At 40.1% G+C, this 72,089-nt stretch overlaps 1 protein-coding gene across 1 annotated transcript; it reads right to left on the bottom strand.

Annotated features, from left to right (window-relative positions):
• Positions 1-28,378: 28,378 nt before the first annotated feature.
• LOC121435646 (acylglycerol kinase, mitochondrial-like) lies at positions 28,379-59,441 on the bottom strand. The gene is made up of 6 exons (XM_041635115.1): positions 59,428-59,441; positions 57,361-57,400; positions 51,693-51,772; positions 36,617-36,692; positions 31,540-31,632; positions 28,379-28,423 (listed from the first exon to the last, which is right to left on the bottom strand). Exons 1-6 carry the CDS (start codon positions 59,439-59,441, stop codon positions 28,379-28,381), a joined length of 348 nt encoding a protein of 115 aa, XP_041491049.1.
• Positions 59,442-72,089: the final 12,648 nt, after the last annotated feature.

Genomic DNA, 72,089 nt, shown 5'->3' with positions numbered 1-72,089 from the left:
AAATGAGAAGAGTTAGCAGTGTGTTAGAAATCATCGAGGACAATCAATGCAGCAGGACTGTACCTCTGCTGTGACTGGCTGCTCTTGAGGATTGGCTTGAGGACTGTAGCATAATACAGCCATAATTTAATATAAATTTTAATAGCACACTTAATAATATGCAATTAGATGGTAGAAAGATTCTTGTAGTTAATAAGAGATGTACAGCCTAAATTTACAAGTCATTATAATATAGACTTTTACCCATAGAATAGATTGAGTATACAGTCAAAAGATCAACAAGAAGAGAACAATAAAGCCACATAGAGATAGTGTATTATAGATGCTGTGTGACCCAATGTGTTAAAGATAGAGGACTGGGTCGTATTACTCACATTATACAGCTTTAATATGCCAAGTATAAAGCCGCAGCGTAAAAATTCATTACATACTGTTAAATGTGTAAAAGCTACTAGAGAGAGGAAGATGCCAGGCTGCAATCAGTAAGTGATATAAATGCTACTCTTTAGATGTAGCTGTACCTATTTGACTGCTCCTGACTGATTCCTGTCTGAAGGCTTTTATTTAGCTCCTATTACATATATGGAGAAAAATTCAGAAGAACACTGTAAAATTCCTACCTTTGCACCCATGATTTGAGAAGCTAAGAGCTCCCAAATAATACTAATAAGTGACTACATATGTTGTAGTATAAACTGATCACTATTTACTGGTAAGAAAGGTAAGGAAGAAAGAAAACAGGGTGGTCACGCTGTGAAATAAAAGACACAGGATAAAGCACAGGTATGGAGCAGAAAGTGACTGAAAGCGACCCGAATATAGACGATGAAAGAGGGAGGAAAAAACTTCAGGTCGGAAGAGGGATCACAGCCAGAGAAAGGGCAAGGCTTAAAAATAAAACAGAAAATTGGCCATTAGGGAAGATGGCACCGTAAATTGGGCCCAAATCCCAGAACAAGGAAGTCAGATAACGCCAAACTGGAGCCATTCTAAATTTTCATTCAGATTAATACTGTGAGGGTATCAATGAGGGCCTTAGATATTTGGTATTTTATGGTATTTTTGAAGTCCTCTCTCTATACTCCCTTTTCCCAAGTAGAAAGACGCCCTGATTCGGGCTATCCATTTCTAAAGTTATCAGCAGTCCCTTGCACCTTTTCCAGTAGTGAACTTGACTGTAGTTGTAGTCTTCCAGTGGCCAGCAAGGGAATGGTTCTTATTTTACACCAGAAGTGACTCAGTAGTCAGTCCTAGCCAAGGTGTTATGTGACCACCTGCAGATCTTAAAACTCATGGTTCAGAAGGCAGCCCAAATATGAGAAGAGAGATGAGCTGTTCCTAAGACAGGTGACCTGCACTGGTGCTGAACTGCGGACCAGGATACCGGGAAGTGGTTTGTTCTGAGCAGACTTTCTCAGAGAAAGCTAAGCAATTCTCCCAGCGAGCTGTGGGAATCCGAGATGACAGATCAAACCCAAGGTAACCTGTGGCATCAGCATAACCATGGCACACTCGCAAACAGAAGGACAGGAAGCATTTACGACTGTGGTGCAATGAGACACAGCAGGACTCTCCTCCTGACACTCCGCTCTCAGGAATCCATCACCAGGGACAACAGAGTGAAGCGTGTGAGCAATCTCTGTGAAGAATGTTTAGCAGTCTGTCCATAACTGCGAGAGAGGGTCTTGATGAGAGAGCTGTACACTAACTCAATCTTACCTCAGTGCCTCTCCTACAACCATAAGCCCTGGGCTCTAGGCTAAGGAAGGACGGCACTTCCACTAGAAATGAAATGAACCTTGGATGTTGTCTCCTTCAGTCCTGCCTCAGGCAGCTGGCCCACACTTCTTTCCTAGGCGGAAGCTTCATTCCACATGAGTCTCCAAAAGTAATTCTATCCCCATGAGAGCCAGCAGCGGCCTGCCAGTCGCTCCTCCTGAGCCTGTTCTTGCAGTCAGCAAAGCCTTGACCCTAAGATACATGTGTGCAATCAGACGTGCCCTTCTCTTTATGGCTATTTCTTCTCCATTCAGCCTATAGGCTCCAAACTCTTACCTGGGTGCTCGCTCCTATTTCATTACCAAAACCCAATTCTGGTATCTGACCCAAAGGATTTACTTGCAGACTGTTGTTTTACAAGCTCAAAAAAAAAAGGATAAAACTTTTAAAGAACCATCATGTATGAACACAACAATCCTTTCCTTACTAACTTTGACGCCAGCATCTCTGAAGGATCCCCATCGGAGACCAGTCATTGCAAACACAGGTTTCTCCTTTTCACCCTGGAAGTTAAATATAATTGATTTAGCTTCATGAATATAGCAAATTCATAGTATCCAGAAAATGTTCTAGGTCCACTTCACACCAAGCCAAACATTTTATATGTAAGTTCAAATATTAAGGCAATTAACCCTATGCCATGGTAGGAGTGTTTGAATGATCCACACTTGCATTAGTTCTCATGAACCTACTGGCAAGGGAACGTATTAGCTGTAATTCTGAGTAGTTAAATTCCAATGGCTGAAGACTGATAGATACCAGGCCCCACATTCCAAGAGAAGTACAACACTACACACAACTCCAGAGTTTGCTGGAAGACAGAAGGACCAACTTAGATTCTCTCATACCATCAATTCTCTGCCATGGCCAATATAAGCTAGGATCAAGACCTGGGCAAGGGGGATGGAGGGAGGATCTTTGGCACGAGAAGTTGCTGTCCTGGAGAAAGTACGTTGCATCTTGTGTTCATGGGATCAAGGGCTCCTTCAATCCCAGCACCAGCATCATTTCACTGTGTCCAAGCCAAGCAAGGGAATTTGTTAGAGAAACACACAGTAGGAGAACCGTCCAAGGAGACACTGACCGCTCACCCATCTGCTGTGCACCTGTCATGCAGTAGAATGGCGTTGCTACTCTCTGTACTAAGACAAGCATGGGAAGAATAGCGTAGAGAGAGAGAGAGAGAGAGAGAGAGAGAGAGAGAGAGAGAGAGAGCAGAGCAAGCAGAGAGGGGCTGGCACAGAGAGACAATTAATTAATTGTGCTGAGTAGAGAGAACTTCCTCTGAGAGCAGTGGGCCAGGGGCTAAGGCACTCAGGCATGAGGAGGCTATGAAGAACACTCAACCTGAGAATTAGAGTTCAAATAAATGAGGCTAAAATAGATTTCCAAACTCAAAATGCAATGTCATGAGGAGCTATACAAAATTCACATACGAGCCCATTAGAGACCCAGCAGTGAGGCACCTGCAGGTAAAAGGGAGATAACACTACCAGGTAAGCAAGAGTTTCTGCTAATCCTGCTCCTAGGTTCCCACAAGAGAGAAACTAGAAACAATATGGTGAGAGGACAGTGGAGCCAAAATAAGTATTTCAGAGATACCGCTAGGAGGATAAATGACTAGTTAATATAGGGATGAGAGAAGATGCAGTTGATAAGTATCATTTGAACAGAGATCCGAATCAGTACTATCCATATGGGGAACCAGATCAAAGACCTTAAAGGCTGTTATTCAGGGAGGAGATACTACCGAAGCCTTAGAGAAGAGAAGTGATGTGCCCTAACTTGTGACCACACACTGGTTGTTACAAAGCAGAGGCAAGGTCATAGTCAGAGAGCTCTGAGAAAAGATAAAGGCCACCAGAAAGGGACAAGAGACTGAAGAAGAGATGCTGGCCTCTAGATAGGTTTTGAAGAAGGAGACCACATGGTTTCTTGCCCCTCTCCTACCTGTGGTCTTATATAATACATCACAGGAGGAAACACATCTTGACTTCCTTACCAAATTGAAATGTTCAATGAGATGTGAGCACACAGTGAACAGTGAACCAGCCAAATATGATACCATTATAGTTGGTGATTTCTTGAAATTTGGAGAATCTTTAGTTCATATTAGCAGGTTATGGTGCTTGTGGAAGGAAGGACTGGCATCTAGCATTGCCTAGAATGCTTATGGCATTAAGCTTTGTCTACAGAGCTTTTTCTTCAAATTCTGAATGCAATTTTCAGAAAGAAGAAGAATAGGGAAAAATATCAATTAAACTAAATTGGTTCCTCAGAAACTAGGGTAGAAGCCACTGTTCCACATTTTCTAAGAATTTATTAAAATTTTTCTATTTCCTGAGCTGTGTCATTAATATACACAGAATATGAAAAATCTGACATCAATTTACAAAATCAGTATATATAAAAAGGGGGATTGAGATGAGACATTTAAGTACAAACACAGCAAGAATTTCCATTTAAATTCAATTTACTTTGTAATATATCACTTCTAATACATAAAAAACAAATACTAAATCACTGAGTTATTAAAATAAAATCTATTGATTCACCTTGTTTGGTAATGATCATATTTTACAACAATGTCTTTATAGCCAGCAGTCTCTCCTAGTTATTGTTTAATCACAGTCCTTTTGCTTTTTGAAAACAATTTAGCTGTATTATACACTAAAGATCAATTGCAATTTAGAGTATGATTAATGAGATCATGACGGGAAGTCTAGACATGGCTGCATGTAGAAAAATTAAAGTAGATTTGCCTGTATACTTACAAATTTACTGTTGTTGAGTTGTTTTGTTTTTGTTTTTGTTTTTTGTTTTTTTACTTTTTGGGGCCATTCACCCAGCTCCCAAAAATACATGGATATTTATTTATATGAATACTAACCTTATCTTGGTTTATTTCTAGCCAGCTTTTTAAACTTAAATTATCCCATTTCCCTTTAACTATGTTTGCCTCTGGGCTTTTTAGCTTTCTTTATTCTATATATCTTTCATTCCTTCTTCCTCCGTGGCTGGCTGTGTGGCTGGGTGGCTGTCTCCTGGCATCCTTGTCTTCTCTCAAGCTTAGTCTGTCACGGCCACCTTCGACCCGCAAGGATGACGCGACCACTGGAGCTCTTCTCACTGCAGTTTATTCCAGGACTTTATTCACAGCAATCTATCTCCTTCTCCTTCTCTTTCTCTCTCTTTCCCTCTCTCCTCTCTCTCTTTTCTCAGGCAAACCTCTCTCTCCCTCTCTCTTTGACCTCTCTCCTCGGGCAAACCTCTCTCAGCCCTTATGTAGGCATGGGCTGCCAACCCCGAATTGCCAGGTGGGCACTACCCATAGGTTCACGCATATGCAGGCAGCTGATGATCATCGCGTGATCATAGCATAGGTCAGGCCTTAGCCATCTCAGGAGTTGATTATACATCTCCATCAGGTGTGACACCACGCAGCTTGCTACACTAGTCTTCTCCTATTTATTCTCTCTGACTGCCAGCCCTGCCTATCCCAATCCTACCTTGCTGTCATCTCTTTGTTAGACCAATCAGTTGGTTTAAGGAGGCAAAGTAACAGATTTACAACAGTCAAACAAATAAAACATAAAAAATGTAACACATCTTTGCATCATTAAACAAATATTCCACAGCATAAATGAATGTAACACATCTTAAACTAATATTTCACCATAGTTCACCCATTATAAAGATGTACTTGGAAGCTTCATATGGGTTAGGTATCCCTAGCCTAAAAGCATAATGCTAGAAATGTTCCCCATTTTGGAATTTCTCAAATTTTGAATATTTGTAAAAAACTATTGATTGAGAATTCCTAACGCCAAATAAAAAATGTGGTTTTCTAATTTTGGACCATTTGGCATTTTGATTGTCAGATTAGGGATGTTCAAGCAGTATAACATCAACTTTCAGGGTGAAAGTTGGGATCATGGCACAGTATATAGATACTTAAAAGTTCTTATAAAATCACAAAATGAGTGGATTTTAAACGCTCATCCAGAATGGAGCTGGCACATCTTAAGGTCAGTTGTACGCAAACACAAGGTTCACAGTTGCAGGATGACTTAACTCTGCAGCTCTGACTTCTGAGCCATTTTTGTTCTGTTTTGCTTGTTCTTTTTGCTTGTTTATTTGGTTTTCTGAGACAGAGTTTCTCTGTAGCTTTGGAGCCTGTCCTGGAACTAGCTCTGTAGACCAGGGTGGCCACAAACTGACAGAGATCTGCCTGCCTCTGCCTTCTGAGTGCTAGGATTAAAAGCAGGCACCACCACCGCCTGGCTTTGCTTGTATTGTTTTTAAGTGGGATGAAGAAAGAATACTTGTTTAACTCCTACCCCAATATGCATATTTTTCTAGGACTTTTAAAAGCTACTGACTAAAAACTGAAATTACTAATGAACTATTTCTTTCTCACCCCCATTTTTTTTTTATTTTGGAAAACAATGTAATGGCAAAACTGTAAGCAGTACAATGAACACCATCTATACCTCTCACCCAGAGTCACCATTGCCAAAGTCTTCTCTTTATACGTAGCTGTTTTCATTTTATTTATGTGTATATTTGCCTGTTTGTCTTGCACACCACATACCCTCAGTGCCCACACTGGCCAGAAGAGAGCATCATGTAGTTTGTTGTGAGCTGCCCCATGTGGGTGTGGAGAATCAAATCTGGATCCTCTAAAAGGACAGCTAGTACTCTTTCTCCTGCCCCTGTGTATGTTGTGTATTGTTGCTAGGTTTGCACTTCTAGATATTACCCCAGAATCAGCAATTACTTACCTGAAATATGGGCTTACCTAGGTGGAAACGCAATACCTAAATCACTCTTGAAGAATCTAAGGTTGAAATACAGTCCATGTACAAGTATCTTTACTTATTCTAACAAAGTCCATGATTACAACTGGTTTTCATTCTTCAAAGCCAGGATTCTTTACTAGATTCGTAGGTTTTCCTCTGGAATAGACCACTGACTTTCTTCTGAATTTTCTGACAATGCCGTTCTTGAGAAGGACAGTCTATATTGCCCACAGTTTGGATTTTTCTCATTACTTTCTCTTGGTTAGGTTTAGATTTACTGACATTTGGGACAGAAAACTATACAGTGACATCATTTTCAGAAGGCAGACAGGGTCAGTTTTCCTCATGATCAGACAAAGGAGCATATGCTACATTTCTCTATTTCAAATACACATCTGCCCCTTTAACAACTAAGTAACGAACTTTGGGAATGTTTGCAGATTTGTTTCCTCAACAGATTTCTACCCATTGCATTCAGTTTCTACAGATGATCTTGACCTAAAACCAATCATCAAAACGATGACTGAAAAATAACAAGGTTAATATACTACCGTTCCTTCTATACTTACAACATGGCAATTCCTCAGTACTATCACCTGGACCTCAGGAACTGTTCATTTTTATGTAGGACATTATAATCCATAATGATTAATAGCTTTTATAGCCACACACCAATAGGTTGACCTTTAACATCTGTGATATGTCCCCATCATTTTTTTTTTTGAGTGATTTTTTACCCGAGATTTACCTACCCTTTGGTAATCATCCTTTCACTGAGTCCTGGTAGAGTTTCGTTTTTGTTGGTGGTGGTGGTTTTGTTCTTAAGATAGCAGTAATTAAAGGCCAGAGTTTGAGTGCCCAGCAATGTGCCAGGCTTCTATGACCTTTAATTGGCACAGTCAGCAAATATATTTCTAAATCAAATTATTCTTTGGATATATACCCAAAAGTGGTATTGCTGGTCTTTAAGTAGATTGTTTCCTAATTTTCTGAAAAATCACCATAATGATTTCCAAAGCAGCTGTACAAGCTTGCACTCACCAGCACTGGAAGAGTGTACCTCTTACCCCACATCCTCTCCAGCATAAGTGTTTTTTGATCTTGTCCATTCTGGCAGGTGTAAAACAGAATCTCAGAATTGTTTTGATTTGCATTTCTCTGATGGCTAAGGGTATTGAGCATTTCCTTAAGTGTCTCTCCGCCATTTGAGATTTGTTAGTGGAGAGTTCTCTGTTCAGGTCTATACCCATTTTTTTTTTTGTTGGATTGCTTGTTCTTTTGATGTCAAGTTTCTTGAGTTCTTTGTATATTTTGGAGATCAATCCTCTGTCCAATGTGGGATTGGTAAAGATATTTCACCATTCTGTTGGCTGCTGTTTTGTCTTGTTGTGTGTCCTTTGCTTTACAAACACTTCTTGGTTTTAGGAGGTCTCATTTATTAATTGTTGCTCTCACAGTGTCTGTGCTACTCGGTTTCTATTTAGGAAGTGATCTCTTGTGCCAATGCCTTGAAGTGTACTTTCCACTTTCTCTTCTATGAGGTTCAGTGTGGTTAGTTTTATATTGAGGTCTTTGATCCATTTGGACTTGAGTTTTGTGCATGGCGATAGATATGGATCTATGTGTATTCTCCTACATATTGATATCTAGTTATGGCAGCACCATTTGTTGAATATGCTTTCTTTCTTCCATTTTATATTTTTAGCTTGTCAAAAATCAGGTGTTAATAGGTGTGTATTAATATTTGGGTCTTCGGTTCGATTCTATTGGTCCTCCTATCTGTTTTTATGCCAATACCAGGTTGTTTTCAGTAATGTAGCTCTATAGTAGAGTTTGAAGTCAGGGATTGTGATGCCTCCAGAAGTTCCTTTGTTGTACAGGACTGTTTGGCTATCCTGGTTTTTTTTTTCCATATAAAATTGATTAATGTTCTTTTGAGGTGTGTGAAGAATTTGGCTGGAATTTTGGTGGGCACTGCATTGAATATCTAGATTGTTTTTAGTAAAATTTCCATTTTTACTATGTTTACTTAATCAAGAGCAAGGGAGATCTTTCTGTTTTCTGGTGTCTTCAAGTTCTTTCTTCAAAGTTTTAAAGTTCTTGTCATGCAGGTCTTTCACTCGTTTGGTTAGAGTTGCCCCAAATTATTTTATGTTATTTGTGGCTACTATGAAGGATGATGTTCCTCTGATTTTTTTTTTGAAACTGTTTATCATCTGTAAAAAGGAGGGCTATTAATTTTTTTTTGGTAGTTAATCTTGTATCCTGCTACATTACTGAAGGTGCTTATGAGATGTAGGAGTTCCCTGGTACAATATTTGGGGTCACATATGTATACTATCATATCATCAGTAAATAGTGAGAGTATGACTTCTTTTCCACTTTGTATCTCCCTTGATCTCCTTTCCTTCTCTTAATGTTCTAGCTAGAACTCCAAGTACTATATTGAATACATATGGAGAGTGGACAACCTTGGCTTATTCCTGATTTCAGTGGAATCGCTTTGTTTCTCTCCATTTAATTTGATGTTGGCTGTTGGCTTCCTGTATATTATTGCCTTTATTATCTTTAGTTATGTTCTTTGTAACCCTGCTCTCTCCAAGACTTTTATCATGAAGGAGTTTTGAACTTTGTTGAAGGCTTTTTTAGCATGTAATGAAATGATCATGTGGTTTTCTTTATTTGTTTATGTGGTGGATTACATTGATAGATTTTTGTATGCTGAACCATCCCTTCATCTCTGGGATGAAGTCTACTTGGTCACTGTGTTTATTTTTCTGATGTGTTCTTGGATCATTTGCCAGTACTTTATTGAGTATTTTTGCATGATGTGTTTGTTGTAATAAGGAGCGGCGGGACTGTGTCCCCGGCACCCGGCCAGCTTTACCCGAAATAATTACACTGAAACTGTATTCTTTTAAACACTGCCTGGCCCATTACTTTTACAGTTTCTTATTAGCTAGCTCTTACATATTGACCTAACCCATTTCTAATAATCTGTGTAGCCTACGAGCTGGCTTACCAGGAATGATCTTAACCTGCGTCTGTCTGGAGTGGGAGAATCATGGCGACTCCCTGACTCAGCTTCTTTCTCCCAGCATTCTGTTCTGTTTACTCTACCCACCTAAGGGTTGGCCTAACAAATGGGTCTAGGCAGTTTCTTTATTAATAAGAAATCACTCCCACATCATTTCCCCTTTTTCTGTTTAAACAAAAAAGAAAGGCTTTAACTTTAACATAGTAAATTACATATAACAAAACAGTTATCAAGTAAGAATTACAGTTACAATATTAATATCTACTTTATCTTTTATCATAACTAAGGAAAACTATAACTATCTATATATTCTTTAACTCCATCAAAGACTCCAGAAGGATATAATATTACCTAAGCAAATAAGAAATAAATGACAGAGACATCTCGCTGCTTGGACAGTCACCCAAAGTTCCTCTGTACCGTTGGGGCATTCATCTTCGGCCTACAGGCCCATAGTATCCAGCAGACATTTCCATGATGCAGGAAATTCCAAACACAGTTCAGTCACTTTCTGCTGTGTCCTGCAGAATGTCTCGCAGACTCTCATGAATCAGGAACCCCGAAAGACCATCTCACCTTTAGGCAAGTTTAGCAGTCCTCTCTCTGCAGGTTCTCTGTGTCCAGTTTATGCAACAGTCCAGGCAAGAACAGTTTCTTGCCCAAATGGCTATCAAACTCCATAAGGATCCTCTTCGATGCCCATCTTCTTCCTGAAGTAGATTGGTGCTGCCAGGAGCAGAGTGTCTCATTGTCATGAAAAGTCCTAAGTTATTAAAATATTTTAAATGCCATATTCTGCAGCCTTTGAGAGATATGAAGAATGCCTATCTGAAATATATCTCTATATATCTAGAAAATCTAAGTAACATGACTACAAGCTTGACTATTATCGATGATTATCCATTAACAACCTGTATTTCTTAATTATACAGTACATTTTTAAATGAACTACACAATCACAATACCTTAATCAAGATCAAGAAATACATATACATATAACAAAATTGACCTTAAAATCCATACCAATGCAAATTATTCATACCTATATCATTTCCCCCTTTAAATGTAAAAGAACATTTATAAACAATATTTTGGGAACATGGGCACAGTTTTTTCTCTCCAAACTGCTTCCTGCTGAATGGGGGCGCTGTTAATCAGATCATTTAGGGTGTAACCTGTGTGCCAGGTTTATCTCAGTTGGCAGTTGAGTGAAGTAATTTTTTGAGGGTGTTCACAGGAACTTTTCGGGAGGTCATGGTCTATCATACCATATAGGGATAGATGCAATCCACAGGGTCTGGTCCTCTGTGAAAACAAAAGAAGACCCTTTCAAAAGCATCATATCCTTAGAACCAAATTCTGAAGTCATACCCTCAAGATATCCGTTTTGGTTCCACTTGGCAGCCCATATAATGAAATGTCTCTCTGTACTTAGCTCCTTTACAGTCAAAAATTTTAAAGAAAGCACAATAATAAAAAGAATCCAGACTCTCTGTGAATTTTTCATTTTTATGTGGTTTATTTTTACTCTATCACTTTATTCTGTCTCTTTAAAGACTTTACCTTTTTTTTAAGGCATTAACTTTATTATCTATATGTATTTTTTTTCTCTCTCTCTCAGGCCTACGTACATTCATCCAACACTGTGATCCATTTAGTGGTCTGTCTGAATCTGTTTTATTGTGAATCTGTAATTTTTTTACTAATCAGGAGCATTTCTTAAAATGTTAAGCACTTCTTAAAAACTTAAGTTGCACCATGTACAAGTAATATGGTACTGCCTGTTTCCTGCCCAGTTGAAACCTTAACTACGCTGTTATTACAGTAATTACGGTGGTTCCTGCCTGAGACCAGCACAGTTCAGCACGGCAGAGCTGAGCAGAACCACTCCTGCCTCAGAGCTATTTGGTGCCCCTGAGCCACACACAGTTCCAGGCACACAGCAGTCCACATTGCCATCAAGCAAGCCATAGAGCTTTACTCCAAATGCTCCATTTAAAAGCTCTGTCTCCCACAGGAGCCAGACAGAGATCGCAATGGCGGCACAGCCCAGAAAGCCGGCATTTTAAAACAGCCAGTTTTTTCCTGCTGCTGAGTCAGGAAAATTTCAAAATGGAGGACCTACCATTTTGTGCTAGCTCTGGGGCCGCCAGGTAGGAGCGGCACTCAGCACTTTAATTCTGAGACTGAGCATGCAGCACAGAAATTCTTTTCATCCAAGTTACAGCCAAATCTGACAGGCAGAGCACTGCAGAGTCTGAAAACACGTCTCTGTATGGCAGCAGGAATCTGCCATGCTCTTCCACCTGCCTAAGCCTGATTCTGCCATCTGCCCAGGTGCAGGCGGGGAGCGCTGAGCCATCAGCACAGTCTTAGAGCACTCTCCTTCTGATCCCAAATGGGAACACAAACATATAGTCCCATAAAAGCCATTGAAATGCTTTAAAGCCAGAGTTTATGCTGGCAGCACAGCCCCAAGAAGCTGCGCTTTAAAATGACAAAGCGTTTTTTCTGCTGCTGTTGCCGAATCAGGAAATCTCTCTACAGCACGCCACCAACAAACAGCAAAAATCTGTGTTAAACTCTCTCTCCCTTATTTTTAAGCCTTCTCAGGTTTTTAAGTGGATTTAGTCCATCACGTTGGGCGCCATTCTGTTGTAATAAGGAGTGGTGGGACTGTGTCCCCGGCCGCCCGCATGGCTAGCTTTACCCGAAATAATTACACGGAAACTGTATTCTTTTAAACACTGCCTGGCCCATTACTTTTACAGTTTCTTATTAGCTAGCTCTTACATATTGACCTAACCCATTTCTAATAATCTGTGTAGCCTACGAGCTGGCTTACCAGGAATGATCTTAACCTGCGTCTGTCTGGATTGGGAGAATCATGGCGACTCCCTGACTCAGCTTCTTTCTCCCAGCATTCTGTTCTGTTTACTCTACCCACCTAAGGGTTGGCCTAACAAATGGGTCTAGGCAGTTTCTTTATTAATAAGAAATCACTCCCACATCATGTGTTCATGAGTCCGATTGGTCTGTAATTCTCTTCTTAGTAGTGTGTTTGTATGGTCTGGGAACCAAGGCACTGTAGCCTGGTAAAATGAGTGGAAATGTTCCTTCTGTTTCTATTGTGTGGAACAATTTGAGGAGTATTGCAATTAGCTCTTCTTTGAAAATCCTGTAGAATTCTAAGCTGAAATCATCTGGTCCTGGGCTTTTTTTTTTTGTTAGGAGATTTTTGACGACTGTTTCTATTTCCTTAACAGTTATAGGTCTATCTAATTTGCTTATCTGGTTTTGATTTAATTTTGGAAAGTGGTATTTATCCAGAAAATTGTCCATTTCCTTTATGTTTCTAATTCTGTGGAGTAAAGGCTTTTTAAGTATGACCTGATGATTCTCTGGATTTCCTCCATGTTTGTTATGTCCCTTTTTGTTTCTGATTTTGTTAATTTGGATATTCTCTGTTTGCTTTTTGGTGACTTTGGATAAAAGTTTGTCTATTTTGTTGATTTTCTTGAAGAAGCAACTCTTTGTCTCATTGATTCTTTGTATTGTTTTGTTTCTATTTTGTTGATTTCATTTCTCAATTTGATCATTTCGTGTCATCTAGTCCTCCTGGGTAAGATTGCTTCTTTTTGTTCTAGAGCATTCAGATGTTCTGCTAACTTGCTAGTATGGGATCTTATCAGCATCTTTCTGTAGGCTTTTAGTGCTATGAGCTTTACTCTTATGACTGCTTGCACTGTGTGTTATAGTTTGGGGATGTCATGCAGCTATTTTTGTTGAAATTTAGGAAGTCTTTAATGTCTTTATTTCTTCCTTGACCCATTCAAGGTGAGTATTGTTCACTTTCTATGTGTTTGTGAGCTTTCTGAAATTACCATTGGTATTGAATTTTAACTTTAAGACATGGTAATCCGATAAGATACATGGAGTTTTTCTAACTTTTTTGTATTTGTTGAAGTTTGCTTTGTTACTGAGGATGTGTTCGATTTTGGAGAAGGTTCCATGAGATGCTAAGAAGAAAGCATATTCTTTTATGTTTGGATGTAATGTTCTATAGATGTCTGTTAAGTCAACTTGAGTCATAACATCTGTTAGTTTCCTTATTTCTTTAAGTTTCTGTCTGATAGACCTGTCCAATGGTGAGACTGAGGTGTTGAGGTTTTCCACTATTAGTGTGTGGGGTTTAATGTTTGATTTAGGCTTTTTCATATGAGGGGCCTGTGTATTTGAGGCATAGATATTTAGAACTAAGATTTCTTCTTGATTGACTTTTCCTGATACAAATATATCCTTCCTTGTCTCCTTTGATTGATTTTAGTTTGAAGTTTATTTTGTTGGATATTAGAATAGCTACATCAACTTTCTTCTTAAGTCCATTTGATTGGAAATTCTTTGTCCAACCCTTTACTCTGAACCAATGTCTGTCTTTGAGGTTGAGGTTTTTTTTTTCTTCCCTTTTTTTGGGAGGGGGGAATTTGAGACGGGGTTTCACTGTAGCTTTGGAGCCTGCCCTAAAACTAGCTCTTGTAGACCAGGCTGGCTTCAAATTCACCAAGTTGCGCCTGTCTCTGCCTCCCAAGATGTCCTTATTACTTTGATTCCTTATTTAAAATCTGAAAGAAAGATTTCACCTTGATCTGCAAGATATCAAGTAGAACCATCTCTCCTTTCACAATGGCAATGTGGCGTCTGTAATGTGTCTAAACAGGGAAACATGGAGAGGGTCCGGTTGTAAAAGGTAAACACCACCTGCTTGAAAGCACAGCACACACACACACACACACACACGTGTGCATACACACCCACCCTCACATACTCAGAAGCCTAGGATGAATGTCAGGAAAAGTTAGACTTCTGAAATATTACTTCTTAATATTCTAAGAAAGCAGAAGGAAAGCATGTGAAAGAATTAGCAATCAGAACAGTACAAAGTTCTTAGAAATTCATAGAGAAAGATTTGGAGCTTATATAAGATACTGACCATTTCTTTATGTAACATTGACTGAATCACTCCACTATGCCTGTTACTGGGAAATGTGGTACTTAAATACACAATGATAACACAGCACCTTTTAATCAGTGTAAGAAATTCAGTCATTTCCCCCTAAGAAAAACTTTCTTCTCAAACAGCCAGATGGTAACTAAAGGACAGGACTTAAAGTTATCTTAGCAAACTACACTCCAGGGCCCAAGATATATTTCCTTGTTTTCTAGAACTATAAAGATGTTCTGCATGTTTTTACTGTTGATTCTTTCATTCAAGATACAAGACTCTTCTTACGTACATTCTGACAATCTCTTGAAAATTACACACACACAGACACACACACACACACACACTATTCATCAAAAGAAAATACTATGTATTACACATACAGGCAAACCATCTTTGAAGGAATTGGTTTGTTCCGAGGTCATCAAACTTTTGGGCCTAGAGTTACCATCCTTTCCTTCATAATCTTTTCCATGTTCATAGGCTCAGCAGTGACATCGTCTCTTCCATCACTAAAATTAAGCATTTGTGTCCTTTCTAGTTTTTATTTTTCCAGGCTAGAGATTTGTTGACCTATTTATCATTTCCAAGAACCAGCTTTTCCATTGACTTCTGTTTTCAATTTATTGAATTCTTATTATTTTCACTTGTTTACTCAGGATATAATTTGTCTTTCCTTGTGTTAATTCTAGATTAACTTGCTTTGCTTTTCTTCCTGACTTCAGAGGCAATGTCTGACTTTGTAGCCAGGCTGATCGCAAACTTACACTCCTCCTGAGTCACCTTCCCACGTGAATGCCTCTACAGTGTGACATCACACTTAATCTTGCTTTGCCTCTGTTATAATGCATATATTACATGTTTTAAATTTCCTCTAACCACAACTATCACTGCCTCCCACAAGTTTTTAGAAGTTTTTTTCATTTAGTTCAAAATACTTTAAAATTCTCAAGATTTCTTCCTTGACATTTGTGTTATGTAGAAGCATATTGTATAATCTACAGAGATTTGAAGACTGTCCAGTTACCTTTCCATTTTAATCTTCAACTCTTTTCTACCCCAATAAGTTAGGGAAGGGCTGAAGAATAGGTTGTAGTTGGGTTATTTTCCTTCCTTCATATAGAAGCCCAGAACCAACTAGAGTCCAGCAATCCTCTTGAGTTCCAGTACTATTTGAGAAGCTTGGGGTCTGAGTAAATAGTTTCTCCTGATGCAGACCTTGCAAGATGACTGCTTCAGAGTATTCCAAAACCCTTCATCTCCCCACTTCTAGTACTTAGTGTAGGATCTTTATCAAACTCCTGGAGTTATATCTCAGACTATTATAGGAAACTCATATGGCTGGGTGCCAAGGAGATTAGAACTTCGAGAATTGACGACTCAGAACCTCAGGTTTTGCTACATCAGTACTGGTTCCCACAGCTGCTTCCATTCATTTAAGTTATGACTCTGGGACAGCTGTTTGTCTTATGTCCTCCCCTCCTATTCAGGTCCAAGAAAGTTTGTGGTTTGTATCGTATTGTTTTTGCACTGTGGTGCTGAGGATTGGGCCAAGGGTCTTGTGCATCCTGGGCAAACACTCCTATCAGTTTTCCATTTGTTTTTCCTACAAAGCTCCTAAAATGCAACCCTGAAAACTGAAGGGCCAACTTCTTTTTAAAATCAGACTTACTAAATTGGAATCCACATGCAGTACAATCTGCCGTTGTAGGCATGCCTTTTCCATAGATTTTGTCAAATGTATTCATGTAACCAATACCATCACCAGAATACATATTTCTAACATCCCTCCAAGTCCTTCATCAATGTTTGTAGCCAGCCCATTCCTATTCATGTAGCATGAATAATAAAAACCCAGACACAGATACTAGGGTTCAACCTGAAGATTAGAAAAGGAAAGCGGCCAGCTACTGGCTCCTTAACTTTACCTCAGACTGAAAGTGGGTGATCCTGCCTCCACGAATCCTCAGATCCTCCCATCTTATATTCCTCTCTAGTGCTGGGATTAAAGGTGTGCACCACCACTACCCAGCCTCTATGGCTCTTGACTGTTGGGATTAAAAACATTTGCAATCACTGACTGACCTGTATGGCTGATTAGTGTAGCTGCTTTGCACCGAATAAGCTTTATTTAGTAAAACGCAAATAATATATCTCTGTATTTCCCTTTTTGTCTAAAATAGAAAGGCTATAATAAAGCAAAACTATATACAGTAAGTACAATAACTACAAACAATATATACAGGCAGTAAATACATCAACAATGTCTAGTTCACTTGAATTTTACAAATTTAGGGAAAATATTCCATATCTACCCTATCTTCTTGAATCCAAAGTCTTGTACCTAATTTACTTTCTTGGATAACTTGCTTTCTGTGTCTGGTAAAATAAGGAAAACTATAATTACAGCTATCTAGTCTTCAACTCCCTCAGAGACCCAAGAAGAAAATACTATTAACTGAGTAAGCAGGAAGTGCGAGGAAGTGACTTCCAAAAAATGTAAGTAATGACAGAAACAGCTGGCTGCCTGGACAGTCACCCAAAGTTCCTCTGCAATGCTGGGGCATCCATCTTCAATCTACAGGCCTAACATGTCCAACAGACTTTTCAGTGAAGCAGGATATTATGAAGGGTTCTCCCTCCTTGTCTTGACAATGTTTGGCAGTCACTTTCTTTTGTGTCCTACTTGTCCAATTAGGACAGCATACTGTCAGCAGTTGAGGCAAGGGCATTTTCTTGCCCAGTGGCTTACTTTTGCCAGAAAGAAAGCAAACTCCTTGTGGAGTTTCTTGATGCCCATTATCGTCTATGAAGTAGATTGGTGATGCCAGGAGTAGACATATCTCATTGTCATAAAAAAAAGAGCCTATGTTATAAAAAACATCTTAAATGCCATATTCTGTAGATCTCTGAAGTGTTTGAAGATGACAGGTCTATCTAAAATATATCTTTGTTTGACCTGGAAAATATACCTAATGTTACTATGTTGTAAAAGGAGCAGCAGGCTGCATCCCACCACCTGGATAGCTTAACCCCCGAAATAACCACATGGAAATTGTATTACTTAAACACTGCCTGGCCCATTAGTTCTAGCCTCATATTGGCTAACTCTCACATCTTGATTCAACCCATTTCTAATAATCTGTATGTCACCATGAGCTCGTGGCTTACTGGGAAAGGGTCAGCATGTCTGACCTGGCAGCTTCATGGCAGGCGGCTCTCTGTCTCTGCCTCCTTTCTCCCAGCATTCTGTTCTGTCTACCCCTCCTATGCCCTATTAAAGGCCTAGGCTGTTTCTTTATTTGACCAATGAAAGCAACACATAGAAAGAAGATCCTCCTACACCAATACTAATAGTTTGATTATAATAGATGACTATTAACCTGCATTTTCTTATTATCCTAAACAGTTTGTAATCACAATTTTCGAGAATTAAAAATTTGCATTGTAAAATGAACTGTATAGATACAGTAACTTGAACAAGATTAGAAATGCATGTAAAGTATGTTCTATCAAAATTAATCTCAAAATTGTATCAATATACAAAATTTGTATACAATATACAGAAGTTCAATCTAATGTAAAACATTTAAAATAGTTGCTTTTTAAAAGTAGATTCAATAATCTGCCTCTTTATCTTAACATATCTATATCTTCTCTTTTTTCTTATCAGAGTAGATTCAATAATCTACCCTTTTATCCTATATCCCCCTTCTTTTCAAAACAAGAACCTTGAATCTAATTTCATTTGTTGAACTTTCCCCCTGAGCATAACCAATAACAACATGTAACCAACCCCCCTAAACAATGACAATCCACAACCCATTGAACAACCAAAAACCACCCACCCTACCTCTTGGGAATGTGGGCATTGTACTCTTAAATTTACTTCCTGTTCTCTGGGGGTGATGGCATCTTTAGGGGGTCCTGAAAAGAGAAATGTGGGTTAGTTGTCAAGATCTGTGAAAGGTAGCTGTATCATTTGTTATCCAGTCTCTGCATAATGAGAAAGGGCAGGGCTGGCTAGAGTAGACTGTTAGGATTGATCAGCTCAGCTATTGATCTCAGAATTGTTCTGAGCAGTTTTTAGTGAAAAACCAACCTTTAGGTGGTGCTTTTCAGCATAGTGATAGTGGAATAGTCATTGTGGGGCCCCATCCTCCTTATGGAGACTTCAAAGGTCGCTGTTAGGCATGCTCATATTCACTGCAGAAAACTGATAAAGATTCAAACCTGAAATAATGTACAGGAAGATAAATGAAACCTTTTTCTAGAATTAGTTAGTACTCTATATGACCATTAATATCATGATGAAAATTTTATATTTAAGATTATATATCTTATAAATCTTATACCTTCAGCAAAGCTGTTAAAGAGTCAATATGAAACCAAATGATTATGAGATTAGTGGCAATAACATAGTCCTTAAATATTTGTTATTCCTCTCTCCTACATCAGGTGGCTCTACTGATATTAAACAGATTATGGATTTCACTTTAATAAGCAGGTTTGGGTTTAGAGCAAGAGAGAGCCACACTCCAACTCAAAAGTCAGTTTTAATCTTTAACTGGACCTGGAGTACAAACAGATCATTTCCATTATATGTCTGCAGAGAACAGCAGAAACAAACATTTGGGAAGATTTATGAAATTTTATCCTGTTGGAAATAGAATATAACAATACACCAATTTACTCTTTTTCTTGAGACATTTTTTTTCTTGATGATTTTTCCTTTTTCTTCAGATGTCTCATTTGTCAGGTGGTGGTATAGGAGGTTCTTCTATTTATGTGTTGCTTTCACTGGGTAATGAATAAAGAAACTGCTTTGGGCCTGATAGGGCAAAACTTAGGTAGGTGGAGAAGACAGAACTGAATGCTGGGAAGAAGGGCAGAGTGGGAGATGCTATGGATTTCCTGCCTGAGACAGATGCTGGTTAGAATCTTGCCAGTAAGCCACAGTCACATGGCGATACACAGATTAATAGAAATGGGTTAAATTAAGATGTAAGAATTAGCCAATAAGAAACTAGAGCTAATGGGCCAAGCAGTGTTTTAATGAATACAGTTTCTGTGTGGTTAATTTGGGAGGCAAAGCTAGCTGGGCAGCCAGGACAAAGGGCCCCCTCCTATGCAACACAGTGGTCTTTGGATTCCTTAGCTGGGTACCTTTATTCTCCGGAAAAGAAAAAACAACCCTTACCCCAAAATTAGGGTAAATTTTGGGGAGACTGCTTTGTAGCAAGCTATATCTGAGTAAATTAGGAGCATTTGTTAGTTTTATAGGTTAGTTTAGAATATATAGCCTTAGCGATTAATGAACTATCATCTCTTTTAATTAAGAGGTGTTTCTTGTTCAAATAGAATCTTTATCAATTTTGATGGTTCCCAGCTTTTCTTCTTCTGTGGAAACAAAACCCCTTCTCCAACATAGCAGTTCTTGGTTTCCATCTGAAGTGTACATCTTTAAAGTATACATATTTAAAGTATTTTGACTGTTTTACTTCTGTAATTTTTTTCTACTATCCAATGTCTCTCAGCAGCTGTTGCTCCTTTCTCATCAGCATTCAGAAGTTAATTAAGCATTATGCAAGCTATTTCTGGGGTCATTTATCATTCCTTTCTGTTTATTTAACATATCCTTTAGAGTTCAATTTGGTATTTCTAAAATTGCCTGTCCTGTCTGATTGTGTGGTATACCTGTAATATGTTTTATATTATAACCAAAAAAAACCCTGTTTCATTTTCTTAGAGACATATTGTGAAGCATCGTCTGTTTTTATTTGTACAGATACTCATAACAGCCATAACGTCTAGCAAATGTGTGATTACTGAATCATCCTTTTCCAAACTCACAACACTTGCCTATTGAAAACCTGAATAGGTACCTATGGTGTGGTGTACATATTTTAGTTTTTTAAATTCTACAAAACAGAACACACCCATTTGCCAGATTTCATTCCTTTGAGTACCCTTTGGGTTACTTCCTGCAGATAGTCGAGTTTGGTTGTATAAAGGACAAGTAGGATGTTTTCTTATACTTTCCTTGGCTTGTTGCCACATAATGGAAAAGTCTTTTTTTTTAAAAAAATAAACTTTACTATTGAATTTATGTTTTTTTTTATGAAACTCTGAGGCCTTCAGCACATTTCCAAATAATAGCTGATCAATTTCTGCATGACCTTGTGCCAGAGGACCTGGCAGACCAGTATGGGATCACATCTATATTATGTATATAGGATGACTCCTATTCTTGATTGCATCTTGTAACTGGATAAACAATAAAGTGAATTCTGTATCTTCTGGTATAGACTCGATGGTTTTAATATGTAAAACAACTCTTTCTGCATACTGCAAATCAGTAACTATGTTAAGACATTCTTTAAAATCCCATAGAACTATGAGAATAGCATATAATTCTGACTTTTGGACAGAATTATAAGGGCTTTGATCCACTTTACTTAAATTTTCTAATTTGTAACCTGCCATTTCTGATTAGTTTTTATCAGTATAGAATGCAGGGGCTCCAGTGTCCTGTACAATGAAAGGAAGGATTAAGTTGGTTTTCTTTATAAGTTGAATTCTCTTGCTTCTGGGATAGTGGTTGTTAATCTCTCCCCCCAAATTACTACAAGCTCTTTGCCAGGATTCACTGTTTGCCCATAATTTGTCAATTTCATCATTATTAAAAGGTAGTATAATTTCTGCTGAGTCTATTCCTGCTAATTGATGAAATCTCAATTTTACTTTTATAATTAAGTCAGAGATATTTTCCATATAAGTTATTTATTTATTTATTTATCTGGTTTATGTGTTAAAAAGATCCATTCTAAGGTAATATTTTCCCTCTGCAATAAAATTACTGTAAGGGAGCGAGGTGGTGGTGGCACACACCTTTAATGTCAGGATGCAGAGGCAGGCAGATCTCTGCAAATTTGAGACCAGCCTGGTCTACAAGAGCTAACTCCAATACAGGCTTCAAAGCTACAGAGAAACCCTGTCTCAAAATAACAAAACAAAAACAAAAAATTCCTGTAAGGGAATAGTTTGAGGGTAATATGACCAGAATAAAGTTAAATTTCTGATCTATACAATCTACATGATGTGCCTTATGTAATTTCTCTTTTATCAAGGCCAATTCTCTTTCAGCTTCAGCTGATAATTTCCTGGGACTATTTTAGTTCATGTCACCATATAAGGTTTTGTTTAAATTAATCAGTTCATCAGGTTTTATCCCAAAAGTGGGCTGTAGATTGGAAATGTCTCCTAGAAATCTCTGAAAGTTATTAAGTGTCTGCAATTGATCTCTTCTAATTTGCACCTTTTGGGGTCTAATTTTTTGTAAACCTAGTTTATAGCCTAAATAATTAATAGAATATCCTCTTTGTACTTTTTCAGGGGCAATTTGTAATCCCCAATAAGGCAAATTTTTCTTTACTTCTTCAAGCATTCTTTCTAAAGTATCTATGTTTGAATCACCTAATATGATATCGTCCCTGTACTGGTAAACTATAGATTGAGGAAATTGTTTATGTATCATTTCAAATGGCTGCTGTACAAAATATTGGTGCAGAGTGGAGCTATTTAACATTCCCTATGGGAGAACCTTCCGTTGATATCTCTTAGCAGGCTGAGAATTATTATAAGTAGATACTGAGAAAGGTAAATTATCTTTTTCTTATACAGGTATAATAAACCTTTCTACAACAGCATAATTTTCTTTTACAAGAATTAGATCTTTGGAGACTTCCATCCTCTAGCTTTACTCCAAGTTCAACAGTCTTAGGTTCTTCTTTGAACCAGCTACTCCATTGTAATTGTGGAACAGGAGCTAAAACAGTTTTAGTCAACTCTCTCCAATCATCATGGAGTACAAACTGACTACCAGTTTAACAACTTCAGCTTCATGCATTCAAAAGCTGAATGCATGCCATATGAGACTATTGCTTCCTTGAATCTCCTTAAACCTAACATAGGCACAGGAACCCATTCAGCTCTTATTCTATCATTGGACAAATCCTGTATGGTTGGTTACTGGATATATTAAGGATGGTTGTTTGAAAACCTTAGGCTGTTCCTCTCTATTCTTATAATGCAACATAGAAATTGGTTCTCCATTAAATTTCTGTCTGGATTTGAATATCTCTGTGATCTGTTTTATTAAGTTCTTCTAAGGCCTGTAACTTAGCCCTCAGATTAAACAAGTTTTTTAGTGATACAACAGAAATGATAATGCTGATAATGTTTACAATTGCATTACATAAATCCCATCTAAATTAGTTATCCCCTCATTTAGTTGTTCCATTTTCAATCTGTCCAGCATATTATCATACAGAGATACAAATCCCTTCAATATAATGGTGTTTCCTATTTTTTAATATGAGAAAAACAAATCTCCCTTTTAACTAATTCCTCCTTTAAGAATTTCCAACTGTCTCACCAAATCTGCTGATGGTGTTCATGAAGATGTGAGGCTTATTGCTGCTACATAAAACAGTAAAATCCAGCCTGAATTTTAAGGCAGCTACCTAGTTTAGCAGCAGCCCAAGAAGGGAGTTGAGGGAGAGCCCGCCAGGTGAGAAAAAAGAAAAACCTAGCCATTAGGGCTGTGACTCTGGCCGCTCATAGCCTTTAGGCTATGCCCATGGATGTAAAGATAGAGGCAATGGCTTTTTGTGAATGTTGTGAATCCAACCCCAAATGTTGGATGCCAATATAGCATAAGTAATAAAAACTCAGAGACAGATTTTGGGGTTCAACTTGAAGATCAGAAAAGCCAAGCAGCCGGGCGGTGGTGGCGCACGCCTTTAATCCCAGCACTTGGGAGGCAGAGGCAGGCGGATCTCTGTGAGTTCGAGACCAGCCTGGTCTACAAGAGCTAGTTCCAGGACAGGCTCCAAAACCACAGAGAAACCCTGTCTCGAAAAACCAAAAAAAAAAAAAAAAAGAAAAAAGAAAAAAAAAAGAAAAAGAAAAGCCAAGCAGCCAGCCACTGGCTCTTACCTCTACCTCAGACTGAAAATGGGCGACCCTGCCTCCATGAATCCTCAGATTAAGACTAAGCATGAAAACTGTCTCCTCTCATCTTATATTCCTCTCTAGTGCTGGGATTAAAGTCATGTAACACTACCACTTGACCTCTATGTATGGTTGCTGGGAATAAAGGTGTATGTGCAACCACTGTCTGTATGGCCTGTATGGCTGACTAGTGTGACTGCTTTGTACCAATCTTCATGCAAACTTTATTTATTAAAACACAAATAATATATCACCATACACCACCATCATTGCTTCCTGGCAATGACCATGTCCAGTTTAAACTTTAGTAGGAACTGTCATAGAATAGAATGAAAAAGCTTGAGTTTGCGATTATTCATGCTACTGACTGTATCAACATGGTAGACAGTGTCTTTCCACGGTTAAGTAGCACTCTGTGTAACTGGAGGTTTCTCTCCCACCTGTCAATTCCCAAATATCCACTCTGAGGCTAAATATTATTTACAAACAGGATAGCCAATGGCACAGGCTTCTTACTGGCCAGCTCGACAAATAAATTAACGCATTTCCAATAATCTGTGTATTGCCACGTACCACGCAGCTTACCAGCAATGCTCTGCATCTTACCCCTCTGGCAGTCGCTGACGTCTCTCTCCACTCTGCCTTCTTTCTCCCTGTATTCAGTTTGGCTTTTGCATCTAGCTATACTCTGCCGTGCCATAGGTGTTGTGATTCAGCATGAGTTGGGACGGTGGCAGGTCCCATGTGTGTGAGGACCTCAGGCAGGAGAAAAATATGCCATAGGGACAGAGCTTGAGTGTGGAATTTGCTGAGAGAAGGGTAGAAGGGGGGGGGGGAGAGAGAGAGAGAGAGAGAGAGAGAGAGAGAGAGAGAGAGAGAGAGAAAGGCCAGCTTGCCTCTTTAGAAGAACAGTGGGAAGAAGAGTGGGAATAGGTGTGGCTTGTTTCTTAAGGGACAGGGTACTGTCTGCCATGCAACACAGGCATAAAGCAGGACACAGAGTGTGACTCACTGAGCCAGGTTCCCAAGGGGCAGGGCTAAAGTGTACCTCAATCATAACAAAAGACCAAAGCAGCTTTATTCATCAACCAATGAGAGCAACACATAAACACATACTCACAGTGTACAGAAAGACCATCCCACAGCAACTCTGTTCTATGGATGTACCACAATCTGTTCAGCTGCTGATTCAGGAATTGGCTGACACTGGCACTAGTCCTGATTTTTGGCAACTAGCAACAGATTCTACAAATGAGGTTTAGGTTGTTGTCTGGATCTGTATGTCTGCATTTCCCTTAGGTAAATGCCTAAAGAGTATGACTAATTTATGTTGAATTTGGTAAGAGACAGCCATATTAGTTCCCATCAAGGCTGCACTACTGGGCATTCCTGCCAATGATACAAGAATTTCAGTTCCTGAATATACATAGCAGTGTTTGTGTCTTCTGGAAGGCCTTTTTCCTTTTATTTAATGTGAGCCATTGTGAGTTGGAGAGATGGCTCAGTGGTCAAGAGTCCTTGCTACTCTTATAAGTAACACTGCTTCAATTCCAAGCACCCACATGGGGTGTACAGCCATCAGTACCTCCAATCCCAGGGGATTTAATGCTCACTTCTGGCCTTCTTGAGCATCAGGAATTCTATATGCAGACAAAACACCCATATTTATCTATGAACCATTATTTTCCTTTCAGTAAAGATGTTGCCTACGGTGTGGGCAGCAAACTTTTTAAAAGTGAGGTTCTACTTGGAAAAAGCAAGAAGGACACTCACAAGTCTAGCAGGTTTGTTCTGAGAGGATCTGGGTCGTGAAGGAAGCACCGCAGATGATGCGTGCATTGTACTTAATCTGAGCAGCACCTGGCACCCAAACTACTGCAATCCAAAAGGACTGTTTGCATTAAATGGCTTCCCTGAATTGCTTGGCAGAAGACAACTGAAATGCAACCTCCAATCTCTCACTCCCCGACAATAACTAAAGTCCTCAGAAAGAAGCACTGGGCCTGGCATTGAGGATGATTTACCCGCAACAGTCCACAGTCCAAGAAGAAAGACGTTTTTCTTCTTTAATAATTATGCAACAGGAAATTCTGAGAGCAGGGCAGAAGGCAAAGTTTTGTTTTTTTTAAATACCCACAGGCAGCAGCCATGTTAAAAAGTCTGCAAAATTCTGAGCCCAGGGCAGAGTTACTGATTACCTAAGAGCCCTGGGGCATGGTTATAGATTAGATTTTGCTAATCTTTAAAATATAAACAGAAGCAGCAATAACAGTAGTTTAAGAACATGGAAAAAACTTGCTCCTAGCCTAGGCAGTTTGGATGCTCACCTTACTAGACCTGGATGGAGGTGAATGGTCCTTGGACTTCCCACAGGTCAGGGAACCCTGATTGCTCTTCGAGCTGATGAGGGAGGGGGACTTGATCGGGGGAGGGGGAGGGAAATGGGAGGCGGTGGCAGGGAGGAGGCAGAAATCTTTAATAAATAAATAAATTTAAAAAAAACCTTGTTCCTAAAAATCAGAAGGCTCTCAGATCCTGGGGGTGTCCACATGTGAGTGCAAATTGGCTTCTGGACAGGAAGGGTTTCTGCAAGGAAATCTGTCTCTGATCACTGATGTGCTACTGGAAATGTTGGCTGAAGCAGTTCAATCATCTCTACTGATACAAGGAGAGGCAAACTAGCTAAAGGAATAAGGTCTTGAACAGTACAGCATTTATATCAGACCAGCAAAAATGCTCAAGCCATTCATCTGCTGTGAGAACTCCTTCAGCCAGTAGCCTTTAAGATACCAACCCACTTAGGCGTGGCCTCTTATACTATAAATGCCGATGTAAAGGGCATGCTAATTCTTCCAGCTGCTGGGTTGGTTCCTGTTCCCGTTCCTACAGAGGACTATGATCTGTGAATCTACCACTAAATAAATAACCCTTTATTATACTCCATTCTAAAATAGTGTGGGATCTCTCTTTAGCGCCCATATTCATTCATCTATTATTATCTATCAACCTTTGACAGAGAGTACGGCCCATTAACAGGTCTCCCATGTCTGCCAGGCCTCAGGCTGGAGAATGGCTGAAGGATCCTATAAAGGTGTGACACCTGAGAAATGGTAGAATGAGGGTACGAGAAATATCTACATGCCTGTCTGGGCTGTCCTATGTGCACCCAGGATTGTATGAACTACACAGAATTCCTAGAAGATATAATTGTTGGCCCTCAAAATTACAATAGGGAAAGTCAATCTATAAGAACCAGCCTAACAAAACACTCTAAAGTAGAAAAAAATTTAATCAAAATAAACAAAAATCACTTGAGTATCATTATTATTGACTTAGAAGGTCATAAAATACATTCTGAGAAATTTTTAACTAATTCATTCAGCAAATATTTCCTTTCTGGTGTCTTCTGTCACAAACCTTACACTGCATACGGTGTGATGATTTCTCAACACTGTCCATTTACTTATGTCTTTGGACAACCATTTACTCAAGATTATACTATTAATTACTGTGAATTCAAGATTACTACCTTTATGAAGGATTTAGGCTTTGTTCCTTAAAGCTTTTAAGAAAAAAGAACTTTTAAAACAAATAAATAGGCAGAGAGACAGATACAGTCCTTTGAGATTCTGTTCTCCTGCCTGCTCTTTGAGGAAATCATTATGCTAGGTTGGTATGACTTTCCCAACTACATTACTTTTTTCTTAATACATACTATGCCACAAATAACACACAGTGGCGGTACTGTTTCCTGCATTCTAAAACCATGTAGAAATAAAGACCAGAATCTTACTCTGTAGTTACCATTTCTAAGATCTAAAGATGTAGACACTCATACATCTAGATCATTCCTGTGCATGCATACACGATTTTCTGTGCACAGGTGTGTGGGTGGTGCTGAGGATGCACAAAGAGGCCAGAGGGCAACTTCCCGGCCTGCTCCCTGGGCACTGTCCACATTTGTCTTAGACAAGTCTCACCCATGGCTTGAAACGTGCAAAGTCGGCTCTCCTGGCCAGCCAGCACCCGGTTACCAGCAGCACCACCGACTACAACCAACTGATTTTATATGAATCCTGGGGAACAAACTCAGGTTCCCGTGCTCACCCTTAACTAAATAAGCGTAATCCATTCATTTCAGAGCTATCTAGTTCCTCTTAGATGAACACATCACTATTAATTTATGAAAGCATTCATTAAAGAAAAGTTTCTACAGAAAATTTTTCTATAGTACAGACTATTGTTAAAAGGTACTGGATACTCTAGATTACCAACACAGCAAGTCCACCATGGGTTCATGAGAGTGACCTATGACAGATGAGCCAGTATTGCTTCATCTGCTCAAAAATCCAATCCCATCACAACTGCACTGGACTGAAACTATAGCACAAGAGTTGAGCGTGGTGGTCTGTGCCTGGAATCCCAGAGACTCCAGAGACTGAGGGGGGAGAATCACAAGTTCAAGGCCAACCTGGGCAACTTATCAGGACCATGTTTCAAAATAAAAACTAAATGAATAAAGGGCTGAAGGTGTAGCTCAGTGGTCCAGTGCTTACCCAGCATGCCCAAAGCCCTGGGTTCAATCTGCAATACAGCCTATATTTGTATGTGTATGCTGATATATACATATATACATTCATATAAATACATATATTATGTAAGTATAATGTGTAAATATGTATTCATGAATCATGAGGAGCAAAATACAAAAGCACAACAGCAAGTAAAAACATAAATTTATTGTTACAAGCTCATCTCATCTGTCCTTTGTAGGACTCCAGTAGCAACCTATGAATGTGAAAAAATTATCATAAACAACATGCATTTCCTTTATCATAACAAAATTAGATTTAAACTTCATGGACCACAAACTTTCCTGTTTTCTTCCAGGAACAATGTTAAATGATGTCCTAGATTTTAAAAACACATCATTTTCTCAAATAAGATCAAGGCTAAATTGGATTTCATTCTTAACCTAGAAGTAATAATAAAAACTAAAATAAATTATAAAGATTCCATATTACATTAGGAAAACTATATTTTAAGGTCTACAAAACATAGCTTTACTAATGTTTATATGTTGTAGGTTCAATAGAAATCTGAGCTCTTTTCAATTATACAGAAAAGTTTATGTTACCCCCTTGAGATACATAGACAAAACGATGCCTTATTATATTCAGAAATCTATACTCGAGTGTTTCTTCCTAAGGGCTATGAAGACAAGGGGCTAAACAAGTAGTGTTAATCACTTCTTTATTTTATCTTATCCATTTTTGAGGCAGGGTCTCATTAGGCAGCCTAGACTCCCAGCATTCCTCCGGCCTCAGCCTCCTTGTTCTGGGAAGCAGGCATGAGCAAGTGTGAGCAGTATCCTTACCCAATTCTTTCTCTTGTTCTCAATTCCTGCCCTCCTCCTGTCCCACCTTTCACCTACTCCTCAGAAAAGGTAAGGCTTCCCATGGGGAGTCAACAAAGTCTAACACATACCTTGGAGGCAGGACCAAGGCTCTTCCCCCTATATCTAGACTGACCAGGTATCCCTCCAAAGATAATATGCTCCAAGATGCCAGATGCCAGTTCAATCCTGGTCCCACTGTCAGTGGCCCCACAAGCTGCTCGAGCCTCACAACTGTCGCTCACATTCAGTGTCCCTAGGTTGGTCCTCTGCAGGTTCCCCTGCTATCAGTTCAGAGCCCGTGAGTTCTCACTAGCTCTGGTCAGCTGTTTCTGTGGGTATCACCTTCATGGTCTTGACCCTTTTGCTCATATTATTGTTCCTGCCTCTCTTGGACTGATCTCTGGAAGTTCGGTGCTGTGGATCTCTGTATCTACTTCCATCAGTTGCTGGATTAAGGTTCTATGATGACAATTTAGGTAGTCATCAATTTGATTACAGGGGAAGGCCAGTTCAGGCATCCTCTAGAGTGTTCCTTAGAGTCTTAGCTTGGGTCATTCTTGTGGATTCCTGGTAATTTCCCTAGTTTCTCGCTAGCACCTTAATGGCCTCCTCTATCAAGATATAGCTTTCCTTTCTCTACGTCTCTGTCATTCCTCCTTCTTGAGCATCCCATTCCCTTATGTTCTCTTCCTAGCTCTCCCTGTCCCCTACTCCCCTTCTTCTGTCTCTTCTCCCCACCCCTCATACACACTCCCCAATTTTCTCAGGAGATCCTGTCTGTTTCCCCTTCCTAGGAGGATCCATGTATGTCTTTCTTATGGTTCTTCTTGTTAGCTATCTTCTCTGTGATCATGGACCATATGCTGGTTATCCTTTGTTTTACATCTAATACCCACTTATAAGTGAGTACATAACATGTTTGTCTATCTGGGTCTGGGTTACCTCACTCAGGATGTTTTTTTCTAGTTCTATCCATGTGCATGCAAATTCCAATGTGTGATCATTTTTTACCACTGAGTTAGTATTTCTTTATGAAAATGTACCACATTTTCTTTATTCATTCTTCTGTTGAGGGGCACTTAGGTTGCTTCCAGGTTCCAGGTTCCAGTATTATGAAAAATACTGCTATGAACAAGGCAAATGTTTTTGTGGTATGAGTGTTCATCCTTTGGGTATATGCCCAAGAGTGGTATTGCTGAGTCTTGAGGTAGACTGATTCCCAATTTTCAGAGAAACCGCCACACTGATTTCCAAAGTGGCTGTACAAGTTTGCATTCTCACCAGCAATGAAGGAGTGTAGTCTTTGCATGCTTTCTTTCACTTAGTAATAAACACTAAGTTTCCTCCGAGTCTTGGCAAAACTGGATAATTCTTTTTTCGTTTTTCATGCTAAATAATCAATTACTTGGGTATGGAATTCTACTTACCCACTGACCTATTAAAGGGCACCTTCATTTCTTCCAAGTTTTGTCAGTTATTTATAAAGACACTATAAACATCCATGTGCAGATATTTTTCTATGCACAATGACTGTTAATTCTGTTGGATAACTTCCAGTGAGCACAATTGCTGGACTACGTGGTATGAGTAAGTTCAGTTTTCTGGGAAACCTCTCATTTTCTATTTTGGTTATCCTGGATTTTGGTTATTCTAATAGGTAACGTAACTAAACCATTTGGCATTTCTACCATCAATGAATGACAGTTCCTATCGCTCCACCCTTATCAGCATTCAATATTGCCCATGCTCTGGATGCTGGCCATTCTAATTGGTGTAACATCTGACTAAGGGTAAGCGATAGTAATATTAAAACAAAGACAGGGCTAGGGATAAAGCTCAGGAGTGCGAGCTTGCCCAGCATACAAGAGGTGTGTTCTCTAGCACTGGCTGCCAAACAACCTTAAAAGTGACAGAAAAATAGAGAGACTCATACATCTGAACAAGCAGCACCTCATCCTATAAATGCAGTACTAAGAGTTCTAGCTTTCTACACAACAGGGGTGATGTGAGTGGGCAGAGATGTGTTTTCTTGAGAGACGCTGTCATCTGAGGAGACCTTGTCCTCAGTGAACCCATGAGGCCATCACAGAGCTGCTGTGCACCAGGATGCACAACATAACAGGTTCAGCCCATCCGTACCCATTCTGCCTCCTGTCTCAGTCAACGTCTGAGATCTAATCTTGCTGTGTAGTCCAAGATTAACTGCAACTCAAGATCTCCCACTTCATCCTAAGTGCTTACATTTATAGAGCCTTGTTTGTTTTATTTAATTTTGTCAAACAAAATTTATTGCATATAATCCCTTCTTTTTGCTGGGAGGAAGGTTTACCAAAAGCAAGGAAGGAAAAGTACAGGAGCAAAGCTTAGGGCTGTATTAGCTGTGAGCAACAGCCCTAAAATAATGAACTCCAACAGTTTCCTTAATTCTTGTTGCCACTGTTCTAGAACTTAATTTACATTTTTATCCGCTTAAAAATGTTCCTGGATGGGGAGGGGAGGATCCTACCTCCTGCAGTGTCCCATCTCCTCCAGCAACGATGATCACATCTGTGTTTTCCATCAGTTCCAAGAGCTTCTTGGCCTGTCCCTCATAATCTGTCTGAAATGTAAAAGAACGCTCTGGTAAATCTGTCACTGTAGGAACACAAGTTCAAAGGATGAGAAGATGAGATACGCTGTCTAAAGTTTAAATTGACTCTATTTTCTCAAGAAAATTCTATGAAAACAACTAGGTATGGATTTTTATAATTGTATACTTTCTGAGTCAGGGTTATACTTCAGAAACTATCTACTCAGCTCCTTATTTTAAAAATAAATTCAAGCCCAATAACTTGTTTCAGTGATACAGCTAGCCAGCCAGCGGGCTCATTTCCAGTCCAGTGTGGCTTCTGTGACACTGGTGACAGGAAGTCAAGTGCACATGCAAATGGGGAAGCAGATGTAATGGAAAGAGCACAGACTGCAGCACCCAAGAGACCCACAGCAAATCTAGGCTCTGCTACTTTTCAGCTGAATGGGCTTAAACTCACTGGATCTTAATTTCCTCATCAATGAATTTCCATGCATCAAGGGAAGGGTAACCAAGGCTTCCTGCACTATTGCTGCACAGCACAATCTAAGGCAGCTAGAAAAGTGTTTGCAACTGGAACTCTGCTAAGGAGATGGAGATTGGTAGTTTTTTTTTTGGTTTGGTATATTACAAAAAATGCAGGTGTGTTTTGAAGTTCTCACAGAAGAGCACTTCACCTTCCCATTTTTATAAGAATGCTCATCTCAGATACACGCATACATGTAAATGTACATTTCAGCCACCACCAGGAGTGCATTGATATGTACGGCCCTGAAGACATACGCTAAGAGATTAAAGGGCATAAAGCCAGTGAAATAGAAATATTACCTCCAATCCAAAACACACTAGACACACCAGCAGGCCAAACCTAAATACTAATCATCAGACGGAATAAAACACCTGTAGTATATTTTGAACTATCTGGGCATTGTGCCCTGTTCTAGCAGAGAGCTCTGAAGATACAGAAGATCTCCTGTACTCACAGGAAGCGCCCCTCACACACCAGACTATGTGCTACAGAGGTAGCTTTGGGAGGATCCCTGGGTGGCTTGGGGATGGGAGCTGGCCACCAGAGAGCAGCAGATGATTTAAGGGTTAGAACTGTGAGCTCCTCACCCTGACTTCCAGGGAAGAGAGAGGAGCCCAGGTGAGCTCGTTCATCAGGGCTCAATGATTTCATCTGTGTTGTTTGAAAGAAAATGGCCTTCAAAAGGGGTGGCACTATTAGGAAGTGTGGCTTGTTGGAGGAAATGCCACTGCCGGGGTGGGCTTTGAGGTCTTTTTCTCAAGCCTCACTCAGTGTGACAGTCAGTCTACTTCCTGTTGCTCTGAGTCAAGATGTGGGACTCTTAGCTCCATGTCTCCTGTGCCGCCATGCTTCCCTTCATGATCATAAAGGACCCAACCTCTGAAAATGTAAGTGAGCCACCCTCAATTAATGTTTTCTTTATAAGAGTTGCCTTGGTCACTGTGTCTCCTCACAGCAATAGTAAACCCTAGACTTCATCCATAAGCTCCACATAGGAACTCCTACACGTACATTTATGTCAAGAGAAATTATGCACAAACAGTAAAATGTTAGTACTCTGGGCGAAGTAGATAAATATATATGTTTTGTTTTTGTAACTTGTTTTGCATATCCAAACTTTTTTCCAAATAAAAGTTAATATAAAAGATAAGAACTTAACCTTCCAAAGACTAATAGTTTCAATTAAACTATAAGAAGAAAATATTACTATTTCTACTAAAATTTAAATTTCTCTCTAATACCTATTTTCTGAATATGTTACATGAATAATATACTAGTTTTTATATATAATTGCTGAGTATCTTAAATTGTTTTATATTTTATAATATAATTTGTAATATAAAACAAAAGGCCATAGGCCTTTGATATTAAGGAAGTGTTAATGTCCTTCCTTATTAAAACATATATAGTCAAGTATTTAGAAATAAATGTGACAGTGTTTTATTTACATCAGAGAATGCACCTACTCTGTGAGGATGGTTGGTGGAGACATGGGCCACACAACCATCACCTCAACCTAACATGTGAGTGGGGCCATCAGAAGTATGCTCTACCCAATCCACTAAGGACATCTGAGGAGACTAACACCGACTGTTGACCAACAAGATCCTGATCAGGAAATCAATATCTGAGCTAAGGTGCTGGGTCCTAATGCACAGCTAGCAGAGAAATGGCTTACACATATATGCAGTTGGCAGGAGAGAGGGCTCAGTCACTAAAGGCTGAGGTCCACATGCAAAATCCACCAACATTATAACAAACGTTTGTGGACCAAATTGTCTTTGAACTATCTTGTGTTTATTCCTTGAGAGTTAATCATCTGAAGACGTAAACATAAAAAGCAGACAAAACTGTCTATAGAAATGGGCAAATGCACAATCACGATATGAGATTTGCAACTCCCTGGCAGGATAGCTTAAAGTTATTATTATCAATAAAAACAAAATAAAAAAATTAAAAAGGGGGAAGAAAAGTTTGCAGTACACAGTGAACAGACTTGGATGCAGGTCATAAACAGAACACAATTTATCAGTTGATATGAATTACTCTTAGGCATGCACAGAACACTCATAAAAACAGACACAAACACGAATCCCAATAAGCTTTAAGATCCTGAACTTATATAGAATATGTTTTTGACAACGATGCAGATAATTCAGAAATCATTGACAAAATGATAACCAGAAAAACTTAGATCTAGAAATTAAATAGCTCAAAGGCCAACTAAAAATCACAATGGAAATGAGAATATATTAGAAATGATAATGAAAGAACTGTGTCAGAGGTCATGGATACATGAATGAAGCAATAGAGTTTAGAGCTTTAAATACATATTGGGGGGGGATAAAATCAACCCATGAGAGCAACACAACAGAGAACAGAAAAACTAAATACATACATACGTACAAACATATTTTCAAAGAAAGACAGAAATGAACCAAACCTTGTCAGTGAGAAAATCAACAGGCAAACTGGGTCTTGAGCAGGAACTAATTAAACTGAAAACCATCTTGGGGACTACAGAGCAAGCGCAGCTAAGGTGGGGGGTGAAGTGGACACCACACAAGCTACAGAAAGTTAAGAGATGACAGGAGCACATTATGGACAACTGGATGACAACTGACTTGAAGACCAAGGAGGAGGAATGAATTCCCTGAAGAACATACACTGCCCAAGAGAAACAGAACTTCTGCACTCGCTGTACTATTTGGAAAGCCATGCAGTGTCTCCCCTCAGCAAAGCTCCAGGCCCAGAGTTTACCCGAGAGTTTCATCAAATGATAAGGAACTACTATTGGTCTTACAGCATCACCCTCAGGGCTCTCATCCCTAGACTGCGGCACATATAGATGCTCATGAAAATGGTTTCTCCTTTCTCCTGACCCCAAAGGCAAACAACTGCAAGATCAAGCCTGACAAGTTAGAAAAGAGAATTCACAAGTGAATGGCCAGTTACAGGACATGACCTTCTAATGACCTTCTAATCGCTAAGAGACACTCAAAGTGTAATTTAGGAATAGAATACTATCAGTCCAGTCAACATTCTAGGATGGAGAAGGAGGGGCTTAGGAGTTGTCACCACTAATTAAGGAGCTAGTGCTAACTGGTGGCTTCTCAGGAAGGAAGAGATAAGTTGTCATTAAGGGACAGTCCCTGGTAGGTCCACTACACTCCAATGGAGGGCAGCAAACAATCCACTGAATTATTTTTTTAAAAGACATAAAGAAGGGATTGAGGAACTAGGGGTTACAGTTGGGGGACAGATCTGAGATGAGGTGGGTAAGTAGTAGGGGATGAGAATTATCAAAATACATTATATGAAACTCTCAAAGTATCAATAAAATATTATTAAAAACAGTACTTTAGCAAGGAGGGATATATGACAGGGTCTAGAGGGAGGAAATAGAAAGGAGAAATGATACAATTATATTAATTTCAAAAATATTTTAAGAAGAAATAAACCCAGGTTTGAAACACTGGAGGGGGCAGGGGCTGACGAGATGCTCAGCAGTAAAGTGCACCTGCTGCTCTTCCCACAGATCTGGTTTGAGTCCCAGCACCCACGTGGTGACTCACAACTGTCTATAGCTCCAGTTCCAGGGAACACAACATCCTCTTCTGGCTTCTGTAGATACAAGGCGTGTGTGCAATGTTCATATGTACACATAATTCTCTTTAAGTAATTAAAAATAAATATAGCAAAGGCTGGTTTTGAATAAGTGCCCCCCCCCAGACACACATATGATATTTGAAGTTCACCATAATGGAAACCTGAGACAGTGTCTAAAATTTACAATTTGTCCTAACTTATTTTGTCCTTTTTTTCCTTCTTTCCTAAAATCTCAAAACTTTAATGGTTTACTTTTTTAAATTGCCAGTCACAATTCTTAAAAAGGAAGAAAATGTTTACCTACTAATGGAACTACGTAGAAATTAAACCACTCAAAGTGTACGGCTTTGTATTTTGGGGAACACACTCTGACAACTAAGAGATAACTCCACCTGCTGCCTCGCAGATGGAAAGTATAGGGTCCCCACACAGCCATGTGAGCCCGTGCTCCACACCCCCATGTGAGCCCGTGCTCCACACACCCATTTGAGCCCGTGCTCCACACCCCCATGTGAGCCCGTGCTCCACACACCCATGTGAGCCCGTGCTCCACACACCCATGTGAGTTGTATTCCACACACCTATGTGAGCCTGTGCTCCACACACCCATGTGAGTTGTATTCCACACACCCATGTGAGCCCGTGCTCCACACACCCATGTGAGTTGTATTCCACACACTCATGTGGGCCTGTGCTGAAATGAAAAGCAGAAAAAGTCAGGAGAAAACAAAGCTTCTTTGAGTAATTAGTAAAACAAGACATAACATTGATTTTCTTCTTGTCTTAAATGAAAACCTGACTTCTGTTTAGAAGGTAAGAGCAAAGGATACATGAGAGGTGGCCTTGTGCAAATAAAGACTTGAGAGTCATTCTCACCTTGACAACCGTCACATCCATGCCAGACAGGTGTAAAATTGGGGTAGCATTTTTCTCAAATAGAGCTCTGGCTTTGCTGTAGAGAAAGAGGGGGGGGGGGAAACCACAATTATTTAATACACATTCTAAAGCTGAGAATACAATTTAACCATGTGCCCTAGAGAACACAGACTTGATATGTCCAAGAATAGGAAATTCACAGTGAGTTCCCATAGGTAGAAAAACAGATTGTCCCTTGTCTCACACAATCAGCTTGTATACATTTGGGATGCTACATTCTCTAGACAAACAATCAACAATCAAACAACAAAGCCTGACCCCCTCAGAACTCCCATGGCAGGCCCAGCAGAGAAGAGAATGGACGGACACAGGGCTGGCCTGCAGACCTAGCTCTCAGAGCACATGAGCTCTCCTGCAGTTGACCATACTCTAATAAAGGGAATAGAGGTATTTACTGCAACATTAGTGATAGGGCCCAGGGCAACAAAACAGACTCACTTAACCTTTTAACAATCAGCTTGCTCTTCTGGGAAGAGACACATCGTTTTTAAAGTTTAAACACTATGGGTCATCCCAAATCGAGAAAGTTTTTTTCCATGACAGCAGAGTTTTTGCTAGGAAAGGAAGCATCAAAGTTATCCCTTAGGATGGATGACTAACAAGGATAACTAACAAGGAGCTGGTCTACATCTCCCGAGCACAGACGCCATCTCTGTTCCTCTAGCACTTGATACATCTGTCCATCAACAGTGCTTTCAATGCATGATGAGGACAGCTTTCACACTGTCTTTAGCACAAGACAAGAAACTTGCAAAAACAGTTACCAGTCCTTAGTAATTCTTGAATCCTCCAACTTCTAGGAGGGGATATTCAAAGGTATTTACTAAGTATCTGATGAATTAGTGTAAGAATGAATCTGAATAAATCCCCACATGTAGGCAGATGAATTCTGAGGAAAGGCAAACATGATATTGATATCTTACTGACTGTAATATCTTACAATTAGAGGAATCATTAAGCAGCCTTGGATGGCTTTGTGCATTTCTCATGAGCATCATTCCATCAGTGCAATCTCGTCCAATCCAGGTCGAGATTCAGAAACAGTCTAGGGCTCAGAGGCAGAAGTAGCAGAATGTCTCTTCGCACGAATGGTAGATTTGAAATCAAATAAATGTCAAAATATATCAACTAGTTGGCCAGTCTTTTACCCTGGCATTTTCAACTATCACACACGCACACAGTATTAAAACATCTCACTACTACCTACATATTTACTTAGCTCTTTTCCTAAAACAGTTTCCTTAAAAACGAGTGATGTATACCTTACCTTTCTTAAGAATATTTGTATGAGAAATACAAAGGCAGCTAAGGAGGAGCACTTAAGGGCTGAACACAGAACAAATTCGCCATCTTTACTGAAAGCTAGAACCACAAATGACACACAAAAGGAAGATTATCAGCAACTTCAATGGAAGCTGAAAAGACTGCACAAGATTCCACAAGAACCTCAAGGCTCTAAGTGGGAACAAAAGCAACTTCAATATTTGCCACCATTCCTGGTGCCTGAATAATTATCAGAAGGAACATAAAAAGCTACATGGAAGTGAGTCCCCTCTTCCCCTCCACCCCTTCTGCACCATAACAAAAGGAGAAGCTGGGGACATTGTGAGGGATGCCTTCACTGCTGGAATGATAAGAACAGAACAGCGGGGAGTGGATCAGACCATCTCCTAAAAGCAGAACTCTGATGGTCTCAATCTGTCAGATCAATCACACCAAATCTGTAGTCTCTATGAGCTCCAGAAAAAGGACTCGAACATTTGCTGTTCATTTACATCTTTACATGAGGTCACAGGTTCAGAAAACCTCTAAAATAAGCAAAGACTTTTCTCCAATTGAAAAACACATGTTGCCAGTAAGAAATACATTATTTATTATATAATTAAGGGTGCAATAGCACCAGGCCTGAATAAAAACTTTATGTACTTACAGCAATTTCTAGACTCAGGCCCACACAAGATAATTATGCTTTAATGTATTATTTATTAACACTAAACACACAGTTTGTAGTAATAAGGGCGGCGGGGCTGCGTCCCCAGCACCCCGGCTGCCTGGCTAGCTTATGCCCGAAATAACAACACACAAACTGTATTCATTTAATCACTGCTTGGCCCATTTCTATCTAGCCTCTTCTAGGCTAATTCTCACATATTAATTTAGCCCATTTCTAATATTCTATGTAGCACAGCTAGGTGTGCTTACGGGGAAGATTCTAGCCTATGTCCATCCTGGGTCAGAGCTTCATCACGTGCGTCTGCCCAGGAGCCGGAAGCATGACGTCTCTCTGAGGCGTCTGCTCCCGAGAGGAGAGCTGTGGAGTCTGAGCTCACTTCCTCTTCCTCCCAGTGTTCTGTTCTGTTTACTTCTCCCACCTATCTTCTAACCAATGGGGGCCAAGCAGTTTCTTTTTATTTAACCAATGACCTTCCTCCATTAACAGTTATCTTATTTCTTAAGGTTTTCCTGAAGTGTTTTTTTTTTGTTTTTTGTTTTTTGTGAAAAGGAATCCACTTCTCCATTGCAACTTCTTATACTCATTTAGATAGGGTGCTGTAAATCCCATGCTGTCCTTGAACTGATTGTGTAGCTGAGATAGTTAACTTTAAACTCCTGATCTTTCTGCTTCCCTCTGTAAAGAGCTGAAACCACAGGTGTTGCTACCAGGCCAAGTTTATGCAGTACTGGTGACTGAACCTAGGGAAGGCCTCGCATGTGCTGGGCCAACACTCACCAATTTATTCTGATCCATGGCCCATTCCCTAGGGAATTTATAACTTAAATGTAAGCTGGGAATTTAATGTAAATCAAAGAAAGGTTTAGGTTTTTATTTTTGTAACATCATGTAATAGTATCTTTTGCTAAAATGATTTTTTTTTTCGAGTAACTTTCACTTAAAGTCAGGGTTTGGAGGCATGTTATGAATTCAAGGTCAGAAAAGTTCAGGAGTTAAAAGCTTTCTTCCCCACTCAGATGTTAATAGTATTTGGAGTTGTTGCTTCTGGAGGTAATTAGAATAAGATGGAATCAATAATAACATTAGTGTCTATATGAGAAAAGAAACAGACCCAAGCTAGTATGTTTGCTGTGTGTCACCATGGTCTTGTTAATACCTTGGGAAAAAAAGTAAAATTTACTTATACTCTATTAATTAGAGGGTCTCTATAATTTTATGTTTAACTGTTTTCTTGCTATTTTTAACATTTCATTCCAAATGCCCAAACAACTGCTTTTTGATGTTTTTCTATGTTTTATCTAAAACTGCATCTGTAAAGTGACCATGATTTATCTGAAAGATGTATTGTTATGACTACTATACCTGGCAGATTTATTTACATAAACAAATACTTATGAAACTGCTCAGACAGTTCAGTTTGCCACCTCCTTACATAGAAAGTTGCTCATCTCTGGTCCATTATTTGGATAATGCTGTATTTCATTTTATGAATTTCCCCTTTATTGCCTTGGGCTAATGTGCATCCTATTAGCTCATCACCTCCCAGGGCTTGTTCTGGCTTTTGCCTGAATTAAGTGACTATGAGGACTCACTTGAGTTATTAATGTGATTTCTTAATTATACTTTTTATATATACAGAAGGACTTTCCACACCACTTACCTACTAGGTGAATTAGATTTCAAGTCTAATAGGGAAGAAGGAAAGACCTCCTTGCATGCAAGCTTCTGGTGAATGCAACGTAGGACTTATGTTACAGTTTTAACCAAGGCAGAAGCATTGCTTTCATATTTATACATTAATGGAACTGCAAAGCTTAGGTTAAAAATATATTGAGTAAAAATATAATTAACCCATTTTCTCTCAAGATGAATTGTGCTACTCTTAGTTACTATGTTGACATGATAGTATCACATGTTGGAAGGTGAGAGGCAAATTTGGGAGGGTAAAGGTGGTGGAGACTATCTTGTCTACAACTTCCTCAGAGATCCAAGAAAGAAATAATGTTAACTGAGTAAGCAGGAAGTGGAAGCAAGGGAGTTCCAAAAAATGAGAGAAAAGACAGAAACAGCTGGCTGTCTGGACAGTCATCCAAGGGTTCTCTGTAACATTGGAGCATCCATCTTCAGCCTACAGGACTAAAATACCTGATAGACTTCTGTGAAACAGGATATTCTGAAGAACTTTCCTGCCTAGTCTCGGCAAATTTTGGAAGTTTTTTAAAAATTTTTTTTTTGTGTGTGTCCTGCTTGTCCAATTTGGACAGCATACGGTCAGCAGCTGAGTCAAGAGCATTTTCTTGCCCAGTGGTTTACTTTTCTCACAAAGAAACTAAACTCCATGTGGAGTTTCTTCAAAAATTGGTGCTGCCAAGATCACACAAGTCTCAATGTCATAAGAAAAAAGAACCTATGTTATTAAAATATCTTAAATGCTACATTCTGTGGATCTGTGAAGTGTTTGAAGATGATCTGTCAATCTAATATATGTTTGACCTTGAAAACATATGACCACAAATTTGATTGTAATAGGTAAAAAACTACTAACATGTATTACTTCTTTATCCTAAATAGTTTGTAATACTAATTTTCAAGGACTATAAATTTGCATTACATTGTTAAATGAACTGTATATGTACAATATCTTGAACAAGATAAAAAAAATCTATGTACAATATTCCCTAACAAAAATAACCTAAAATTTGTATCAATATACAAAGTTCCAAGCCAATGTAAAATATTGAAAACTAGTAGTTGCTTTTTAGGTTTAAAAGTAGATTCAATAATCTACCTTTTTAATCCTATTTTTGTATCCCCCTATTTTTCAGAGTAGTTTCAAAAATCTACTCTTTTATTCTATCATGTCTGTATCCCCATTTATTGTTTTGAAAACAAGACTCCCAAATTTAATCACTTTCATTTAGCTTTTTTTTCTGACCATTAGCAATAGCAACTTGTAACCAAGCCCCCTAAAAATTCACAAATATCCATAACCCAGTGAAAGGCCAGAAACCACCCAACCCACCTCTTGGAAATGTGGTTCTTGAGTTCTTAAATTTACTTCCTGCAGTGTGGTGATGACATATTTAGGAGATCCTGAAAAGAAAATGTTGGGTTGATAGTCAAGTCCTGGGAGTGGCAGCTGCATCACTTGTTGCCCAGTCGCTGCATAATGTAAACGTGCAGGGCTTGTCTCAAGACATGACCACAGTAGTCTGTGAGGCTGGGTCATTTCAGCTAGCCACCTCAAAATTGTTCTGAGCAGTTTGTAGTCCAAAGGCGATCTTTAGGCAGTGTTTTTCAGCTCAGCGGCATTATCATAGTCCTGTTGGAATCTTCCTTGTGGGGGTCCCATCATCATCTTGGAGACTTTAAGCAGCTACTTCTGCTTCTGTGCATGCCCCCCCCCCCCAAGCAGTTATTTCTGCTCCTGTCTAGACCACAAAGCTGGATGGCCAGCTGTCAGGAATAGTTGGTTTTTCCAACTAACTCCTATGATGCTGAAAAGAGCTCAAGGCATGTGTCTTAATCAGCTCCTTAAACAAGCAAAGCTTTTTAAAGTTTTCCATGTCCTTACAGTATAAAGAACAAGTAGGATATTTCCCCTATAATTTACCTGGCTTGTTGCCACATGGTAGAAAAGTCTTTTTTAAACCTTTCCCATTGAAATATTTTTATGACATTCTGAGTGCTTCAGCACATTTCCTATTAATTTCATCATTACCTTGTGCTACAGGGCCTGGAGACCCAAATGGGATAATTCTTATTCCTGATTATTTCTTGAAATTGAATAAATAATAATACCAAATCTGCATCATCTGGCATACATTCAGCAGTTTCAATATGCCAAACAAGTCTTTCTACATATTACAAATCAGTAACTATTCTGCAAAATACAATAATATCATCATAATAACACATAATTCTGACTTTTGGGCAGAATTGTAAGGTGTTTAAACCACCTTACTTAAACTTTCGGATTTATACCTTGTCTTTCCTGATCTATTTACATTAGTAAAATCTTTTCCCATAATGAAATTAGAAATTAGAATTCCCTGGTGTCTACTGCTTCTCTAGTTGTTAAGGAAAGGGAAAGAAATAAATGTCTTTTAAAATATCCTTATTCCTGCCAGGAAGGCAGACACCAGATGGTGTGGGAAGTCCTTCTATATATGTGTTACTTTTATTGGTTAATAAAGAAGCTGCTTTTGACCAATGGCTTAACAGAATATTGCCAGGCTGGAAGAGATAGAGGAGTAGGTGGAGCCAATAAGAAGCCATGGAGCTGCCAGAGGAGGAAGATGAGAGTTGTCAGTCAGAACCCTGCTGGTAGGCCATGAGCCTCATGGTAAAATATAAAATCATGATAGAGGTGGGCAGTCCTTGGGCTTCCCACAGGTCAGGGAACCCTGATTGCTCTTCGAGCAGATGAGGGAGGAGGACTTGAGCGGGGGAGGGGGAGGGAAATGGGAAGCGGTTGCGGGGACGAGGCAGAAATCCTTAATAAAAAAATAAATTTAAAAAAAATAAAAAAATACCCAGTTCAGTCTTTAAAAAAGAAAAAAGGCTTTAATATAAGATATAAGAGCTAGCTAGCAATATGGCTTAAGTCATTGGCCAAGCAGTGATTTAAATAATACAGTTTCTGTGTGATTATTTTATGAGTCTGGCCAGCCGGGAAATGAACAAGTGGCCTCAGACTACAACCAGGGACTGATGGGGTGGAGACTTGGGAGCTTTAAGTTTGGAACTCAGGCTATACCTGAAGCTGTTGAGGGAAGGTATCCTGGTTACCTACAGCATTGAAGCAAAAGACAACCTGACTGTTGTAGGTCAGGCTATACTAACAGCTGTGAAGTGAAGGTATCATGAATACCTAATGGTGAGGAGGAAGACATCTTGACTATTGAGAAGTGAGGTTATTCCTGAAGCTGTGTTCTGGTGGGGAATGGTCTGCCCATAGAATGTGTCTATCCTGCTCTCCTCCAATAGAGACCTTACAACTGGGTTCTGTTCCACCCTGCTAAGAGCCCGTCCCAGGAGAGATGTCCATTTCATCTTAGCTTTGGACCAAGTTGTTACTTCTTTACCTTACTCAGATAATGAGGAAACACCTACAGAAATGTAGCCATCTGCTCTGGGTCCAGCAAAAGGTCGCTACTTCTGCTCTGCTCCCCTAATGGAGTTTCCCAGCAGAGGTGACTGTTTCTCCTATGCTCTGCTCCACTAGTAAATTTCCAAGCAGAGATTCTGCTTTATTCCAGCAAAAGTAAATCTTCACCCAGAACTCATTCAAGAGATTTATTTGGGAGGAAATGTGGCGGACTTCTCGACTGGTGAGAAAGAACAACCACCACATCAGGATTCCACTAAGATCACGCTTTACTGGAGTACCCTTGATTGATGGGGAGCATGAAACAAAAGGGGCAGGAAACGAGGGGCAGGAAGGGAAGGGTAGGAAGCGAAGGGGCAGGGAGCGAAGGGGCAGGGAGCTAAGGGGAGAGACAGCATCATGAAGCGAAGGGGGGAAGGGCACTGAGGCAGCTGCTTAAATAGGGAATTGGCACACGGGTCACCCTGTGATTGGCTGCCACCAACAGCTGACACTAGACCGCATCGGGATAGGCTCAAGGATCCTCATCCACCGTGCATGCGGGAAGTGGGGGACACACAGCTCTCAAAGGCATAGCCAAATATGGAGTTGTTTATTTCCAACAAGACAGGATGTCGGTGCCATCTTGTAATGGTGATCCTGTCCGGCTCACTACAAGGAAGAAATCCAGATTACCTGTGTCTGCCAGAGTGAAAAAGGGCAACTGTCAACCGAGTAAGCACAAGTTTTATATGGTGCTTCTTAGGGTTGATTTTCCAGGGAAATTTTTAGGGTGGGGATTGGTAAGATCTCAATCCCTCAGTTTGAACAGCTCAGAGATTTGCTGGAGTTTGTGTTCAGGAATTCATTGGTTTTCCTGCATGGGGATTGGTTGGGTTCACACTCAGTTGGTCAGAGGTAGAGGTTGTTTCTTTTACTTTGGTTCCAGGGCCAAAGTGTAGGTTTTTTACTGGTTCTGGTTTCAGGATCACCATATGTTTCTTTCACTGACCCTTTTAATCAACACATAAGGGTTCCTAAATTCATTTTTCCATGAGTCTGTGGGAGCAAACACTTTAAACAATGGACACTATAAAGTCTGAACAGATTTTTGCCACTGTCAATTTTTTTCTACAAAATACTCTTGTGTCACTGAATGCAAGTTTGTTGTATAAAGATCTTACCAAATACTTTAAAATAATAAGACCTCAGTATTTTTACAGGTACTCAAAGACTACTGTCATAGTAACTGTCTTTCAAATGTTTACTGTACACAAAAATTTTACTCTTGTCTAAAGTACATAATTTTACCACAATCACTATATTTTTTGTTTTCTCTGCAGTATGACTTTTTCTCATTATTTTGAAAACTATCAATTATTGTAAATAGTTTGCCACACTGATTACATTCATAGGGTTTCTTTCCAGTGTACGTTCTTCTATGTACTGCAAGATTTCTGTGATGTGCACTGATTACATCCATAGGGTTTCTCTCCAGTGTGTGTTCTTTTATGTATCTGAAGATAACGGTGTCATGCAAAGGCTTTCCCACATTGATTACATTCATAGGGTTTATCTTCAGTGTGTGTTCTTCTATGGCTTTGAAGATAACTAGGTAAAGGCTTTACCACACTGATTACATTCATAAGGTTTCTCTCCAGTATGTGTTCTTTTGTCTTTGAAGTTGACTATGACTATGTTGTGTAAAGGCTTTACCACATTGATTACATTCATACAGTTTTTCTCCAGTATGAATTCTTTTATGTATTTGAAGACTTCTGCGTTATGTAAAGGCTTTTACACACATTGATTTTACCACATTGATTACATTCATAGGGTTTCTCTTCAGTGTGTATTCTTCTATGGCTTTGAAATTAACTGGGTAAAGTCTTTACCACACTGATTACATTCATAAGATTTCTCTCCAGTATGTGTTCTTTTGTCTTTGAAGTTGACTATGACTATGTTGTGTAAAGGCTTTACCACATTGATTACATTCATACGGTTTCTCTCCAGTATGAATTCTTTTATGTATTTGAAGACTTCTGCGTTATGTAAAGGCTTTTACAGACATTGATTTTACCACATTGATTACATTCATAGGGTTTCTCTCCAGTGTGTGTTCTTCTATGTATTGCAAGATTTCTGTGACATGCAAAGGCTTTACCACACTGATTACATTCATAAGGTTTCTCTCCAGTATGTGTTTTTTTTATGTCTTTGAAGATGACTATGTTGTATAAAGTCTTTACCACATTGATTACATACATATGGTTTCTCTCCAGTATAAATTCTTTTATGTATTTGAAGACTTTGGCATTCTGTAAAGGCTTTATCACATTTACTGCATTCATAGGGTTCCTCTCCAGTATGACTTCTTTTATGTCTTTGAAGACTTTTGCGTCGTGTAAAGGCTTTACGACACTGATTATATTCATAGGGTGTCTCTCCAGTATGACTTCTTTCATGTTTTCTAGAACACTGACAACGTTCATCAGTATTATGGTCTTCCCAACTGTATCCTATAGTAGTGAGGTTCCTGTACGTCTCCAGCATCACATCTTTGTAGATTCCTCTGTGAAGTATCCAGCAACATACACTCTTCCCATGTGAAGTCAACATGCACATCATCACTGAATTCATTTTGCGGGATCCCTGCTCACCCATGACTGCCTCACAGCTCCCTGATGCAGGACTTGAAGTACAACACACAAAAACAATGGTACCAGCTCCTCTGCAAATCCAAGCTATTTCCTGAAGTTTTAAACCAGTCCTACATTATGAGATAGCTGCACAATAAATTATACATTGTGTTAGTGCGTGGACATGATGACAAAAACCGTGCCATTAACTAGTAAAAACTTTGAAACAAAAAGAGCTGGAGAGTGTAAGAGTAACTGTGTCCTACATGCATGTGGAGATCTACCTTGTTATAGTAAGAAACGCACTCAGGAAAGGCCATCTGTGGCAGCATCTTAACCTGCCTTTAGATAAAGTATTATATTTGCAAACAAGAATCTGCTTTAACTTCAAAAATTTAAATCGGGGCTGGAGCGAAGGCTCAATAGCTAAGGCTGCCTGAACAAGCTCAAGTGTGAAGACCTGGAGTTCTGATCCCAAAACTCACATAAGTGCCCAGTGGATGTGATAGCAGCCAGGCCTCTGAAGATAGGGCTGGGATACCCACAGCAGATATATTGGCAAGTTCTGAGTTTGACTGAGAGACTTTGCCTCAATGAATAAAGTGGAAGAGCAACTGAAGACAGTCCCTACATCAACCTCAGGCCTCTATAAACATGTGCACAAATGTGCCCATACATATGCATGTACACACACACACACGTGTTTGTGAAAAAAGGAATATTCTAGAAGCAGAACAACACACACACACAGGCACACACACACACACACGCACGCACACACATGCACACGCATACACACTGAACTCTCTGCTGCTTTCGCCAGGTCACAGTGACTGATGGACTGGGTATTTTGGCTCTGCTGTTTAAGGACCTAGCAATATGGGTTATTATTGATGTGAAACCTGGTGTTTATGAAGAAGGGTAGAGGCCTGAACCAAGCCTAGCAGTAGTCTATTAAGCAAGGTTAATCTGCGTAATCAGGCATAATTTACAGAACGGGTGCATACACCACTTAGTGTGGCGTCAAGCTCAAGCTTCCCCAAAAGATCATACATATCCCCCAAACTGACTTTGGGGCCCCGGCTCCTTTTTGCTCCACATTTTGTCTGGACATTTAAAACACGACCCCAACTACTCATCACCAATGTCATGTGACTTCAATTTTATAGCATCCAACCTAATAAATATTCACAAATTACTCAAGACTCAGAAAGCACAACTGATCTAGACACTGGGAAAACAATAGGCATCATTTTTTTCCTCTTGAATTCTTTCATTCTATTTTATAAAATGTAAATCTTAAATTGTTTTTTTTCCAAAATGGTCAGTGTCTTTGTATTGATCTCCCCAACCGCCTAACTAACACTGTACACTTTCTTTTTTCTGTTCTGCATTTTCCCCTCACTTATAATCACTTTGATTCCTCCGCACCCTCTCCTCGCCTTCACAGTACCCCTGCATTTCATTGAGTACACATGGCCAAGAAAGACAGCATTGTAAACAAAAGCCCAGCTTTCCTCACACTGAATTCCCTCCGCACAATCCATTTGTGCATCAGTTACTGAGGCACACGGCCATTCTTCTCCCTATCACAGCCCTATAGGCCACATCCTCGTTTGGGAATAATGAACATGCTGCTCCAGGACCAGCTGAGGATTCCCTTCTCTGGAAAGAGCACACTGTCCTCCTGAGCCCACAGTGCTCTTGGTCATCTCTGTACATCTTTGTCTATGGTGACAGCCTGACACCATTAGTAAAGCAGGGTGACAATCATTCCCAAGAGGATCACTCCCAAGCTGACACAAAGCCTCGGTGTTTGTTGAAGGTCAGATCACCTATGGTTACTTCTGTTGTAATATGAGCAGCGGGGCTGCGTTCCCAGCACCCCGGCTGCCTGCTCGGCTAGCTTATGCCCCGAAATAATTACACGGACACTGTATTCTTTTAATCACTGCTTGGCCCATTTCTATCTAGACTCTTCTAGGCTAACTCTCGCACCTGGACTAGCCCATTTCTAATATTCTATGTAGCACAGCTAGGTGAGCTTACCGGGCCTGGGTCGGAGCTTCATCGCGTGTGTCTGCCCAGGAGCCGGGAGCATGGTGTCCCTCTCTGAGGCGTCTGCTCCCGAGAGGAGAGCTGTCGAGTCTGAGCTCACTTCCTCTTCCTCCCAGCGTTCTGTTCTGTTTACTCCTCCCACCTATCTTCTAACCAATGAGGGCCAAGCAGTTTCTTTTTATTTAACCAATGACCTTCCTCCATCATTTCCCCTTTTTCGGTTTAAACAAAAAAAAAAAAGGCTTTAACTTTAACATAGCAAAATTACATATAACGAAACAGTTATCAAGTAAAAGTTACAATAATCTTTATCATAACTAAGGAAAACTATAACTATAACTAACTATTCTTAACTCCATCAAAGACTCCAGAAAGATACAATACTACCTAAGCAAACAAGAAAAAAGCAACTTTTAAAACTCTAGAAATGACAGAGACATCTTGCTGCCTGGACAGTCACCCAAAGTTCCTCTGTACCGTTGGGGCATCCATCTTCAGCCTTCAGGCCCATGGTATCCAGCAGACATTTCCATAAAGCAGGAAAATTCAAAGTCAGTTCAGTCACTATCTGTTGTGTCCTGCAGAACGTCTTGCAGACTCTTTCATGAATCAGGAACCCCGAAAGATCGTCTCACCTTAGGCAAGTTCAGTAGTCCTCTCTCTGTGGGTTCTCTGTGTCCAGTTTATGCAATAGTCCAGGCAAGAGCAGTTTCTTGCCCAAATGGCTATCAAACTCCATAATGAGCCTCTTCGATGCCCATCTTCCTCTTGAAGTAGATTGGTGCTGCCAGGAGCAGAGTGTCTCATTGTCATGAAAAGTCCTAAGTTATTAAAACATTTAAAATGCCATATTCTATAATCTTTGAAAGATATGAAGAATGCCTATCTAAAATATATCTATGTACATCTAGAAAATCTTAACTAACATGACTACAAACTTGACTATTATGATTATCTATTAACAATCTATATTTCTAATTATACATTACATTTTTAAATGAACTACACAATCACAGTTCCTTAATCAAGATCAGAAACACATATACATATAACAAAATTGACCTTAAATTTAAATTACTAAAACAAAATCCATATCAATGTAAATTATTCATATCTCTATCATATCCCCCTTTAAATGTAAAAGAACGTTTATAAACCATATTTGGGAACATGGGCGCAGTTTTTTCTCTCCAAACTGCTTCCTGCTGAATGGGGCATCGTTAATTAGGTCTTTCATGGTATAACCTGTGTGCTAGTTTCATCTCAGTTGGCAGTTGAGCGAAGCAATTTTTTGAAGGCGTGCACAGGAACCATTCAGGAGGACTTGGTCTATCATACCACATTGGGATGGAAGCAATCCACAGACTCTCACCCTCTGTGAAAACAAAATAAGAAACTCCTTTCCAAAGTATCATATCCTTAGATCCAAATTCAAAATATCTATGTTGGATTAGTTCAGCAGCATTTATAAATAAATATCTTTTAGCAGCTGTTGCTCCTTCCTCAGCATTCAAATAATTCAAAGAGAGCATAATAGCATACAGTATCAAAATTCTCTGTGTATTTTCCATCTTTGTGCAGTTTTGTTTTAACCTCTATTTTGTTTATTTTTACTTTTAACTCTTTGCTTTTTGAGACAGGTTCTCTGTATCTTTGACCTGAAGTAACTCTATAGACCAGGCTGTCTTTGAACTCTCAGAGATCCGACTGTCTCTGCCTCCCAGGCATTCGGGATTAAAGGCGTAAGCTACTACACTTTGAAGTCACAGAGATCTGTTTGTCTCTGCCTTCTAGGCACTGGGATTAAAGGCGTGTACTACCACACCTTGAAGTCACAGAGGTCAACCTCCCTCTGCCTCCCAAGTGTTGGGATTAAAGGTATGTACTACCACACACAACAACTCTCTTGCTTTTTTTTTGTTTTGTTTTGTTTTTTACTTTAAGAACTTCAACTTTTAGTCTGCATATATTTTTAACACGCTGTAAATCATTTAAAATTTTTCTTTGTCTTTGAATCTCTCTTTACTGTATCTCTCTCTGTTTTTCTGACCACATGAGTCTTTAATTTACCAAGCAATCTCAGTATGATTAAAGGCGTGGCTTTGCCGGCTAGATGTAGCCCATTCCTTAGCTTTCCAGCCTCATGGCTGAGGTACTGGCTGTAGCCATGTTTACTGCCACAACTCTATGGCATTTCAAGGTCCCTGCCAGCAAGCGAGCTTCAGCAGCCTGTGCTTGCAAACGGCACGAACCGCCTGCGTAAAAGAGTCAGAGTTTGCCCTGGCAGGACAGCCCAGAAAGCTGGCATTTTTAAACGGCGCAGCTTTTTTCCTGCTACGGCTGAAAACCGAAAAGCATGCGTTCAGCTTTTCATCAACACTGTTTAAGTGTTTCGTGGCAGGACCTCTTAAAAGAGCTGCAAGCTTTGCAGCTAAAGCTGAGTCAGGAAGTCTCTCTTAGATGAGAGTGCTTGCTTGCCTGCCTCTAACAAGCAGAGCAGACCCGAGAACACAGCGAGTCTAGTTGCCATCAAACAAATCATAGCACTTTACTCCAAATGCTCTATTCAAAAGCTCTGTCTCCCGTAGAAGCCAGACAGAGATCGCAATGGCGGCACAGCCCCAGGAAGTTGGGCTTTAAAATGACACAGCGTTTTTTCTGCTACTGTTGCCGAATCAGGAAATCTCTCTACAGCACGCCACCAACAAACAGCAAAAATCTGTGTTAAACTCTCTCTCCCTTATTTTTAAGTCTTCTCAGGTTTTTTAAGTGGGTTTAGTCCATCACGTCGGGCGCCATTTGTAGTAATAGGAGTGTCGGGGCTGCATCCCCAGCACCCCAGCCGCCTGCTAGCTTCTGCCCCGAAATAACAACACACAAACTGTATTCATTTAAACACTGCTTGGCCCTTTAGCTCTAGCCCTTACAGGCTAATTCTCACATCCTGATCAACCCATCTCTAATAATCTGTGAGCACCGGTCTTACCAGGAAAGGTTCAGCATGTCCTACCTGGTGGCTTGCTTCATCGCGTGCGTCTGCCCGGGAGAGCGGAGCATGGCATCTCTCTGAGGTGTCTGCTCCCGAGAGGAGAGCTGTGGAGTCTGAGCTCACTTCCTCTTCCTCCCAGCGTTCTGTTCTGTTTACTCCTCCCACCTATCTTCTAACCAATGAGGGCCAAGCAGTTTCTTTTTATTTAACCAATGACCTTCCTCCATCATACTTCACAGGAAGCTGTTACTTCCACTTTGAGAATAACTCAGAAGCTAAAATACCATTTGCAGGCTGCAGGATTGAGAAAGACTGTGGCTCTCTTCACATGTGTGTTGGGAGAAATGAGCTGGTTACCAAACACCTGAAAAGAATAAGAATATATAATTAGGAAATATAGGTTGTTAATGGATAATCATCAATAATAGTCAAGCTTGTAGTCACGTTAGTTAGATTTTTTAGATATATAGAGATATATTTCAGTTACATAGGCATTCTTCATATCTTTCAAAGACTACAGAATATGGCATTTAAAATGTTTTAATAAATTAGGACTTTTCGTGACAATGAGATACATCTGCTCCTGGCAGCACCAATCTACTTCAAAAGGAAGATGGGCATCAAAGAGGTTCCTTATGGAGTCGATTAGCTATTAGGGCAAGAAACTGCTTTTGCCTGGACTGTTGCATAAACTGAACATCAAGAACCTGCAAAGAGAGGACTGCTGAACTTGCCTAAAGGTGAGATGATCCTTCAGGATTCCTGATTCATAAGAGTCTGTGAGACATTCTGCAGGACACAGAAGAAAGTGACTGAACTGCCTTTGAAATTTCCTGCTTCATGGAAATGTCTGCTGGAGACAATGGACGTGTAGGCTGAAGATGGATGCCCCAATGGTACAGAGGAACTTTGGATGACTGTATAGGCAGTGAGATATCTCTGTCATTTCTAGAGTTTTGGAAGTTGCCTACTTCTTGTTTACTTAGGTAATATTATATCCTTCTGGAGTCTTTGATGAGTTAAAGATTGGTTAGTTATAGTTATAGTTTTTCTTTGTTATGATAAAAGATAAAATATATCTAAATATTGTAACTGTAATTCTTGCTTGATAACTTTTGTTATAAGTAATTTTACTATGTTAAAATTAAAGCCTTTCTTTTTTTGTTTAAACAGAAAAGGGGAAATGGTGTAGGAGGTCCTTCTGTATTTGTGTTGATTTCATTGGTTGAATAAAGAAGCTACCTTGGCCTTTTGATAGGACAGCCCTTAGGTGGGTGGAGTATACAGAACAGAATGCTGAAAAGAAGGGAAATGTGGCAGACACCATGAAGCTCCTGTCTGGGACTGACACTGGTTAGAATCTTTCTTGTAAACCATGACCTCATGGTGAACATAGATTAATAGAAATGGGTTAATCAAGATGTGAGAGTTAGATAATAAGAGGGTAGAACTATTGGGCCAGGCAGTGTTTAAATGAATACAATTTCTGTATAATTATTTCGGGTGTAAGCTAGCCGGGCGGCGGGACGCAGCCCGTTCCTAATTACAACACCCTTTACTCAGATGAATATCTGAATAATTATCACATATTAATGATATGATCATCACCTACATTTTATCAACCCCTAAAGAATTTACTTCTGGCCAAAGAACAAAAGTTCATTCATGATCTCCATAATAGAATCCACAAGCAACGTAACACAGGGACACTGCTATTCAGTGACAGTAAGCCATTTTACTTTAGGATAAAAACCTTGCTTCACTTACCAGAGGCAGTATCTTCTAGAAATTATTGCTGACTTTATTACAAGCATACAATATGCAAGGCCACAGGCTATGACAAGGGAAGTTTAACCCATGTGGCTTCAGTTTTCAGTGGACAATCCTTTCTCTTCCAGTTCATTACTAAAACTTATCCTTCCCCACCGCTGTCAAAATCTATGTTACCAGTGAATTTTCACATCTGCATACACAAAAGAAACCCATTACTCAAGCCTTTTCCACTCCTCTGGTCTAAGGCTGAGTGGACTCAAGAAGCAGAGAAGTAAATGTGAGCATTCAAACTGGCAACAGGATGGCAGCTCAGACTGTGCTGTCTGGAGTGGAGAGCTGGGGAGAACGACAGGAAGAGCAGAAACAAGAGCTGGGCGGTGGTGGCGCACACCTTGAATCCCAGCACTTGGGAGGCAGAGGCAGGTGGATATCTGTGAGTTCAAGACCAGCGTAGTCTACAAACTGAGTTCCAGGACAGCCGGGCTGTTACACAAAGAAACCCTGTCTCAGGAGGGGAAGAAGAAACAAAGCTGGGCTATGACAGCAGAATTCTAGAAGAGAATTAAAAAGTAAAGATTAGAGAAAAAAGTTATACAAAGATACTGTATTAAATAACTCATTCTAAATCTACCACCTTCCTGGTTGTCCATTCTTGCTTCTAAATAAACACCCTCTGAGCTGAGGAGAGGGCTCAGTGGGGAAAGGAAGAATAAAGCGCTTGTTGTGCAAGTCTAAGGAACTGAGATCAATCCCCAGCATCCAGGTAGAAAGTGGAGAGTGTCAATGTAGTCTACAGCCGCAGTGCTGAGAGGTGAACAGGCAGGTCCTAGGGGCAGCGGGTCTGGCTGGAACAGCAAGCTCTGAGTTCAGTAAGAAACAATGAATCAGAAATGAGGTGGGAAATCTATTGAGGATGACATACCAATCCTAACCACTGGCTCACAGAGACATAGTGCACAGACATGCGCGTGCGCGCACACACACACACACACACACACACACACACACACACCTTTCCAAATACTTCAAAAAGATATTTTCTTTACAAAAATAACTACCTGGCCCATCATCAGTTTTACGCTTACTCAGATCTTGAAATTTTGCTGGAAAATCTCCAAATATCATAATTTGGTTGGTTCTACTCCATTTTAGAATTTCACTATCTGTGGTGGTCTGAATGAAAATTGCCCCCCTTAGACTTAGAGGGAGTGGCATTATTGGAGGTTGGCTTGTTGGAGGAAGTGTGTTATTAGGGGGTGGGCTTTGAGGTTTCAGGTGCTCAAGCCAGGCCCCCATGTGGCACTCTCTTCCTGCAGTCTGCCAATCTGGATGTGGGACTCTCAGCCATCTCTCCAGCACCATGTCTCCCTGAGTGCTGCAATAGTTCCCACCATGACAGTGGACTAAATCTCTGAACTGTAAGCCAGCCCAAATTAAATGGTTTCCTTTCTAAGAGATGCCTTGGTCTTGGGGAAGTAAAGACTGGTGGGTTTCAGAGTTCAAGGCCAGCCTGGCATACAGAGGAAGTTCCAGGACAGTCAAGCTTAGGCAGTGAGGAAACTATTGAAAACAGAAAGCTAGTGAAAATGTATTTCAACAAGGGGCCATTTTCCAGCCCCAGCAAGCAGCAGAACTTGGCAGCTTCGGTCACATAGTTCTGGCTTTAAAGATAAGCATAGAAGAAATGAGTTATGGATCTCCCTACTCAACTAAGGAAAGCTGCGGATGCCAGGATGCCAGGGTATCCCTGCTTGGAGGCCTAGAGAGGTCATTGTGTGAAGCTGTAAAGGTGAAGCCTGTAAAGGTGATTGCCCTGGAAACACAAGATGTTGGAGATGCCAGAGCCATGGGAAACCTGACAAAGAAAGCTGCTGACATAGAGTTGAACCAGCCCAAGAGAAAACAGTCTTTCAGTCAACAAAGCTATCGAGAGCTGAAGATCTGAAGAGCACGTTGATATCAAACATGGAAATGCGGAGTTTGGAGTTTAGCAGCTGGTTTTCAGTCTTGCTTTGATCCTGTATTTCCTCACTATACTCCTTTTCCTCCATTTTGGAATGGTAATGTATATCCTGTGCCATTGCATGTTACACGTATGTAATCTACATTTTTTAAAAAAATTTGATTTTACATGGGCTTATAGTTAAGAGATTGCCATGAGTATCACAGACTTTGGACTGTGGACTTTCAGACATAGTTGAGACTGTGATAGACTACAGGACTTTTGAAGTTGGACTAAATGCACTTTGCACTATGATGCAGCTACAAGCCTATGGGGGCTAGGGCATGGAATACAGCGGTCTGAATGAAAACGGCACCCACAGACTGATAGGATAGGGCATTATTGAAGATGTGACCTTGTTGGGGGAGTGGGCTTTGAGGTTACAGATGCTAAATCCAGGTCTGGCATGGTGATCTCTTTCTATTGTCTGATCCTCTCTTCCTACTGTCTGTCCACCCAGATGTAGAACTCAGCTACCTCTCCAGAATCATGTCTGTCTGAGTGCTGCCCTGCTTCCTGCCATGATGACAATGAACTAAACCTTTGAACTGTAAGCCAGCCCCAATTAAATGTCCTCCGTTATAAGAGTTGCTGTGGTCATGGAGTCTCTGCACAGCAATAGAAACCATAAGACACCAGATTCCAGAGCCACAGCACTAAATTACCCCTCCTTGTCCTCATTTCTCAGTCCCTAGAGTTGCTAACCATACTTATAACTCAAGTCTAGGTTCCATAATGGATTAAGTGTGAGACTAGAGTTGAATTACATGACTTTTATTTTAGCCATTCAGTAATTTAGACTGTAAAAAGAACAGAGGAAAAGTCAAGAAAGCTGTGAGGATCAACCCACCGTAGTCACAGGGGAGGAGCTAAACAGGTGCAGGGGAGTGGAGGACTAGAACAGTAAGGAGGTCAGTAGGTGGGGAAAGTACCCAACAAGACCTTATTCCTGGGAAAGTATGAGGGATGGGATTCAGAACAGAGGCGGAGGATGCACCTTAGTAAGAGGAGGGTGTATCAGCACAACTACCTGGAACTCAATATTAAGTTATATTCAACAGTTACTTGATTTGGTTATTAAGTATTGCATACATGTACTGGAGAATCATACTGAGACTAAAACAGCTATAAAAATATTGGGTCAATTAAAAAATAACCCAAAAGCTTATTTTTTGGAAGAGGGTCTCATAGTACAGTTCAGACTGGCCTGAAACTCATTATGTAACCCAGGAGGTAAGCTTGTGATACTCCTCCTGCCTCAGCTTCCCAGAAGCTAGAATTATAGGTTTAAACTACCATGCTGATCTTTAAAAGAAAATTTAAAGTTTATTTAAATTGATTTTTAAACAACTCTAAGCTACACTAGATGGTCTATCTGTGCAGAAATAAAATCAAATTCTTAGAGCATATTTAGAACCAAAGAAGGATTTATTAATAGTATCTATTGAAGTGAAAACACTTCAGAAACAAACATGAGGTCTGCCACCCACTTCTACTAAATGTGTTCTCTTTGTCATTTTAACTTTCACACATCTCTTTAGACGTCATAAGCTTAAATGGCATAGAACAAAAAGGCACTGAGTCACAGAACTCCATCTGCAGGGTATAAACTACACATTGGGAAGAGAGCAAACCAGGGTCTTAAATCTGAAAGGTTTGCAATTCAACTATCATCGCCACAGTCAGAGAAACGATGCTACAGCAGAATCCCAGGGAACTGGAGAGCAATGCGACGCCATGGATCAGCCATGTCAGGGAGACGGGCTTTAAAAGGAGGAGTCAACAATTTTAACAAGACTTGGCTCCCAGAGCAACATCTGCTCTGAACCGTTATCCCTGGGGGCGATTCAATCAGGAATGATTCAGGCTTTAGCCAGATCTTCAGGGGTAACTGCAACAGGCACCAATTCCCAGCTCTTCAGCCAGTCCAGTTATGTGTTCTTGGGGTGATCCAGAAGTAAACAAGTCTAAAAGGGTGGGTGTCAGAACCGCTCTTCACCAGACGGCTGACTTCCCCCATCCTACTCAGAACTGGCTGACAGCCTGACCCATCTGGAGGTGGAGGAAGAGTCAAACTACACTGATGCAAGACCCCAGGTGAGTCCCTTGGAGGAGCTGTCTCTCCTGCACCATGGAGATAAGGGACGACTTAATTTTATCACAGGAAAGAGCATTACCTGAGCTTCTTGACAGGCTGCTCTTCTTAGCAGGTTATCACTATCAAAGCAAACAAAAGAGACCCAGCATTAGCATTGCTAGAGATTAAGACCCAAACTGAATTGGTATGTTCTTAGGTTGGGGAGGTACCTATAGTGAAGATTTCTTAAAGACCTGATAGCAAATCAGAAGCACATTAGGGAAATACATTCTGAGGGAAATTCGCTTCTGCTAGCTATTCCCACATTCTGGTGGACAGAACAATGGCCTAGACCCCTGAGACACCTACAGCCCAATCTCTAGAACCTGAAGATCTGTGACCTCACATAACAACAGGAAAGTGCAGGGAAATTGAGGACTTCAGGACAGGGAGGACATCTTGCATTATCCCTCAGGTCTGTTAGGCAGAGCAGCCTTTCTGACCATGGTCAGAACACACATGACTCTGGGAGGGTGGTCACTTGCTACTTTAAAGATGGAAGGGGCTATGAGCCCGGGAATGTTGTGAACCTGGAAAAGTTAGGAAGCAGCTTCTCCCCTGAGAGCCTCAGGAGGAATGGCAGGCCTATCAACCCTTGGACTTTAGCCCATAAAATAGTAAGATAAACATCAATGGTTTGTTAAACTGTAAGTTATTAGGTAACGATAGGAAACTAATAGACATGTCTTGTATTTTCCTATTGAAAGGATACTACTCAGGTCATTTGCCAAAGCTAAATTTGATGTTTAGCTGCTTCTACTACTATTTTATCTAAGTCCCCTATTTTTTATATCACTATCAGATACTCTATTATATCACAAATGGAAATAAGAGGCAACAGTTTGGCTTCCAAAAATGAAAACATTTTATCAGAATGCAGGCATGTGTTTAATTACAGAAAGTTCTCCACAATGTGTGGTGAGAGCACATTCCATGGCTCTGATGCCTGCAGAGGCCAGTCTTCAAAACCTGCACTTCCACACTTCGTATTTCTAAGGAAATAACTGAAGGGTAAAACCAAACATGACTGTTCTAAAAAAAATAAACAAAACCATTCTTAATAATACTCTGCTGTACTCATAGATCAGTCGGTGCCTTATCCAGACATCAGAGAGGTCTCCTCCTACAGCAGATGGGAACAGATGCAGGGACCCCCCCACACCCCCCCCCAGCCAGAAATTACGTGGAAAGAGAGTGGAAACTTGAGGTCTCCATCAGATCCTTCCCCCAAAGCTCAGGGAATCCTGGAGAAGAGGAGGCCAAAAGAGTAGATGGAGGGAAGAGAGGACACCAGGAGAACAAGGCCGTCTGAATCAACTGAGCAAGGCACATATGAACTCACAGAGACTGAAGCAACAATTACAGGGTCTACATGGGTCTGCACCAGGTCCTCTGTATATATACTACAGCTATTAGCTTAATATTTTTATGGAACTCCTGAAAGTGTGAAAAAGTGGGTCTCTGACTATTTTGCCTATTTTCATGGACTCTTTTCCCCCTGTTGGGTTGCCATGTTCAATTTTGATACGATGGCTTTTGCTTTGTTTTATTACATTTTATTTTGTTATGTTTGTTGTTATCTGTTATAGGTCTGTTCTTTTCTAATGAGCAGAAATGGAGTAATCGAAGGAGAGAGGAGGTAGGGAGAACTGGGAGGAGTAGAGAGAGGGGAAACTACAATCGAGATATATTGTATGAGGAAAGAATCTATTTTCAATAAAAGAAAAATAAAAAAGTAAAGAAAGAAAGGAAGAAAGAAATAATAGAGAAAAAGGGTTAAGTTTTCCTTATTTCCCATCATCCCTTTGATATTGCTTTATGTTTCTTGTTTTGCTTCTCCTAAAAGGTATATGTGTTCAGACCTCTAAGAATTTGGTCATTTTCTCTCTCTCAGATGTTATGATTTAAATATGAAATATCTCTAAAAGGTCCATGTTTCAGACACACAGTTCCCAGCATGGGGTGCTGTTTTCAAAGCTATGATGCCTTAGGGGGTGGTGCCTGCCTGAATGAGGGTTCACTATGGGGTCAGTCTTTGACAGTGATCCTGTCCTTGGTCCAGCTGCCCTTTCTTGCCTTATGATTCATTACCATATGTTCCCACTACCATGCCTTTCCCATCACGATGAACTGTAACCCACATGAAACAGCAATTCAAAATAAAATTTCTGTCTATTGTTACAAGTTGTTTCTGTTTATTATTTGGGTAATAGTGATGAAGAACAACTAACACAATATGGAGAAAAACAAAAGACCAAATATAAAACCAGCCCTGCCTTCACCTACCACACATGAAACTTCCCATATTGTCTTCCTTTCTGGATTATAAACTTATTTAAATAATGGATAATTTGCTAGTATTTACTCCTGCTAAACCCACAGCACAGACTCTTGCAGACAGTGGGAACTCAATGAATACTTGTTAATAAATAAGTGGCAAATGTTTGGACAGGAAAATTGACTCACTGGGCTCGAAAGGCACACTTTATGCTTCAAGGGAAACTGAAGGTTATTCTTGTATGAGTACCTGGCAATCCTGAACCAGCAGATTAACCGAGACAGCTCTGCAGTGTAGCCAAGGGCAAGGATGAAAACCCACACTCAGGGTTACGCTGCCAGGTCAGAAGGACCTCAGACTGTGTGAGCATGTACATGCAGCACTGTAGGCACTAGGACTCTTCAAAACCAAAGCAGAGAGTTCTGACCTGATACCACAGAGCCCAAGAACTGTTCTAGTGTCAGAGAATTCCAGATACCTAATGGATCTAGAGTCTGAATGTGAGCTAGAGACCTACAGAAAACAGACTGTACATCAACTGGCAGCCCATGCTCTGTCTATACAGCAAGGTACCTCCTAGGCATTAATAGTAAATACAATTTACAAGAGGTGTTCCAAAATGTAGTCATAACAGGAAGGGGCCTGAAGACATACTCAGAAGCAAAATGGAGGCTCTTTGACAGAAATGAAGCTTCTGGGTTAGAAAATAAGGAAGAAAAAGTAGCCTGTTGATGTTACTGCCTGAGGCTTTAAAAAAAATATGAACTTGCCTGCTACTACAGGTAATAGGATGCTCTCAATTTATTCCAAGGCATAAATGCTTTATTTCTTACTTTAGGACTGCAAAATACAGTAAGTTGTTACTTCAATAACAGCTTTACATGGAGAGAAGAATTACATTGATCTATCTTATTTCCCAAAAAGAGTATTTCTCACTACAGTTAGAGGCAAATTGTTCAGCAATTTCTACCACCAGTTTTCCCTTGGTGCATGCAAACACTGTCTTTGCCTTGCACAAAACAGATTTCAAGTTTAGATGTTTACAGCGACCATGGAGACTTACTCAGGCTTCCTAAAATAATTAGTCATCACATTGCCAGGGGCTTCGCTCACTGGTTGTCAATGGAGAAGGAGAGATGGGGGAAAATGGCAGCAAAGCTACAAGTGACTCTTGCAAAGTGACTACGGAGGGGAAGCCATTTCCAACTACACATTTCAGCCCCTTCCGCATGCCCAGATACCTTCCAGACAGGTAAAGACTGCGCAGGGGCCTCAGCTGCATGGGAGAAAACAATGGCCACAGCACTTCTGCTGAAGAGATGACCTTGACCCAGCAGAAGGAAGTGCAGTCTACTGGGAAGAATGTCTAATCTTTCCTTCCTAAAATATGTCCAGTTCTTTAGGGATCAGAAAAAATGGTCAATGTGACAGGTTAGAAAACCAGGGTGACAATCCAAATGTTACAGATTCTTGAAAGGATACGGGATCCTTCACTCTAGTATTTCTGTTTTCATGGACATCAGCTTTCCTTGTTCCCTGGCCTCTCTATGATGGACACCAAGAAAATCGTCTCAATTCTCTCAAGCACAAAATGAGAAAGAAATTCCCTAAAGTCCTGAAAACATAAAGGAGGAAAATATTCTATGAATAATAATACTAAGTGGCAACTGTCTGCATTTCAATGCCTAGAAAGTATATAAACTTATATTAATAAAGTATATGTACGTACTTATACATATATGCACATAAGTAAACTAAAAAGTATACTTATAAAAGTATATGAAAGAAAACAAGGAGCTACACTGACAAGGGTTGGCATCAAACCCATCACAGTCATATTCCTGAGTAAAACTGGGTAAAGAAAAAAGTTAACAAACTCAGACAATGTGTGTACGACAGCCTCCTGGGCTAGTGAAAAGTGAGGCAGCTTTTTAGTTGGTGTCTTAATTCAATAATGGAAGAGACATTTCTAAATAATAATATAAAGAAAGCCAAAACCAGTTCTCCAAGAATTATCATTTGTAGCTGGGCAGTGATAGCACATGCCTTTAATCCCAGCACTCAGGAGGAAGAGGCAGGTGGAGCTCTGTGATTTCAAGGGCAACCTGGTCTACAGAGCAAGTTGCAGGACACAGAGAAGAAACCCTGTCTCGGAAAAAAAACAAAACAACAACAGCAACAACAAAAAAAAGCATACAATTACTTGTTAAAACAGAAGAGAGAGAAGAGATTTGGAAAAAAGTTCATAGAACACAATGAATTTAACACAATAGCTATACACAGAGGAACGAAGAAGAAGCAGCAGGAGGATGTTCAACAATGAACTAAACACTCCCAACAAGTCTTTGCCAAATGTGTGAACCCACTTACTAAATGAGATTTGTGATTCAGCCCAGAATTTTGAATTTGCTCACTGTCAAAGCAAGGATTCCTGAATACTGGCAGCAATGTTTATTTAGGTCTGCAATCCCTGCTTTATCATCTTTGTTTCTCTGACAAAGCACAAAAAGGCAAACAATAAATATTTGCAACCACAACAAATCAATGCTTTTGTCCAAAGGTGTCCACGCCCAAGCCCATTTCCTACAATTCTGCAATTTTAAGGTTGAAAGAGTTCTTAGAAAAGATCCAGCCCATAGCATTACAATCTCCCTCCACAGAACCCAGCCCCCATCAATCAAATGGATGACACCACTCCACTAGTAACAGAGTCCTACAGCAGTGAGTCTCATCTTGTAATGATATACATCCAACGACCATCATTATACACTGACATGTGTCACTGAAAGTAAATACACACTGAGGCTCATTATGTGCAAGGTACTCAGGTCCAGAGAAAACGAGAAGACAAAGTATTACATAGAGATTATGAAGGTATTCAAGAACCAAGAGAAAACCTAACAGTTTCTCTATAAACCTCCCCATGAGATGGGATTCACTGTGGGCTCACAGCTCCACAACACATCTGGACAACTTCTGACCTGAAATCACGTAAGTTAGTAGCTACTAATATCAGGGCTCTGCTGTTCTGAAATATGCTCCATTTGAAATGCTGGCTACTACCTAGAGAAGAGCTGCTTTCAGCACAGCTAAGATTACTTTCTGTACAGGCCTGGGAACAAGTGAAACCACTAACATGAAAATCTCCCCAATTATGTGAAGCCAAAAACACAAGCTATAACTTAAATATACCTCCTGTCTTCCATCTTACATATAGGAAAGTATAGATACTGATTTTTTTTAAAGGAAGAAATCTATTTTCTACATAATCTAACAAAAGAACTTAGAAAGAAAGGGCATATAATTAATTTTCATTGCATTTAAAAAGTTTTTAAAGACGTTTTCTTATTCCCTATCAAATATGGAATAACAAGCATGCTATTTAATTACCTACAAATGAACTTCTTTAAATAGCACTGATTAAAACCCCACTTTCAGCATCAGCCTGTGCACAGGGGTGGGGAGCTTGATTCAGAATGAACTTCGAAATGACAAAGCAAACTGTTTTATCAAAATTTCAACTAATATGAAACAAAGAGAAGCTAGGAAGGGGAATAAACCTCCTGCCATCAGCCATCAGTAAGGCAGCTGAGGCAGGGGAGGCGGCCAGATCCCAGACATCTGTCTCAGAGTCAGAGGCTGCTCTGAAGGGTATCGGGATGAAGCATCTCCTCCCAGACATCCAGAGATACTGGGAACCAAAGCACAAGACGTTCCTGAAACCATACTCTCCACCAAAAGAAAACTATCAGTCTAGTCAAGTGTGGCTCATACATAATTTACCCCTGGGAGCTAACACATTCCCCTTGCCTCTCCTGTCAGGGTCTCAAACTCAGTGTGCCTAAAATAGAATATAGAATCTCTTCCTCAAACCAATTCTTCCTGGTGACTTCCTTCTCTCTGCATCACCAATTACACCAGTCTTGAAGGCCTAAGATGACTTCTCCATGTTCCTCTGCCTCAGTCAAACACCAGTCAGTCTCCAGGGAATCAGCACAGCTAGCACGGAGGGGCTAAACTGGAGCACAGTGAAAGCATCTGACCCACACCTCCTCACTGTCCCTGAAACTCAGCTGCAGACACAGAGAATTACACCTCCTGTGGGGCCAAGGAGCTGAGGCTCAGAGGTAAGTGGTTTAAGTACTTGACAAGGCCATGCAGCTGACAGGGAGCATATCTGAAACCGGAGATGCCTGCGCCTTCAAAGCTGTGTTGGCCACAGAGCCACAGCTCACACTTCCTGTGTTCTCCTTTCCTCACAACCCCGTGTCAGCCGTCAGTAGCTTTGAGGTCAACTTCTGAATGTTCCCTGCACAGGAGAGTGAGTTAAACTTCTAGAATGTTACCTTGTTCATAATATTCTTTTCCCCTTACCATCTTTACTTGCAACTCAAACACAGGTGTCCTCCTACAACCTGGCTTTTCCACGGTCTGATGAAAAACATGGAACTTCACTCACGTTCTTTTTCTTCCTGAAGACGGAGTTACAAGGGACTGTGAGAGGCTATGTCAGTGCTGGCAAAAACACGCAGATCCACTATAAGAGCAGCAAGGACTCTGAACCAGAGCCATCTCTTCAGCCCCCACATCAGACTTCAGACTATAGTCTTTGTCAGACTGTCTCATCACATGCAGCATGAGAAAAGGAAACGGCTCAGATCTTGTTCGATCACCTGGTAGGTCCTTGTCTTCCTGTCCCACTGGATAGCTCTCACGTCATTCACTGCCCAGATACCATCAACACTTTGTTTTAACTCTCCTAGTCCTGAGTAGTTATTACCTCAAATTACTTGGAGCATTTATTTGACTTCATGTCTAGAATACCGTCAGCTAGAGTTACCTTATTCTATCTTCAGTGACTCACAAGACACTACTATGCCCATTCCACAGTTGAAGAGTGTCCAGCTTCAAGAGCCCAACGTCACTCTGCTAGGACATGTCAGGGCTGACTGACTCTAGAGACAACCTCCATACTACACTGCTCCCTTTCTCCTGCTACTTGTTAATCAGCAGGCTCTTTGCCACTAAAAGGGCTAGAAAAAATGGAAGACGGTTGCAGGTAAATGGCTGACATGATGAACTAGCAGCCTGGAACACAATCTTCCCCAGGGATCAGAAGGCTCAGCAAGAGCAGTTTGGAGAGGAATGAGCAATACTTAAACTCCCTTTACTCTCAGCACACGGGGTCATTGCCAGCTCTTCAATTGCTCTCACAGAGATGTGCTGAGAGAGACTCACCCGTGCTGCTCCTGCCTACTATAGCAGCCTGCAGCAGGAAAATTATACAGGAGAAATCTTGAAAAAAAGAATACTTTCATCTTTGAGGCTTGGGAGAAGAGAGAAAATAGAAGGAATTCTCAAAAGAAAAGAAATTTATGAATACTAGAAAATGGAATAAATCCTGAAAATAAGTATGTGATATCAAAAGATTAATAAGAGAGGGCAATAAAAATTAATTATTGGCATATAAAATAAATTAAAATCTGTCTTTCCCCCACACCTGCTATAAATGCCTCCTCACCCCTTCTATATAACTGGAACCCAAGAGAAGATGAATGTCTAAAGAAACACAATGACCCCAGAATCTATGTCTCTTACTTGAGAACAGCCATGTCATTGGGGGTCACTTACAAAATATGCCAAGTAAGGGTGCAGTCTGGGGGACACCAAAATGAAACAAAACCAAAAGATATCCGGAAAGTAACTGAAATATATCACAAACTACTGAATCCAGCAGGTAAAACTGAAAGGTGCTCACTCATTCAACCAAGAGGCTATTCATGACTTTTTCAAGAGCAAGCTCAATCAAATGATGGATTATAAACCAAATTTTACTAATTTGGTTTAAAGTGGCAGAAAAGGGTAAGAGATAAACATTAAAAATTGGTATAAATGGAAAGATAGGTAGGACAGTAAACAAATAGAATTGTCACTTGAATGGAGATAAGTGTAAGTTTGGAATGATTTTGATCAACAAGGAAGAAATCTGAGATTAGGGATACAAATGAAGGAGCAGATGATGAGGGGCAGGTACTAAGGAGAGGCAGAATGACTGGCATTGGGCAGTAGGATGGCTGCCTACCCAGTGAAGGAGACAACACAAATGTGCATGTGGAGACTGGCCTGAGCTCTGTAATCTTCTCTTTAAAATGGGAATTAAGGTTGCCTGAGTACAGAGAAGGCAGCAGATGAAACAGAGAAACTCATGAATATTTCAAGACACATTTGTGAAGATGGAAGAGGATCCTGACTACAGATAGAGCACACTTGTTTTCGGGGAATTCAACAGCCTTGGGTGTGTGGGTTCAGAAGGGGCAAACACAACTGATACTTTACTCTGAATCCCATCTTTTCATCCTCTCCAATAAACAAAATGTGTAAGGAGGAACAGAGGATGTTCCAATATCTAGGGAAATAAAATGATACTGAGTAATACCAATAACTGAGGAGCAGGCTGGGCAAGGGGCTTTTGTTTTTAGGATGCTGGGCCAGAAATACCTGTGAAGCAGTGGTGTGGGAGGTCCTTCTGTTTGTATGTTGCTTTCATTGGTTGAATAAAGAGACTGCCTTGGCCTTTTGATAGGGCAGAACTTATGTCGGTGGAGTAGACAGAACAGAATGCTGGGAAGAAAGGCAGTGTGGCAGAAGTCATGACGCTCCTGCCTGAGACTGACGCTGGTTAGAAGATTTCCTGGAAAGCCACAACCTCATGTTGATACACAGATTGGTGGAAATGGGTTAGATCAGGATGTGAGAGTTCGCCAAGAAGAGGTTAGATATAATGGGCCAGGCAGTGTTTAAATGAATACAGTTTCTGTGTGGCTATTTCGGGTGTAAGCTAGTGGGACAGCCGGGACAGAACAAGGGGCCCTGCTCTCTTCAACTGTTTGGCACTCCAACATGATAAAATGACTCCACGTAAAATCTGAGAGAGCTTCAAAAAGAATATAGAGTTTAACACAGCTTCCTGCTGTTCGCTGGCAGCTTGCCACAGCTGCTTTAAGAGAGATTTTCCTGATTCAGCTGTAGTAGAAAAAAAGCTGTGCAGTTTTAAAATGCTGGCTTTCTGGGCTATGCTCCTAGCACAACTTCTGTCTTTTGAAGGAGACAGAGCATTTAGATGGGTTTTGTAAATAAATTTCTATGGTGTGCCTAAAAGGGGGACATTGCGTGCCAGGGCTTAGAGACACAAGTGACTCAGAGGCACAAGCAGCTCCGACATGTTGGACTAGGCGGGGCAAGCAGGCAGTACCTGTATTCGACCTGGGATTGTCGCAGCTTGGATTCTTAAGAGCTTAGCATTTCAAAAGCTCTTCAAGACAGTAGAAAATTAAAGACAATGCAATAGGACAGATACAGACATAAAAGACCTCTAAATGGGTCATAGTGTTAGATAAAGTACCTAGGCTTAGGAGAGAGAAAAAAAAAGAGTATACAAAGCCATAAAATAAAGTTAATGCTTAAAAGAGGGGGGGGGGAGTCTTTAAAGAGGCAGATTAAAGATAGTCATAGATTAAAAAAATAAAGAAAAATAAGCCAGTAAAAACAGAAAATTCACAGAGAGTCTAGATTATGTATTTTATTGTGTTTTCTTTGAATTTTTTTAATATAAAAAAGCTAAGTACAAAGAGATATTTCATTGTATGGGCTAAGCTAAACCAGCATGTATATTATAAAGGTATTATGACTTCAGAATTTGGGACTAAGGATATGATGCTTTGGAAAAGAGGTTCTTTTGTTTTCACAGAGGATGAGACCCTACGGATTGCTTCTAGACCAATATGTTATGATAGACCACGCCCTCCTAAAAGGCTGTTGTAAAAACCCTCAAAAATTTCTTTGCCCAACTGCTGACTAGGATAAACTTAGCACACAGGATAGACCATGAAAGACCTGATTAACAACGCCCCTATACAGCACAAGGCAGTTTGGAGAGAAATAACTGCACCTATATTCCCAGATATTGTTTACATTTAAAGGGAGATATAATATAGATATGAAAAATTTGCATTGTTATAAATCTTGATTTACTGATATAAGTTTAAGGTCAATTTTGTTATATGCATATTTCTAATCTTAATTAAGTTATTGTTTAAAAATGTAATGAATATATAATTAGGAAATATAGGTTGTTAATGGATAAGCATCGATAATAGTCAAGCTTGTAGTCACGTTAGTTAGATTTTTTTAGATATATAGAGATATATTTCAGTTACATAGGCATTCTTCATATCTTTCAAAGACTACAGAATATGGCATTTAAAATGTTTTAATAAATTAGGACTTTTCATGACAATGAGATACGTCTGCTCCTGGCAGCACCAATCTACTTCAAGAGGAAGATGGGCATCAAAGAGGTTCCTTATGGAGTCGATTAGCTATTTGGGCAAGAAACTGCTTTGCCTGGACTGTTACATAAACTGAACATCAAGAACCGGCAAAGAGAGGACTGCTGAACTTGCCTAAAGGTGAGATGATCCTTCAGGATTCCTGATTCATAAGAGTCTGTGAGACATTCTGCAGGACACAGAAGAAAGTGACTGAACTGCCTTTGAAATTTCCTGCTTCATGGAAATGTCTGCTGGAGACAATGGACGTGTAGGCTGAAGATGGATGCCCCAATGGTACAGAGGAACTTTGGATGACTGTACAGGCAGTGAGATGTCTCTGTCATTTCTAGAGTTTTGGAAGTTACTTACTTCTCATTTACTTAGGTAATATTATATCCTTCTGGAGTCTTTGATAGAGTTGAAGAATAGATATAGTTTTTCTTTGTTATGATAAAAGATAAAATAGATATAAATATTGTAGCTGTAATTCTTGCTTGATACCTGTTATATGTAATTTTACTATGTCAAAGTGAAAGCCTTTTTTTTTGTTTAAACAGTAAAGGGAATATGGTGTAGGATGTCCTTCTGTTTGTGTGTTGCTTTTATTGGTTGAATAAAGACACTGCCTTGGCCTTTTGATAGGGTGGAACTTATGTGGGTACAGTAGACAGAACAGAATGCTGGAGAAAAGGGCAGTGTAGCAGATGTCATGACGCTCCTGCCTGAGACTGATGCTGGTTAGAATCTTTCCCAGAAAGTCACAACCTCGTGGTGATACACAGATTGGTGGAAATTAATTAGATCAGGATGTGAAAGCTGGCCAAGAAGAGGTTAGACATAATGGGCCAAGCAGTGTTTAAATGAATACAGTTTCTGTGTGGTTATTTCAGGTGTAAGCTAGCAGGGTGGCTGGGACAGAACAAGGGGCCCCACTCCCTTCAACAAAGCAGCTGAAAATAAGCACTTGTATTGGTTCCTTTTTTGCTCTTGGGGTAAAATACCAGGCCAATGCAACTTAGAGAAGACGAGTTCATTTTAGCTATGGTTACAGAGATTGAGAGTCCTGGCAGCAGAGCGAAGATGTGGTGGCAGGAGGAGGACACTGAGGACTCACACCCTGACCCACAAACAGGAAGCAGAGAGAGCAAACTAGAAGAGTGGGACCTTGAAAGCCACTCCTATTGAGACAGTTCCTCTAGCAGGGCCACAACAGCACCACTAACTGGGGACTGAGTGTTCAAATGCCACAGATAACGGGGACTCTCATTCAAGGCAACACAGCACTTGAATATACATTTAGGTGTGGAGCTCAGAAGACGTCTTTATAAAGACAAACAAAATCTTGTAATGGGACATCTAGAGATGGAACAGAAGACAGTATGGGCAGGTGAGATCATTCAGGAGAGGGCATGACATGAGAAGAGAGCCTAGGGCAGAGAACTGCCTCCCCCTAAAGGAAGGGGTCACAGAGAACGAGAAGGGGAGTGGCAAGGGGAGAAAGAGAGAGGAAGGAGAAGAAGCAGTTGGGAAGGCAGAGACAATGGGGAAATGTGTCTCCCTGTGGTAAGAAAGGTCATGAGAAACTGCAAAGCCAAGAAGTACAGTAAAAGGAATGAGCCAGAGCAAGTGTGGAAGAAGAATAAATTACAAGTGCTAGGGGGCAGCAAATACCTACAATCCCAGCACTTGAGGCAGGAAGTACCAAGGCCATGGCCAGCCTGGGCTACAAAGAAAGACTCCATGGAACTGATGGTTGGGGGAGAAATAAAAGAAGGGGGTGGAAAGGGAAGAGAAATAAAAATAATCAAAACAGAAAAGGAAAAAGAAAATTATCTTTTTACAGATGACATGATCTTTTATACAGAACACCAGAATGGTTACACCTAAACACAGAAGTGTTAGAACCATAAAACAATGTCAGCAAAGCTGTCAGAGAGAAAAAGAATTAACAAAGCAAGCTGTACTTCCATACATAGAATGAATAATGTGTAAAGGAAACTAAGAAATCAATTATGTAAGACAACCAGAAAAAATAAATATTTATAAATAAATTTAGGTAAGTGAGAGAGATGTGTTCCACGAAAACCACAAAACAGACAGGAAGATGCCATGTGCTCAAGGATTGGAAGACAACGCTGTTAAAATGGCCACTGTACAAAGCAGTCTACCAAGTTCATGCAATCCTTGTCAAGATCCCAATGGTACTTTTTGCAGAAATAGGAGAATGCCACATAAGAACTGATATGAAATCTCAAAGAGCCTGAATAGCCAAAATAATCTAGCAAAATAACAAAGTTGGAAGCTCCTCACTTAGTAATTTCACAACTTCTTGCAAGGTTATAATAAAACTATAGTTCGGGTATACAGACTTATATATACAGATACATGTATGGACCAGAAAACCTAGAGGTAAACCTCCATTGTATATGGTCAAAATATCTTCTACAAAAGTCCCAAGACCACATGGCAGAGAAAGAATACCTTTCTATAAACAGTGACAGCCTGATACCTACATGCAAACAGTAAGGCTGTACCTTAGTATTATACCATATACACAATTAAACATAAGAGCCTAAACGTGACCTAAAACTATACAGCTCCTAGAAGCAAACATGGGGGAAAGCTTAGTGCCATTGGATTTGACAATAAATCCTTGGATGTGAGAGTAAAAGCTCAGGCGAGGGCTGAGGAGATGGCTAGGGTGGTAATGTGCATGCCCTGAACGCATGAGAACCTAAATATGGAACCCGTGCACTCACGTGAAACACCAGTGTGACAGCTGCAATCCTAGCACTGACAAGCAGACACAGGGATAACCAGAACCTGCTGGCCAGCTAGTGTGGCCCAGTCAATGAGCTCTGAGGCTGATGAGTAACTGTCCCCAAAAATAATGTGGGGAGCAATTAAGGAAAACACGTAACACTGACTTCTGACCAACATATATATGCAGAGACATTCACCATACACAAATCTACCCAAAGCACGGGCAACAAGAGCAAAGGACTTTAAAAGCTTCTGGACACCCTAAGACACAACAACAAATGGAAACGCCAGCATATACAATGAGGAAAAAAACTGCAAATTATATATTTCATAAGGGGTTAATATCTAGAATATATAAAAAAATTCATAAAATTCAACAACAAAGCCCAATTAAGAACTGGGAAAAGAGTTTAACCAAACTTTTCTCCAAAGAAGAAATAGAAGGGGCCAAAAGCTATGTAAAAAAAAAAATTCTCTATATTTTTAGAAAAATGAAAATCAACTCAAAATCCATCACAACAAAACATAAGTTAATGAATATGTAGAGAAACTGCAACTATTTTGCACTATGGTAGTACTATAAAAGCTGTTACCAAAAAACAATTTGAAGGCTCCTTAAAAAAATAACAATACCACTTCTTACCATACAATCCAGCAGCCGTTCTTCTAGGTTATGTATCTAAAGGAACTGTAAAAAGAATCTAAGAGGTATTTCCTCTCCCTAGTTCACTGCAACGTTATTCACAATGGCCAGCAGACAGAAGTAACCCAATCTCCAGTGAGAAATGAGTAAAGTATGACGTACACATGCAGAGGAACAGTAATTACTCAACCTTTGAAAAAAAACCTGACATCCTATGATGTGGATGAATATTAAGGACAGTGTACAAGTGCAATAAGACAGTCAGTCACAAAAGAGCAAACACTGTATGATCCTGCCTACACTGCATGTCTCTGTCAGTCAAACTCATGGTAAAACAAAGGGGGGGGGGGGTGGCTTCAAGGAATGAAGGAAAGAAAACAGGGAGAACTCAATGAGTATAGTTTCAGTTTTGCATAAACAAAGGAGTCCAAAAAATCTTTTGCACAACAACATGAGAATACTCAACAACACTGACCTGCACATTCGCTCACAAAGGATCAAAGTATGCAGAAGTGTGAGAAAGAGAAGAGGGAGACCCGAGAGCTTCATCTGTGCTTGTAACCTTGGATTTCAAGGGTGGAGAAGGAGCACGTGAGGCCTTCAGTCAAGCTGTTTCAAACCTCCTTCAGAGTGAGGCCTCTTCATGCTGGAGAACCAAAGGGTCTTTTAAAACAATGAAGACTTCAGGGAGTATCAGAGGACCTCTGAAGACACAGTGAGCTCTTCAGATCTTCACCTGGTGGGGACGGGGCACC

This window comes from Microtus oregoni, unplaced genomic scaffold (genome assembly GCF_018167655.1).
Source record: "Microtus oregoni isolate MIOR12 unplaced genomic scaffold, Mior012 000046F_ref0000063, whole genome shotgun sequence".
NCBI lineage: Eukaryota > Metazoa > Chordata > Mammalia > Rodentia > Cricetidae > Microtus > Microtus oregoni.
The sequence above is the reverse complement of the archived record's forward strand: the minus strand, read 5'-3'. Positions and strand labels throughout refer to the sequence as shown.

Coding starts and splice junctions, on each gene's coding strand:
- LOC121435646 (XM_041635115.1), bottom strand. Junction 36,693..51,692: donor AATCCTGCAGCCTGCAAATG/GTATTTTAGCTT, acceptor CTTTCTCTACAG/CAAAGCCAGAGCTCTATTTG. Junction 28,424..31,539: donor GAGATGGGACACTGCAGGAG/GTAGGATCCTCC, acceptor TCACATTCATAG/GTTGCTACTGGAGTCCTACA.